Genomic DNA, 72089 nt, shown 5'->3' on the forward strand with positions numbered 1-72089 from the left:
GTGCCTAAGGCCAAATTTTTCTGCCCCTGTTTAACAGGGACATGAAATTACAATTCTTGATATAATATTTCGCAGGAGGGCCCCTTCCTGTGCCCACCCAGAGTAACGGTGAGGACTTATAGTGTTGTGGCACCAGCACCACAACCACCAAAGGTCAATTTTTCTACCACTGTTCAACAATGGCATGTAATTACAATTCTTGATATAATCGTTCACAGCAGGGCGCTCCAGCACCCACCAAGAGTCACTTTGAGGGCTTACAATGTTGTGGCAAAACCAACACCTTGTTCCGCCATTTCTGCAGAGCATATAGGGCAGGCCCCTATTTTCAAACATCCAACTTACAAACATCAGACAGCAGCAAGTGAGATGAAAAAAGATGGACGACAAAACAAATTATACAGGGGTGATAACCCTTCCCTATGTTTTCCAAAAAGCTTAAAAATAGTTTTTTTGACTGGAGCTACACTTTAAAAATGTACCAGTTGAAAATTACAAACAGATTCAACTTAACACAACAAACCTACACAGTCCCTGTCTTGTTTGCACCGCCTGTATACTGCTGTTCTGAGTATATAGGGCCTGGGGGCCACACGCATTTCCTTTTTTTAATATGGGTACGGGGTTCCCCTTAATATGCGTACAAGACCCAAATAGGCTGGTAATGGGCAGGGAGGGCTACCCATGCCATTTTTCTCAATGATTTTCAACCATATTGCAGGAACCAGATATAACATTAAAACCGCAAGCAGTTTTAAATGGTGTTATTTCCGTTTAATGTCATTTTGTGCAGGGACTGTTCTAAACACGGGAAACACGTGGCACTTCACAGGCATACTACAGACACCCCCCAGGCACCATATTTAAAGGAATATTTCACTTTTTTTTCACTTTAATCGTCATTAAAATCAGTGCTCCCGCCAAAACGGCCGTTTTTAAAACTTTTTTTTGCATTGACCCATGTCCCCTGAGGCAGGAGTCAGGTCCCCAAACCCTTTTTAGGACAGTATCTTGCATATTAGCCGTTAAAATTAGCACTTTCCATTTCGAACGTTCGAGTCCCATAGACTTCAATGGGGTTCTAACGTTCGTAACGAACGTGGGGTCCGTTCGAAAGTTCTGGTGCGAACCGAACCAGGGGGGTGTTCGGCTCATCCCTACTCTCTGCCTTCATAGTTATCTCTTTAAGTACTCTCCTCTCCAGGATGTCCAGTTGTCTCCTGATGTCTCTGAATAGGGTCATGATGCTCTTGGCTACACCGTCTGCACCATCTTGCACTTTTCTCTTGTACTTCTGCAGACTCTTGATGCTTTCCTCCATCTCCTCTCTCCTTTTCACCAACTTCTGCAGAGCATCTGTCAGGTTCTCCTTCCTCTTCTCAGAGGCCTCCTCCAGTGCCTCCACCTGGTGTTCCTCATGGTCTCCATGCAGCCTGCAGGACCCACAGAGACAGGCCGAGTCCTCGGTGCAGTAATACTCCAGAATCTTCTCATGGACGGAGCATTTCCTGTTCTTCTGGGGAGTGGTGAGGTTAGATAGGACATGTTGGGATAACTTGCTGTGGACATTTACATGGTCATCACACAGAGAAGCTTCACACATTAGACAAGATTTAACAGCGGGTACAGGAGAGTGAATACAGTACGTACAAAAGACCTGGCTCTCCTTTTCTTTCTCTGGCTCGGTAGATCGCACACTCACCATTATGTTGCGCAGTGTTATGTTCCTGCTAAGTTCAGGCTGCTCCTGGAACTCTTCTCTGCATTCAGGACAGCAATAAACTCCAGACCCCTGTGTATCCAGATAATTTTCTGTACATTCCTGGCAGAAGCTCCTTCCTTGAATCAGAGGACGCCATCGCTTACTGCAGAAGAAAGAAACAAAATGAAATAGATGTGTGTCAGAGGGAGGGAGACAGAGGAGGAGATATCACTTTGTGCAGAACATGACATTTGTATTGTCTGACACTTCCCCCCCCCCACCTTTTGCCACATACCCCCCAACTCCCCCCTTTCCTCCAAACCCCCTCACACCCCATTAAACCAGACCAGACTGCGTTTGGAGTAAAGGGCCAAAGGCCTTGATTTATTAACCAAAATATGTAAAATATAAAATATAAACTTTCAATAAATAACTTTTAATAATAATAACTTGTAAACTTTTCCTTTAACACTGGAACATGGGTCATTAGCATATCCAAGACCCTACTGGTCACTGCACCATATATTTGACCTCTTGACCTCCAGACGGCATCCCCTGTCTCGGAGGCTAAACCCAAAATAATGCAGTGACCTACCCCTTTTCTCTTCCGGTTACCCCCTTGTAACCAGGAAGTACATCACCAACCATCCCCATCCCCATGGATGGGTACAACCTAATTACCACCTGCATCACTTACCCTTCTAAACTGACCCCCCAAACAACCTGCACACCCAGCCAACACCCCCTCAAAACAAAATCCTACCAACCACAGGGGAGGGTGGGTGGGAATCTCTTCCTCCTCCGCTCTCCAAGTGACCTAGCTTCCGCTCGGCTTCCCGGCTGAACGTGCTAGCTCCGCCCCTTTAGCTCCACCTACCCGGCTTCTTAAAGCGGCCCACCTATATTGTCCCTAAAGCGGCGACAGTGCATACAAACAACTGTCATGCCGTCCCTGCGCTTACAGCCTTTGGCTGCTGCTCCGTGGCCTCTCTGGAGGGAGAGAAGAGATCTGCTGATCAAGTCATCCAAGAATTTACTGATGCTATTGCCAAAGATCTGCAGATTTCCTTATGGTCTGCCTGCCATGAAGGGGGCTGTTCTGAATGGGTGGAATTGTGAACCCTCTATGCAGCCTGCGTGCTGGATAGTGTGATCTGTACAGGCGACATCTGACCTGGTACAAGGAAGGAATAGAGTCAAAATCTGGAAAAGCACAGAATACAGGACTCACAGGAATAGCAAGGGTTTTGTGCAACACTGGGGTGCAGAGCTTACAGATAGGCAGAAATACTGGTAAAAGAGACTTACAACACTGGGTTAATGAGTTCCTGGGAGACAAGAGTACAGGGGTGTCTTAAAGCATTGGGATGCTGGTCTTACAGGTACACAGGGGTAACAATGTTTATGAGGAACAAGGTGGTGCACAGGGCAGCAGTCCAGGGAATGCAAGATACAGGTGGGGTGCACAGGGGGTGTAGAGAAGAAGGTATACCTATTGGCAAGGGTGTTGCTTCAGCCGAAGTCTGAGCACAGCACCGGGGGGAGGCAGGCTGTGTGTGTTACCTACCTGGCGCACACTGACCTACCTAACCCACACTGACCATTACACTCACCTACCTGACATACATTGACCTACCTGACATACACTGACCCACTCTCACCTACCTGACATACACTGACATTACACTCACCTTCCTGACATACACCGACCCACACTGACCTACCTGACATACACTGACCATTACACTCACCTACTTGACATACACTGACCTGCCTGACCCACACTGACCTACTTGACCCACACTGACCTACCTGACATACACTGACCATTACACTCACCTACCTGACATACACTGACCTATCTGACCCACACTGACCTACCTGACATACACTGACCCACACTGGCATGATACACTGACCTACCTGACTTCAGGTGATGTGACCTCCTCCTGCAGTTCAGCCGTAGTGTGTGGTGCACCTGTAGAGTAGACAGCAGACACTCCAGGCAGCCAGAGCCATGACACACAAGAGGAGAGGAGAGCTGCTCGCCCGAGCGCCGAGTGGGGATCTTCTCACTGTGGCACGGTGGCCACATTGTAATTCCCACCTTCTGGAGCCTACAGCACCTATGATGAATGTCACACGTCCTGTGATCCCTGTATTGGACCAGTCAGATGTCCATAATAGGTGCTGCAGGCTCCAGAAGGCGGGACCTGCTATGCCACTTGGCCACGCTCGGGTCAGATCAGTCCCCACTCGGCGGTGGCTCTCAGGCTTGGGGCTAATAATAGAACCGTGCATGCCCGAGACCCGGGAGTTTTTGGGGACCCACTCAGGGCTCCAACCACCGTCAGACCCCCCCCCCACCGATGCCACTGATTATTGGTACAGCGCATACAGCAGAGGTGAAAGCCCTTGGAAGGGCTGAGAAAGTAAGGAACTGCTTGATCAACTCCAGAGCTCCAGAAGGTGGATATGTTGCCAAAAGTGTCCAGTGCGCCCCCTCGCCAATATTCCAATAATACAAACAAATGGCCACTGCCCTACCTATAACTGGCCTTAGAAGCAAAGGCCAGTGGCTTATTAGTGTGGCCCCATCAGTGCCAATCAGTGCCCATCAGTGCAGCTTCATCAGTGCACATCAAGTGCCACCTCTTCAGTGCCCATCAATGCAGTCTCATCAGTACCCATCAGTGTAGCCTCATCAGGGCCCATCAGTGCCGCCTCCCAGTGCAGCCTCATCAGTGCCCATCAAGTGCCGCCTCATCAGTAAACACCAGTGCAGCCTCATCTGTACCCACCAGTGCAGCCTCATCAGTGCCTATCAGTGCCTTTCAGTTCAGCATTATCAGTGCACATAGTGAAGAAGAGATATTACTTATTTGCAAACATTTTTAACAGAAACTAAAAACAAAGTTTTATTTAAAGTTTTTTTTTTTTCTTGTGTTTAGCAAAAAATTTGAAAAACCCAGTGATGATTAAATACCACCAAAAGAAAGCTCCATCTGTCTTAAAAAAAATCATAAAAATATCATATATGTACAGTGTTGCATGACCACGCAATTGTCATTCAAAGTACGACAGCGCTGAAAGCTGAACATTGGCCTTGGAAGCAAGGGGGTGAAAGTGCCCAGTATTGAAGCGATTAAAGTGTCACACACGCCTTGCTAAAACTGCAGTACATCCATTTTCTAGTCCTTTGTGGTGCATTAAATGAATGGCCAGCCTTAACACAATGCAATGGACCAGCTTGGTGGGAATTGACCCTAATGGGGTTTTTCTTTATCGTACATCACGGAGTACAGAGCAGTCATATATATTACTACCTATGTTATACAGCACCTTCAGGTGAATGGACACTGGTAGAATAACCAAAACAGGAAGTCCCTCTCTATATAACCCCTCCCATACAGGAAGTACTCCATTTTTTTCCGACCAGTGTCAGAAAAGGTGGATGGTCACTTTTAAGCTACCTGTGAGCTTCCATGCTGTAATCCCGCACAGGTTCTTGAGAATCAAGGGACAGCATTTCCAGATCCGATCCATTTCAAAAAACGACTACGCTAGGATAAATGGTACCCGAGCCTTCGTAAAGAAGATTAAACACATCAAGATTTTTCTTGTAATGCAAACTTCTGGTGCTAGACCCTGCGTTGTGGAAATCCTGGGCACTTCAGAACTAACACTTTTCTGTAGGGTGCTCTACAGGTCCAAGGGAGTGGACTCTCACATTAAAAGAGTAACCAGTCCTTGAAGGTCCATGGTGACAGACCCTGCCACGATGGGATTACTTCAGCTAGAACAATCTCTGAACTGGCGGCCCTTTCCTGTAAGGAGCTGTATTTAATTTTGCATCATGATAAGGTGGGGATACATCCTTTTCCTTTTCCGTCCTTTTTGCCGAAGGTAATGTAGCGCTGATATTTTTTGCCTACTAATGTAATGTTGATGTTTTACAATGTAAGCCTATGGACAATTCTATAGCTTAGTATTTGGCGCCATCTAGTGGCCAAACACAGGTAGTGAACCCAATATTGCTTTCACAAAGCACAAAGACTGAATACAGGAAGTGGCTGTTATTTACTTTGGAAGGTTGACCTTTACCCAGGATGCTTTGTGACCTACCCATGGACACCCTCTCTGACAGTGCATGCTGGGTAGGACATAAAAGGAGCCCGAGTGGCCATTTTAGGTCTCTTCTGAATGCATTGCCTACCTGTGAGGACTGGTGAGGAGGCCTCCCAGAAGAAGCGGCCTACAGCTATTGCAGAGCGCAACTCCAACAGATTGTGTGAGTGACCTGACGGTGCCAGAGACACAGTGACCAGATTTGAGAGATCCAGAGACACTCGTTTGAGTACCGGAGGACTGGGTTCACCAAGCATAGCGGAATGGAGTGACGGAGCCAGTTGATAGAGAAGAAAGCTGCAATCACCGGATCAAAGCTACCATACAAAGCTCCGATCCAGTTTGTGCATGGGTTGCGGCCCACAGTTTTTTAACTTTTGCACGTAGTCAGACTTATATACAGGTATCGCTTGGATCTGTAGTCCTACAGAGGAGGAGTATAGCAACTGACACTAGGCAGGTATAAGGCCTATCTGCTGTTGCATCTCAAGCCTTGTATCATAATTCCTGAAGTTACACCAGGAGCATCTTTAACTCAACTTGAATAACTTTAACCCTTGGATTACAAATCACAGGGAATTATCCTAGCTAGCGAAGATCAGAAGATAAAAACTGAGTACTTTAAGTGAGATCTCACGCATAGGTATTAAAGTAGGGGGAGCTCCCAAATATATGCATATTGTTTGTAACTGTTTTATCAAAGTTCATTGATAAGTTCATTGTCCTGTCAATCTATGTTGGATGACAGTACAATTGCTGTAATCACCTATCTACAAATATATATAGTAAAATATACTTTGGTTAAGTACCTCATTGTGTGGAGTATTGTTTTCACCCAGCAGGTGGAGCCAGTGGATCCTGAGAGGACAATACAGGTATATTGTGATATATTATATTGTACGGTATTGTATTGCACCACAGCTGTGTCAAGGAAACTGAGCCAATTCAGTGGGGGTTCATTAGCAGAGTGCAGGCCCAAATCAAACCATCAGCCCCTTCGGGGGTCAGTGCTACAGTAGTTTCTGATTTTCATTTAAATCAAGAAATTTCTTCTTACCTTCTTTTTTCTTTAAAGCCTCAGCTTGCCAGAAGAGTAGCAGTTATACCTCTCTGTGGTGTGCGCAGTCAGAACCTATTTGGAAAGGTCTGCAAGCATCAGAAATTCTGATCCGTTTTTTTGTTTTGCCAGAAGGCCCCAAGAAGGTTCAAGCGGCTTCTAAGGTGTCCATTTCACTTTGGATTCGCCAGTTAATTACTCAGGCCTATGGCCTGAAGGGTAAGGCTCCTCCCTTTGGGGTTAGAGCTCCTTCTACCAGAGGTATTGGAACCTCCTGGGCTTTTCACCATCAGGCGTCAGTGGTGCAAATTTGCAAGGCTGCTACTTGATCTTCAGTACATACGTTCACAAGATTTTATCAGGGGGACATTAAGGCAGCAGAGGACACGGCTTTTGGCCGTAGTGCCTTACAGGCTGCTGTATAAATCTGATGTTTTTCATACAGTGTATCTCCCTCCCCTCAAGACTATTGCTCTGGGACATCCCAGGTAGTAATGTATATGGCTGCTTTCCTGTGATGTACGAGAAGGAAAATTTTATTTTTTCTTCATATTTACCCATAAAATCCATTTCTTTGAGTACATCACAGGACGCAGAGGTCCGTCCCCTCTCTTTTTGGGAGTTCATTGCTTGCTACAAAACTGGAGTACTTCCTGTATGAGAGGGGTTATATAGAGGGGGACTTCCTGTTCTGGTTATTCTACCAGTGTTCATTCACCTGAAGGTGGTGCATAATCCAGGTAGTAATGTATATGGCCACTCTGTGTCCCGGATGTACTCAAAGAAATTGATTTTACAGGTAAGTATGAAGAAAAAAAATCGATAATTTTGCATTTTAGGGTATCTGTTTTTTTAATTGTTAAGATAGTTACAGTTGTGCTCATAAGTTTACATACTATTGTATGACTTCTTGGCAATTTTTCAGAGAATATGAATGATAACACAACAACTTTTCTTTCACTCATGGTTAGTGTTTGGCTAAATTATTATCAATCAACTGTGTTTACTCTTTTTAAATCATAATGACAACAGAAACTACCCAAATTACTCTGATCAAAACTTTACACACGCCTGTTCTTAATACCGTGTATTGCCCCCTTTAACATCAATGACAGCTTGAAGTCTTATGTGGTATTTGTGAATGAGGCTCTTTATCTTCTCAGGTGGTAAAGCTGCCCATTCCTGTTGTCAAAAAGCCTCCAGTTCATGTAAATTCTTGTGCTGTCTTGCATGAACTGCATGTTTGAGATCTCACCAGAGTGGCTCAATGATATTGAGGTCAAAAGACTGAGATGGCCACTCCAGAACCTTCACTTTATTCTGCTGTAGCCAATGACAGGTCCACTTGGCCTTGTGTTTTGGATCATTGTCATGTTGGAAAGTCCAAGTACGTCCTATGCGCAGCTTCCTGGCTAATGAATGCAAATGTTCCCCCAGTATTTTTTGATAACATGCTGCATTCATCTTGCCTTTATAGCTCACACATCCCCAAATTATCAGTGTTTCACAGTAGGAATGGTGTACCTTTCATCATAGGCTTTGTTGACTCCTCTGCAAATGCTGTTGCATCTCAAGCCTTGTATCATAGTTACTGAAGTTACACCAGGAGCGTCTTTAACTCAGCTTGAATAACTTTAACCTTTGGATTACAAATCACAAGGAATTATTCTAGGGAAGATCAGAAGATAAAAACTGAGTACTTTAAGTGAGATCTCACGCATAGGTATAAAAGTAGGGGGAGCTCCCATATATATGCATATTGTTTGTAACTGTTTTATCAAAGTTCATTGTCCTGTCAATCTATGTTGGATGACAGTACAATTGCTGTAATCACGTATCTACAAATATATATAGTAAAATATACTTTGGTTAAGTACCTCGTTGTGTGGAGTATTGTTTTCAGCCTTGTGCTTTGGATCATTGTCATGTGGGAAGGTCCAAGTACATCCCATGCGCAGATTCCTGGCTAATGAATGCAAATGTTCCTCCAGTATTTTTTGATAACATGCTGCATTCATCTTGCCATCAATTCTGATCAAATTACCTGTGCCTTTCTAGCTCACACATGCCCAAATTATCAGTGTTTCACAGTAGGAATGGTGTACCTTTCATCATAGGCTTTGTTGACTCCTCTCCAAATGTGGCATTAATGGTTGTGGCAAAAAAGCTCAATTTTTGTCTCATCACTCCAAATTACTTTGTGCCAGAAGGTTTAAGGCTTGTCTTCATGCTTTTTGGCGTATTGGAAGTGGGATACTTTGTGGCATTTGCGTAGTAGTGGCTTTCTTCTGGCAACTCAACCACGCAGCCCATATTTCTTCAAGTGCCTCCTTTGAAACAGCCACACCACATGTTTTCAGAGTCCTGTATTTCACCTGAATTTATTTATGGTGTTTTTTTGCACCCCAAACAATTTTCCTGGCAGTTGTGGCTGAAATTTTAGTTGGTCTACCTGACCGTGGTTTGGTTTCAACAGAACCCTTCATTTTCCACTTCTTGATTAGAGTTTGATCTTTGCTGATTGGCATTATCAATTCCTTGGATATCTTTTGATATCCCTTTCCTGTTTTATACAGTTCAACTACCATTTCCCGCTTATCCTTTGACAATTCTTTTGCTTTTCCCATGACTCAGAGTCCAGAAACGTCAGTGCAGCACTGGATGAAAGATGCAAGGGTCTGTCAGGAGTCCAGAAACTCATTGACCTTTTATACACACACACTAATTACAAGCAAACAGATCACAGGTGAGGATGGTGACCTTTAATAGCCATTCAAACCCCTTTGTGCCCACTTGTGTGCATGTTATCAGGCCAAAATCACCAAGGTATATACACCTTTGATCAGGGTCATTTGGGTAGTTTCTGTTGCCATTATGATTTAAAAAGAGTAACAGTTGATTGATAATAAATGGCTTCAGACAAGCACTAACCATGAGCGAAAGAAATGTTTTTGTGTTATCTTTCATATTCTCTGAAAATGGCCAAGAAATCATAAATTATGCCAGGGTATGTAAACTTATGAGCACAACTGTATATCTGTGTAGAATGTAGAATTAAATTAATATATCACAAGGGATGTAATACAATGTAATGTGAGTACCAAGGAAATACAACATCACTGATGTCAGTACAAATACCCTCAGGGTATAAGTCGTATGAATCAAGTTTACCGGCAGATCCCAGCACGCTGCACTTGTTCTTCCAGTTCTGTGTGAAATGCTTCCTTGTCATTGTTAATCCTGATATGACACATTTTTATTATTTTCACATAGGGGGAAGTTTACTAAAACCAGAGAGTGCACAATCTGGTGTGGCACTGCATGGAAACCAATCAGCTTCCAGGTTTTACTGTCAAAGCTTAATTAAACAAGCTGAAGTTAGAAACTGATTGGCTACTAATATGCATGGCTACACCAGATTCTGAGTGTTTTAGTAAATCACCCCCCATAATGGCATTGTAACTCCTGAGTGACATACACTATGTTACCAAAAGTATTGGGACACCTGTCTTTACACGCACATGAACTTTAATGGCATCCCAGTCTTAGTCTGTAGGGTTCAATATTGAGTTGGCCCACCCTTTGCAGCTATAACAGCTTCAACTCTCCTGAGAAGGCTGTCCACAAGGTTTAGGAGTGTGTCTATGGGAATGTTTGACCATTCTTGTTGGACGAGAAGGCACGGCTCGCAGTCTCCACTCTATTTCATCCCAAAGGTGTTCTATCGGGTTGAGGTCAGGACTCTGTGCAGGCCAGTCAAGTTCCTCCACCCCAAACTCGATCAGCCATGTCTTTATGTTTTTTTTTTTTTTTTAGGAGCTGAAATACTGAAAAAAAATTATAGCGCCACATCCCTTTAAATATATAGAATAAATTCGGAAAGTTTCAATGGGAGTTTTTAAGCTAAAAAAAAAAAAAGAAAATATGGAAAATATTAATTTTAATAGATTTTAAAACATATAAATACATAGATTAAATATTTCAAAGAATACATCAGAAAGTGCATAAAGATATTTGCAATGCTGATTAGTCTCTACATGTTTCGCCATACAAAATGGGGCTTCTTCAGGAGAAGTGTTTATATCAGCCGTTATGCATATAATCACTATAATGAAAAAGGACAAAAACACTCAAAATTACAAACACAATATATATATATATATATATATATATATATATATATATATATATATATATATATATATATATATTAAAATTTACAGTCATGCAGAATGCCGTATAGACAAAAATTGGTTTGAAGAGCTGACCTGTGTATTCAATGAAAAAATGATGATCCAAGAGTGAATGGATAAAAACGGTCAATTTTGATGATACCATAGAGAGGGGTAAGTTAGTAAGGAGGACAATACCCACTGGGTTCCATCTGTCAAATAGAAACCAATAATAAATAATGTACTCAAATAACTCAATAACAAAGCTCAATCAAGAATCCACATAAAAAAAAAAACTTGCCTACCTCAATTTATCAAATAAAGAGAGGAGCTAGCAGCTTTCAAAATGGAGAAGTATGAAGGAAAACTTCAAGATATAGATATTATCAGGAACCCCTTAAAGATAAGGTAGGAACCACTTAGCCACAACAAGCCAAATTACCATCAAAAAGGTCCTAATATAGGACAAGACTGATGAATAATTACCTGAATATACAACCTCTGGAAATGCCAAAATGATAATCAAAAAGAGGGGAACCTCAAGGTATATAAATGCCAAAGTCCCCTTCTGGAATTAAGACGAAAAGTTAATTTCAATAAAATGAATATCTAAACCAAAGATGGTATCAAGTCATAGTAAAAAACGTTATTACCTACTAGCAAACAGACTCCCTCTCTGGTGGATCAGCCATTGAGACTGAGCTAAGCGATCCTTTTATCCCTCCTTTTATCCCTCTCCGCCTCGCTTGCTGCCAAAAACGAGGAGAGGACGAAATAAGCGTCATACAAAAGGCGCTGTCACACCAGAAGTGACACCGGCGCACCAGAAAGTGACGCTGGCGCTAAACAAGGAACCGGAAATGACTTAAACGGCATCCATGGCCAAAAACCCTCAAACAAAATTTCAAAGGTGAAAACAAGTAACAAAAACGGCTAAAGGAAAGTGCCATGCTAATCACTGATGCTAAATGAGAAAAACAAATGTTGTATAGAAAAATAACACATGACTACAGCGCCTGCTGTGATGACTAGACTGGCGCCCTCCTCTGGAGCTCAAAAGAACACCAGATAGAGGAGTGCCCTGGGTGTCCATATGGCACATATGATCCATAATCCAACCACTAATTACTAATAATAATCAAATAAAAATTGTAAGATTGGCAACTCATCCCGGGTAAAAGAAAGTTATTTAACCCATCGAGTTGATACACAAGTATAATAATTAAATATAAATATAAATAAAATAAATTTACAAAACACAGGTCAGGTCAAAAACCAAAAGGAGTCCTAACAATACTGTTTACATAAATTCACCATTACACCCCCAAAAACCATAAACACAAATATTCTATAATATGAGGAATTAACCTCATTAATAAGGGCAAAAGACCTATAGATAGGGCTTAAAACTGAGGGATTCGTTTAAGCCCGGATGGACAGTGGCAGCCAGGATATGAATCCACTTAGATTCTCGTTGGAGAAGGATCCTATCAATACCCCCCCCCCCCCAAAGTCAGGAACATACTCCAAGGCAAAGAATTTCATTTTCGAGGTGTCAAAGGAGTGATACAATCCCATGTGTCTACTAATTGGTGTTTCCATTTTTTCCTTGTTGATAAGGGAAACATGGTCCTTTATTCGGTGAAAGAAAGGCCTTTTTGTTTTTCTTATATAGAAGGCCTGACAATCACATTTCATAAAATAGACCACCCCTATGGTTTTACAGTTTGCATAGAAATTAGGTCTGTACAATTGACCACTGGGGAGAGTGACTTCAGTAGCGTTCATCAGAAGACCACAGAAATCACATTTACCACATGGGAAAGTTCCTTTTACGTGCAAGTTTTACTCGAGAGGTCAAGTGACTATGGACTAATTTGTCTTTAAGCGAACTCGATTTTCGATAAGTCATCTGAGGATAAGCTCCAACATACTTTGATATTACTTCATCCGTAGATAAAAGATGCCAGTATTTTTCAAAGATGCGATGAACCTTCTTATGCTCACCTGCATATCTTGTAATCAAACAAACTTTTTGTTTGATTGTTTAAGACATGATTTGCTATATCCTCTATGCAATAAATGTACCTGAAGGGCTCTGGCCTCAAGCTCAAAGTCTTCATCCTTACTACAATTTCTGCTTATTTTGAGGTACTGACTATAAGGAATACTCTGGACAAGGGACTCCGGATGAGAGCTAGCTGCATGCAAAATCGTGTTCCCAGCCAGAGGTTTTCTATAAAGAGAGGAACCAATTGTTCCATCTTGATTTACATAGATGCTGATATCTAAAAAAATTATACTCTTTTAAACACAAGTCATTGTGAATTTCAAAATATATGAGTTCATCTCTAATTGACTCAAAAAATACAGCCAGCTCATCCCGTGTCCCTGTCCAGACGATAAAAATATCGTCAATAAACCGTCTCCAAATGAAGACTTTTTCAAAAGTCTCAATAAAGTCAGAAGAGGAAAATCTCTCTCGCTCCTACCCCAAAGGGTACAGGTTAGCGTACGAGGGGGCACATTTGGTTCCCATCGCAACACCCTGCACCTGGAGGTAGTGGGAGCAATCGAAGGTGAATATGTTGTTATTCAAAATGAACAACAAAATGAACAATGAACATGACTTTATGAACCTTGCTTTGTGCATTGGTCCAAATCATTTGGTGGAGGGGGAATAATGATGTGGGGCTGTCTTTCAAGGGTTGGGCTTGGCCCCTTAGTTCCAGTGATGGGGACACTTAAGGCATCAGCATGCCAAGACATTTTGGACAATTTCATGCTCCCAACTTTGTGGGAACAGTTCGGGGCTGACCCCTTTCTGTTCCAACATGACTGCGCACCAGTGCACAAAGCAAGGTCCATAAAGACATGGCTGAGCGAGTTTGGGGTGGAGGAACTTGACTGGCCTGACCTTAACCCAACAGAACACCTTTGGGATGAATTGGATCTGAGACTGAGAATATATAATATAGTATAGTAATATTAATAATAGTAATATATAGTAATATAGTATATATTAATATTACTGCCACACAATCATATTGTAACAAATTGATGCATGATGTGGAAGTTGGGGTGAATGATGTAGAGGGAGGTGTTAATGAGGGGTTTTGGAATTGCATCTTGATGGCGATTAAATCTCAAAAGGTTTCTTAGCCAGGATTGTGTTTAAGTTGAGGTTCTGGGTTTGTAGTCTCTTTTTTGTTGTCATTAAAATACATTTCCTAATGTTACTTGCTGATGTAAGCATGCTTTTTTTTGTTTAGTTGTTGTTTATTTCTGTGTAAATATGTTTTTATTAGTGAGCTTTATGTTTGTATGATTTTTTAATTTAAAAAAATGTACACCCTAATGCCCGCCACAATCACATACTATTATTATACATTTATATAGCTCTGACATATACCGCAGTGCTGTATAGTGAACACGGAACCAGTCAGTCACATCAATCTCTGCACCAAAGGAGCTTACTCTCTAATGTCCCAGCCCCTAAGACCCCCCCCCATCCACAGTCACATACTATAATTATTATTATTATACATTTATTTAGATGGATGAATACTCAGTGATGCCCTAAATGTCCATAAATGGGAGAATCTTTTCCAGCATCAGCCTACTGACTTACAAAGCCCTGAAAGGCCTTATTCCCCACTATGTAGAGGATCTTCTAAGTCTCTCTGAAATTTCCTATTGGCGACTTCATTTATCCCCAACGTCCACTTTAAAAACATTGATCCTGATGCCTTCAATCTTGATACTTGGACCTTTTGGAATTATCTACTTGTATCACTCCCTGAAACATTTCTCTTGGATGTATTCAAAACCAGACTAAAGTTGGCTAAAATAATAATAATAAAAATATATAGTCAGTCTGATAAAAGGTAAAAAAAAAAAAAAAAAAAAAACTGCTTTTGCTGCAATAGTCAACTTCAATCTGGAGCAGTCCCCGGCAGTGCTTCTTGTCAGCCACCAGAAGTCTTTTGCTGAGCCCAGCCTGTCATGGACCTCCCCCAACCATGTGACTGGGCATTGACTGAGAAGCGGCACAGTGATGTCACTCTGTTCTCTCCTCATGTCAGCATGCTCCTTGTCAGCACATGAACTAAATTAATCCTTGTGCCATTATACCCATCCCTTCTCTAATCTCTGATTTATAGGGACTGCACAAAGCTGATGCTTACACCCATTGAATGTAATGTGGAGGTCTGCCCACCGCTGCAAAAATTAAAAGCCAGCAGCTTTTGCAGCATACTGCAGCTGCTGACTTTTAATAATCGGACACTTACCTGTCCTGGAGTCCAGTGATGTCGGCACCGCAGCTGATGTTTCCATCAGCTGTCGGGTGCATGCAGCCTGCATTGCAAGTAAGAAAACCCGGGAGTGTAGCCTTATGGCTTCACGCCGGGAACCCTACTGCGCAAACGCGAGGCTCTCCTACTGGCCCCACAGCCGGGGAGGAGGAGGGAGCCCGGGCAGTGATGTCAATACCCGTGGCTGAGGCTCCTGGAAGTGGGCACATGATACCTGTGAAAGACAGGAATCCCAAATGTGGCACGGGGGCGGGAGGAGTACAATAAGCGGTAATCACACTTTTGGGTGGAACTCCACTTTAAAAACAAATGTAATAATATTAAATTCAAGATTAATCACTGCACTAGTAACGGTTATAAAGCAGCTGCATAAAATTGTATGGTGACAATAAGAAGCATGAAAAATATATTGATATAAATGCAGTGTAGCACTGAACCCTGAAGGAGCTGCTGGTTTTGTTGGGCTTACTGTTACCTTCTTGACCTCGTGTGCGTCTAGGGGTTTCCCGTGGTAGATGGCCCAAAGAATTGCAGAAACTGACACTGGATCCTCTTTTTGGGATATTTATTGGAAAAGATAACACAGTTTCTCAATGAAGGGTAGAGTGTTAGGAAAAGTAGTTTTGGAACGGCAAAGAATAGGAAGTCTCTCACAATAGAAATCCAGAGAATTACTGTTTCACAACTGGATTCTCACAACTACCGGATAGGCCTTCTCTCACTAAGCCTAGCAGCCGATAGAGTGTTAAGTAAAGCAAAAGTATTTGCCACAGACTTCGACGTCTATGACGAAACGCGTACGACGTAGCCACGCACACTACGTCACTTCCGGTCTGCAGATCGTGTGGAGTGCAGCTGGAACACACACCGCTCCTCCACAGATCTAGCGGTTCTAGCCAGGATTTTAGCAATAGGTTTTTGCTTAGGATTTTTTTACCTATTGCATGAGGGTAGAACAACCTAGGGTCACCTATAGAGGTGCACCCCCATTGAAACTCCAAGTAGCCCCAAATATAATTAGACCGACAGTAAAACCAAGCTTCTTCAGCAATTTCAAGGGCTACTATCATTGTAAAAAATGTGAAGTTTGTCTAAATAATTGCCTTAAAGCGGTGCTCCCACTATATAAAAAAAATAAAAATAAAAGTCAGCAGCTACAAATACTTCAGCTGCTGACTTTTAATAATCAGACACTTACCTGTCCCAGGGTCCAGCAATGCAGGGGATTGAAGCCCCGCTCGTCTCCCGCTGCGCTTGGTGGTGCCAGCATTTTAACTGTGGGCCGCGCAATAATCTGGGACCTGTCACGTGTCCCAGATGATTGACAGAAGGGGAAAAAGGTGATCTCCCCTCCTGCACCAAGGGAAATGACATCAGAAGCCTAGGCACTGGAGGGGGCAGATTTTGAGGGACCACATAGCAACAGGGTAAAAAAGGAAAGTAAAAAAAAAAAAATTTTCCAAATGTTTTATTTTTTTTTCAAATACATTAATGACATTTTGTTTTTTTTGAGTGGAACCCCACTTTAAGGAGAGGAAACATACCACTTTTAGTTCTAACCTTACTGCTCGATCATATGATGTGGAATCTTTTATCACCTGTTTGACCAAGAATGTGGTCTTCTTAATTTATTCTTAATTTTTTTCTATGTATTATTATTCTTGTTTCCGATTTGGCCTGGTTTCTTTTCCTTTCCCCTCTCAGAGACTATATGGATACATTCATAGTGTTTCCTATCTAGTCTCCCTATACATGGCCACCATGGGTGTTTCTCGCCATGTATTTTGAGACCTGGATGTAAACATCCGGTTGTCTGTGGTGCCACTTCCTGCGGGTTGGGAGAGAGGCTTGGAACACAGGGGAATGGGAGTGTCTACTTCCGCCCTTTCTCCTATATAAAGAAGTCAGTATGAACTCTAACTCCGCCCCTGATGGCGTTCGATTGGACGAACTGCTGCGTTGGGAGGAGTTCTGACATCACAACACTGCAATGTGTCGACCGTGGCCATCTTTATGGTTGGAAACAAATGCTGCTTATACAGATTGCTGTTTTTTACACGCCCATTTTTATCTGATGAAATGTGAGTACCCTGTTTTTTTCTTTGAATAAATATGACCCTGGTTCATAATACTACACCATTAGGAGTTCTTTCTTTTATATTTTATATATTATATAATCAGTGGATTTATAATGCCTTGACCACCTCTGATTAAGTGGTCCATTCTTTTTGGTAAGAGGCCTGGTGTGTTGATGTTCAGTGGATTTGTATTTCTGTCTACACTGTGGGTGATTCCAGCATTTTCTCCTGAACAAGAACTTCATTTAAAACACTGTGGACTTTTTATTTGTGTAACACTGGCTTCTGATGAGCAGGCGATATGTTTTTTTCTAAAGTTAATTTGCCTAAAACCATAGTTAGGTTTTGGGGCTATTTCTCTAAATTTCTGGTTTCAGTACCAGTCCAGCTGGGTTGCACTGGGTTCTCCTTGACCGTAGGTGTTGCTGTCACTGCTGGCAAGAGTAGAAATGCAGTTTAGCTGGGTGTATTGAATGTCACTGTTCTCTCGGTACCAGTCCAGTGGGAGTGTTCTCCTGCTGTGCATTCTGGGGGGTGGTATTTAAGGTACCGACACCACGTGGTTTGGAGTACCATCTTTGATTTTCTGTCTGTTCGGTTCTGGTGGTCCTCCTGACCAAGCCCATGGCCCTCTGGGCCTGGGGCATGGAACCATATATTCCGAGTCTCGTGGCGGGCTGGCCCGAGGCAACGCAACTGTGGGGAAAGGTCTGAGTGGATTTCGGAGCCTATTGATCCAAGGGTGGTCCGGTGCCGTCTCATCTGAAGGGAGAGGCCCAGCAACTGAATAACCCCAGGGGAAGGCTCTTCAGGAGAAGGCCGTGCGCAAGGCTGGCTTCTCTGAAGGAGCCTGGAAGCTAAGTTGAAGGACGCAACCTGGATCCACACTCATACAGTATCGCTGGATCAGCTGAGAGAACATGGTACCATATGATAGCTCTCTAAATTCATCTACGTCCCTCAGTAACGCTCAAGTGTACATCACAAGTCTGTGGCAGAGACTTTTTCAAACACATTACCGGCTGCTAGGCCTAGTGAGAGGAGGTCTATCCGGGGGTTGTATAATCCAGTTGTGAAACGGTCTTTATTCTCTGGATTTACTATAAGGACTTCCATTATTTTTGAAGTCTAAACTAGCAGCTTCTTCGGGGGTTAGTGCTACATGTGGGGGCTTATCCAGGATTTGCCGTTACCTCTCACAACTAAAGAGAATTGTCTGTGTGGAATTCATACGGTAGAGGAGTTGTTTTCTGGGCTGCGCCATTTTACAAGGAGTGATTGATGGCCACTCTTTGGTGCATAAACTATGGGCAGAGTTGGAAAGCCTGCGAGTTGCGTGACCGGAGGAACCAGTGGGAGGAGTCTTGCTTGTTATTTTCCCTGCACAAGGCACCACGTGAGTGGGTCATAGGAGAAAGAGGAAGAGTTTGGTTTTCTTTGCTAAGGAGAAAAAATGTTCCAGATGCCAGGAACATCGTCCAACATGGGACCCAGGATGCCTTCAGTGGGAAATCCCACAAGTGTGAGACTGCCTGGGACTTTGCTCATGGATACAGGAATTCGTCTGAGACCACAGGCGCGTTTTGTACTGTTTACTGGGAATGCTCTGCAACAAGTGCGAGGGACTGGTCGCAAGTCACCGGCCATTTGTCCGATGCCTGAAATGTGGAGAGTACTTATTTAAGGTGGAGCAACCAACCGTGTCGCCTCGTGCATACCGTATGGACTGGGCCACGGGCATCGCCACCGAGGAGTCTGCTGTATATGCTCCTGTGGCGAGGCCTGCAACTTGTATACTGACCACCACAATCAGTATCCCGGAGGGAGATGCTGTCACCACCATCACCGGAGGAGCTACTCCAGACATCATGGACACTACTTCATCTACCATTACCACTATCACTACGCCTGCTCAGGGGAAGGTGGGGTATGTGAGAGCCTCCTGCGGCCGCGGTGGAGGCCTAGCTCAGAACTTGTCTGGACAGGATCAGGGGAAAGAGATCGCTTCCAAGGAATCCACTGCAGATACGGGTGAGAGTTCTGAGAAAGTTGTAATGAGTGGGACTGTATGTAAATATTTGCCAGCAGAGGAGTTGCGGGATTTAGAAATAGATTCTCTGTCTGATTTGTCAGGGGATGACGGTCTGTTCGAGAGTTTATCCCAGGAAATGTTATGGGCCAATGACGAAGATGTGGCCGCAACATGCAATGTATCTGGCTGGTTGGCTCTGAATTCGGGGAGCGCATCGCCTTGGGTGGGAACCCCTATAACCATTGACTTGACTTTGCCTAAAAATGTTAGTTTGTCAGAGTCCAAGAGAATGTCTTTTTCTATGGTACATAAATCACCAAATTCTTGTGTGCTTCCCGGGGATGGAAGTGCCCGAGCTCTTCCTAGGCTTGCACGATCTCAGCGGCTTCTGAACAAGCGGGTGGCTACAGAATATGGTTGGGAGTTCCCCTATGTTTCCAAGGAAATTATGCAAGAAATTGAAAAAAACCGAGAGCATTGGTATGCCAGTGATGTGTGGGACTACCTGAAAGTACCAAAGCCCTTTAGGAAACAAGGATGTTCCCCCAGTATATATTTGCCTTCTATAACTGCACACGTAGTATGTGTTTCTGTTGTTTTTTTTTGTGTGTATTTTCTTTTCAGAAATCACCGAGATCGACTATCAAGCTGCCGGAGAGTGGGTGGTGTAGATAGTCAGGATTTGGGGTTTGTGTATTATGTGACTTGTTTTATGTCAACTGTTTAACGTATTGTATGTTCCATGTTCTTCCCTTCTCCTTTCCATTCCCCATCCCAATTTTAAGTTCAGGTACCTGACTTTCAGGACTGAAAGTTTTGTTTTGTTTTCCTTTCCTTCTCAGACAATGAGGACATTGTCTAAATGGGAGGGGAGAGTATGTAGCGCTGGCTTCTGACGAGCAGGCACTATGTTTTTTTCTAAAGTTAATTTGCCTGAAACCATAGTTGGGTTTTGGGGCTATTTCTCGAAATTTCTGGTTTCAGTACCAGTCCAGCTGGGTTGTATTGGGTTCTCCTTGACCATAGGTGTCGCTGCCGCTGCTGGCAAGAGTAGAAACGCAGTTTAGCTGGGTGTATTGAATGCCACTGTTCTCTCGGAACCAGCACAGTGGGAGTGTTCTCCTGCTGTACATTCTGGAGGGTGGTATTTATAGACACCACGTGGTTCGGGGTTCCATCTTTGATTTTCTGTCTGTTCGGTTCTGGTGGTCCCCTGACCAAGCCCATGGCCCTCCTGGCCTGGGGCGTGGAACCATGCATTCCGAGTCTCGGGGCCGGCTGGCCGGAGGCCTGCAACTGCAGGGACAGGCCTGAGTGGATTTCGGGGCCTATTGATCCAAGGGTGGTCCATGCCGTCTCATCTGAAGGGAGAGGCCTAGCAAATGAAGAACCCCAGGGGAGGACTCTTCAGGAGAAGGCTGTGCGCAAGGCTGGCTTCTCTGAAGGAGCCTGGAGGCTAAGTTGAAGGACGCAACCAGGATCCACACTCATACGGTATCGCCGGATCGGCTGAGAGAACCTGGTACCATATGATAGCTCTCTAAATTTATCTACATCCCTCAGTAACGCTCAAGTGTACATCACAAGTCTGTGGCAGAGACTTTTTCAAACACATTACCGGCTGCTAGGCCTAGTGAGAGGAGGTCTAGCCGGGGGTTGTAAAATCCAGTTGTGAAACGGTCTTTATTCCCTGGATTTTCTATAAGGACTTCCATTATTTTTGCAGTCTGAAGTACCCGAACTTACTCCTAACCCTCTACCATTTATTGAAAGACTCTGTTTCTGTTCCAAATCAATAACCCAAAAAGAAAATTTAGTGTCAGTTTCCACATTCTTTGGCCCATCTACCTGGGAATCCCTAGACGGAGACACAAACAAGGAGGTAACGGTAAGCCCAAATAAAACCAGCAGCTTCATCGGGGTTAGTGCTACATTTGTAATAGTACATTTATAGCACTGCATATCTTTTATATATTGTATATGTAATAATATAGTAATTATTACAGAACTGCTTTCATCTTTTTTTGTTTTGTTTTTTTACAAGTCTTATCTGTGTTTCTTAAGTGTTTATTACAGCACTGGTGTCATAGAGCTTTATAGGTTCTCTAAAGAGATAGCATAGGCAGACACTGATTGCTTCCAAACCATCATTCTCATACTGAATGTCCATATGTTTACTCATGAACAAAGCAGGCAAGGAAGAGGAAGGGAGGAGTCACCTACCTGAGCTTTGTGCATAATTACAGCTTGGGCTATCAAACACCATAAAGAACTGGGTTTATTTTATTTTTTTATAGCAAATAAGTTTGATACTAAAAATATGAAATATTCATATGCAATATTTCATAATGTTTGTACTTGAAAGAAGAAAAATAAAAAATATATGTGCCCAGTATACAGCATAAAGAAAAAAATATCCTATACACCATGCATTCCCGATGATGTGCAGACATGATCTAACCATCCACAGGCAAAAGATATGAAACCATGCCCTCTCTGTACAGCACTTGTGATGACAAAGCCTGTAAAGGGAGGTGGTAAAGGCACTAGTGCTTAAAATAGGAGGAGGTGGTGCTGGGAATAGAAATGTGGATCAGCTGAGAATGGGAGTTGTTGGACTTTGAAATAAAAGGTGGTGGAATCAGGGGTGGGGAGTGGTGAAGTTGGGAATGGGAGGTGGTGGAACCAGGGGTGGGAGGTAGTAGGGTTGGGAATAGGAGGTGGTGGAACCAAGCATGGAAGGTAGTGGATCTGGGAATGAGAGGTGGTGGAACAAAGGATGGAAGGTGCTGGAGCTGGGAATGAAAGGTGGTGGAACCAGAGATAAGATGTGGTAGGGTTTTGAATAGGTGGCAGTGGAACTAGGGCAGGGAGGTAGTGAAGTTGCAAATGGGAGGTAGTGGAACCAGGGATGAGAGGTGGTAGTCTTGGGATTAGGAGGTGGTGGAATCAGGCATGGAAGGTGGTGGAGCTGGGAATGAGAGGTGGTGGAACCACGAATGGGAGGTTTTAAAGTTGGAAATGGTGGAACCAGGAGTGGAAGGTGGTAGAGTTTGGAATAGGAGGTGGTGGAATCAGGAATGGGAGGTGGTGAAGCTGAAAATGAGAAGTGGTGGAACCAAGGATGGGAGGTGGTGGAGCTGGAATTGGAACATGGTGGAGCTGAGAATGGAAAGTGTTGGAGCTTGGGATAGGAGGAGGTGAAGTTGGAAAGGGGACGTGGTGGAACCAGGGATGCGTGGAGCTAGGAATGAGAGGTGGTGGGACAAGGGATGGGAGGAGGTGAAGCTGGGAATGAGATCTGGTGGAACCAGAAATGGGAGGTGGTGAATTTGGAAATTAGAAAGTGGTGGAACCAGGGATGGGAAGTGGTGGGGTATGGAAAAGGAGGTGGTAGATCCAGGGATGGGAGATGGTAGAGCTGGGAATGGGAGGTGCTGGAGCTTATAATAGAAGGTGGTGGAAGCAGGGATGGGAGGAGCTGAAGTTGGAAATGGGAGGTGGTTTAACCAGGAATGGGAGCTTGTAGAGTTGAGAGGTGATGGAACCAGGGATTGAAGGTGGTGGAGCTGGGAATGAGAGGTAATGAAGCTGGAAATGGGAGGTGATGGAACCTGGGATGAAAGATGGTGGGGTTTAGAGCAGGAGTTGGTGGAACCAGGAATGGCAGGTGGTGGAGCTGGGAATGGGGGGGGGGGTGGTGGAGCTGGAAACAGGAGGTAGTTGAGCCAGGGATGGAAGATGGAGGAGTGGGGAAAGGAAGGTGGTGGAACCAAGGATTGGATGTGGTGGAGCTGGGAATGAGAGGTGATGGAGCTGGGAATGTAAGGTGGTGGAACCAGGAATGAAAGAGAGGGAGTATGAATTGCATTGAAATCCATTAAAATTAATTAACAAGATAATGATAATAAAACAAATTAATCTGAATATGAATAAAAATAACAATAAAATAAAAATGAAAACAAATGTAGCACTGACCCCCGAAGAAGCTGCTGATTTGAATTGAGCCTGCACTCTACTGAGAAACCCCCCTTCTGTATGACTCTGTCCCATTGGCACAACTGTGGTGCAATAATAATACAGTACAGTGTAAACAGTACAATGTACCTGTGTCTATCCCTCAGGATCCTCTGGCTCCACCTGGTGGGGAAAGACAGTAAACCACACACTTGTACTCTTAAACAGAAATACTTTTACTGAAAATATAGCAAATAGGTGGTTACAGAGTTTTCACTTTTGTTCCAATGTAGAACGTCAGCACAACATAAGTCAACAGGCAAATACAATAAACAACATGCAAGTATGTTACTATCTAGACCTGGGAGCTCCCCTTATTTAAAGTCTACGTGAGGCCTCACTTAGTGTATTTCCTCCTTTATCTTCTTTCTTCTCTAGCTTAAATAGTTCCTCAGATAAATATAATCCAAAGGGGTAAGTAGAGAAAGTTAACTTAGAACACTTTAGGTATAACTCCAGAAACTTGTAATCACACTCAGATACTAAAGTGAAACGGGCCTCGAGCCTATTAAGTGTCAGTTGCTCAATTACGCTTCCGTGGAACAACAGGTTCCAGCGAGGCCTATTAGTAAGTCTAAGTACGTGTAATAGATTAAACAGTGGGCTCACCAATTGGATCAGAGTTCTGAGTGATGGTTTGAGTCCTACAAATGCAGCTTGTTTCTGCTAACTAGGCCAGATGCTCCATGTCACTCCACGACTGGATCCGGCTCTCCGCTGCTCCAACAAGCGTCTCCAATTCCCGTCAATCTTATCACCAGCTCTTGGCTCAGTCAAGTCACCCAGCAAACAGTCTGGTTTGCACTCCACAGTGACTATCTACCGATGCGTCCGAGGACCTTACACGCAGTTCCGCAAAGGCAGGCAACGTGGTTCCAAGAGACCAAATATGGCCGCTGCAGTCTCTTTTATATCCTACCCAGCATGCACTGCATATCAAAGTGTTCATGGGTAGGCCACACAGACTCCTGGGTAGATGAGGTCAAATGACCAAAGTAAACACAGTCACTTTCTGTTATCTTTCCAACACCATGAAAAGGGAAAATAGCTAAAGTCCATTTCCAGTTTTGGTCACTAGATGGCATCCAATACTATAGCATTGTCCATAGGTTTACATTGTGCTTCACCTTAATTGCATTAATGCACAATTATATCCCCGCTACACAAAAAAAAAAAAAAAAAACATTTGAGCCCATTAAAATGTGAATATTATAGGCAGCTGAATAAGACTTGGTGTAATCTACTGTACAACAAATCATAAGGAGCCAATCAGGTAAAGCTGAATGCGCGTGTACTGACCAAAAACAGACAAAAGGAGAAAACAGAATAAATTGGGTGATGACCATTTTAGTCTGCTTCTGCATCATCACAGTCCAGCCCCAGACTGGGGACGGGTAGTTTACCAGACTATATTGCTTAACTGCAGTTGAGGAAATGTAGGTGATCCATTTGCCTGTGCAGACTATCAAGAGCTGTGAAAATCCAACAACTGGCTGGACAGAAATGCAAACCCTTGGATTATTAAGTGTCTCAGAGTTTAGCTTGAAAAATAAAATGGACCCCCAAACCATTACCGCGCATTGTCACCCTTTACATGGGTCTTTATAGGTCTCACACAGAAGATCCAGCAGCGAATGAAAGAACGTTCAGCAATGTCATTATAGGGACACAGTTTTACATTTAGCATTTTTATCTAGTGAAGAACAAGGGTGGGCAAGGGTCCATCTTTTTCGGACAAGTCATAAAAGCCCAAAGGTCAAGTATTTTGCACCATAGTAACGTACATGAGAAGAATCTTCTTTTGCAATCTTATATTGTATGGGAGCAAGTTCGGCCTGTTCTCAGTGCCTCCCTTCCGTCTTCCATATCAAAGCCCAAGACCAATTAAATTCACCTATGTTTATTATAGGGACCCAGTAATGCAATAAGAATTTGTGTAAGTGGCTAAGTACGTAAAAAGCTCTTTCTTTTGCAATCATCCATTGTGTGGTGTCTGGCTCAACCCTGTTCCTGGTGCCTCCCTTCCTTTTTCCTCATATGGTCTATATAAAAGCCTCATCATCTCTCTGACTTATCAGAAAAATTTCTAGGAACTGAACATGTCTCCAGAGACCGGATCCCTCCTGCTACTCCTCCTGTTCTGTGCCGGAGCCACTGCTGTCAATCATCTAACTCCTGCAGACCCCACCGAGGACGAAGAAGATTTAGGTAAGAATTCAAAATGATGTAAAATACAGGTAATAACTCAACCAACTTATAAATGTCTCTATGTCTTGGATATATTAATATAGCAAATAAAATGCAGGCAAGTCTATTATATTTTTAGAGTGTTGTGCAATGTGTATATTCATCATTCATGGATGAGGATGGGTGCAAAACCTCTTCCAATGCTTGGTTATTTTGTTCTAGGATGGAGAAGGTTTAGAGTAGTGATGGTCAAATTACTTGATATAAGGTGAAATACCTTTTTTTACCGCAGGACGGTGGCTTTCTTATCCCGAGTGGACATCTTATAATGTCCTGTCAGGAAGCACCGATTGCATAGCAGCAGAGAGGCACGGTTTGTTACCGGCTGTGTCCCGTTGGCATTATCTGATCAGAGTAATGGCTTGGTGCTGCTACCATGCGACCAAGGTGACCAATAACAGCAGGTCACATGACTATACACATTGGATGGCTTCCTTTCATGCCATTCATTGTATACAATTTTGTTGCTAGCTGTGATTTGTCAATGTGATCACATGGTACAGATAGGGGCAATCACAGCTCATCTGTACCATATGATTAGCGTTGACCATACTGCCCAACATTTTGAGATGGGAATGAGGGACACCTACTAGCAAACGTATGTAGGCATAGGACACACACTCTGTCACACACCCCTTAAAGGAGAATTTACCAAAAAGAAAAAGGTTCATTAAATCCACAAGGGACTTTTTTTTTACCACTAATATTCCTTTATATGCGCTCTTAAAATTTATAAATGCAGCGATTTAGAATTTGGACAAAAGATTTAGCACCAGAAAACACTGTTTGAAAGATAAAAAAGTGCATTTTATATACAACTATATGGATCAGACCAAAATGAGAGACAAATGAAGAGGAATGAGAGACAGAGGGACATTGCTCCAAATCGGGGACAGTCCCTCGAAATCAGGGACAGTTGGGAGCTATGGCTTTGACCAATTACAGCTAATCACAACAAAACAAACTGAATGATTCAGTTTCATTCAATAAAATGCTTGCTTATAGCAATGTAATTCACTGCTATAAGCAAACATAATGTTTAACCACTTAAGGACCGGGCCTATTTTTCAGACTGTGTTTACAAGTTAAAATCATTTTTTTTGCTAGAAATTTACTTAGAACCATCAAACATTCTCTAGGGTGTTAGAAAAAAAAAAAAAAAAAAATATATATATATATATATATATATATATATATATATATATATATATATATATATATTGTAAGGGATCTTCCCGGGGTAGGGTGTGTTTGGACACAGTTCACAGCAGACTTGGAATTTATAAAGCAGATCTTGGCGTTTATTCGTGGTACAAACAGTCCAGCAAACAAAATATACAGCAACACCGTGCTTTCTAAGTACAACAAAAATAAAAGTCCTAGCCCGGCAGGGCGCTTACTAACAGGTTCTGCTCACCTATCTGACACTTACAAACACAGCGTCTTTCGCCTGGATATCGCAGGGTGAGTTTTTAGCTCCAGCAGTGGCTGTGCTTGCAGCTTCCTTCAACACACAGATTGTTCATTCCCTGGCTGAGAGCAATCACCTGCAGACCCTGCAGAGCCTTTAGCTTCCCAGGCTAATTAGGATCAAAGCTCACCTGATCCAAAACCCAGAACTGGATCGGGGGATGTGGAATGACAGGTCCCTCTACCAAACCTACCTGCCATTCCATATAAACCCAGGCCCGGCAAAATTAAATAACAACTCAGCAGCATATCGCTGCTGAGAAACTGATCCATCCTGGATTTACCATCTCACACTGTGTAGCAACCTAGGTGAGATGTACACCCCCTCGATCACTTCTCCAGTGACATGTCTACATATCCCCCCCCTCTTTTTCAGACCGGAGGGCTGAGCCTTTTGTCCCCACAGACAACTTACCCTCGACAATGCGTCAGCATTTGCCTGTAATTTCCCTGGCCTGTGTTCCACAGTGAAATTAAAGTTTTGTAGGGAGAGAAACCATCTAGTCACTCTTGCATTTCTCTCCTTGTTTAACTTCATCCATGTTAGGGGGGCATGGTCTGTCACCAACTTGAATTTCCTGCCTAGCAAGTAATACTTTAACGATTCTAGGGCCCACTTTACTGCCAAACATTCTCGCTCCACAATGGCATAATTTTTCTCGGCCGGGGTTAGTTTTCTACTCAAGTACGTCACTGGATGCTCCTCACCATTCACTACTTGTGAGAGTACTGCACCTAAGCCTGTGTTAGAGGCATCTGTCTGGACCAGAAATTCTCGCCTGAAATCGGGGGTAACTAAGACAGGTGGTTGGCACAAGGCAGACTTAAGGCTTTGGAAAGCCTTCTCGGCCTCTGGGGTCCACGTGACCATTGCTGTCTTTCCGCCCTTTGTCAAGTCGGTTAGTGGAGCAGCAACTGAGGCAAAGTTCGGCACAAATCTACGGTAATACCCCGTAATATCCAGGAAAGCTCTAACCTGTTTCCTTGTCAGGGGTCTAGGCCAATTCTGTATTGCCTCAATTTTATTTAGCTGTGGCTTAATCAACCCTCTCCCAATAATGTAGCCTAGATATTTGGCCTCTTCTAGGGCTAGAGCACACTTCTCTGCATTTATGGTCAACCCCGCATCACTTATGGCATCCAACACGGCCTGTACCTTACAGAGGTGACTTTCCCAATCAGGGCTAAAAATGACCACATCATCGAGGTAGGCAGCTGAGTAATCACGATGTGGTCGCAGAATCAAGTCCATCAACCTCTGGAAAGTTGCAGGCGCTCCATGTAACCCGAATGGCATCACTACATACTGGAATAGCCCATCAGGGGTGGAGAATGCAGTTTTCTCTTTAGCCTCACCAGAAAGTGGAATCTGCCAGTAGCCCTTTGTGAGATCGAGGGTGGTTATGTACCTGGCGTTACCCAACTTCTCAATCAACTCATCTACCCTGGGCATAGGATACGCATCGAACTTGGAGATCTCATTCAACTTTCTGAAATCGTTACAGAACCTCCAAGTTCCATTGGGCTTTGGGATTAGCACAATTGGGCTGGACCATTCACTCTGTGACACCTCAATTACCCCCAGAGCAAGCATACGTTTTACCTCGGCAGATACGGCTTCCCTACGTGCCTCGGGTATCCTATAGGGCTTAAGGTTTACTCTGCTTCTAGGCTCAGTTTCAATGTGATGATGGATGAGGTGTGTACGCCCTGGGAGGTCAGAGAACTTGTTTTTGTTTTTCTGTAAAAATTCCTGAGCCTCCTGTTTCTGTGACACTGATAGAGTATCACCTACCTTGACTGGAGGGATTGGTGGTGACAAATTATTAACAGTATTTGTCGCCACCAAGGATTCCCTGTCTTTCCAGGGCTTGATCAAGTTTATGTGATAAACTTGGAAAGGCTTCCTTCTACCTGGTTGGTGCACCTTGTAGTTCACCTCACTGACCTTTTCAACAATTTCATAGGGACCTTGCCACTTCGCCAAGAATTTACTCTCAACAGTGGGGACTAGTATAAGGACCCTATCGCCTGGGTTGAATGTCCTGATTCTTGCGGACCGGTTGTAAATTCTACTTTGGGCCTCTTGAGCCCTCTGGAGGTGTTCCCTTACCAGGGGCATTACAGTGGCTATACGGTCCTGCATTTGTGCTACATGCTCAATAACACTCTTGTATGGGGTGGACTCATTCTCCTATGTCTCTTTTGCAATGTCTAGTAGACCCCTAGGGTGATGACCATAGACCAACTCGAATGGTGAGAACCCTGTGGACGCTTGGGGCACCTCCCTAATAGCAAACATGAGGTAGGGTAATAAATGATCCCAGTCACGACCATCTTTTGCCACCACTTTCTTCAACATATGTTTCAAAGTTTTATTAAATCTCTCCACCAATCCGTCCGTCTGGGGGTGGTATACAGAGGTACGGATGTGTGAGATTTTAAATAGTCTGCATAATTCCTTCATTACTTTCGACATAAATGGCGTACCTTGGTCAGTTAGGATTTCTTTGGGGATCCCAGTCCTAGAGAACATATAAAACAACTCACGTGCAATTGTTTTAGATGCAGTGTTTCTTAAGGGTACAGCCTCAGGATAGCGGGCCGCATAATCCAGGACTACCAAAATATACTGGTGTCCTCTAGCTGACTTTACAATGGGACCCACTAAATCCATGGCAATACGCTCAAAAGGCACCTCTATAATAGGGAGCGAAACCAAAGGACTGCGAAAATGTGACACTGGGGCACTAACCTGACATGTGGGGCACGACTCACAGTATTTTTTAATGTCATCATATATGGCCGGCCAAAAAAACCTCTGGAGAACCCTCTCTCGCGTTTTGTCAGTCCCCAAGTGTCCCCCAAGAACATGGTTATGTGCCATGTCAAGCACCTGACGCCGGTACGGCTTAGGTACCAGAAGCTGTTCCACAATCTCATCCTTAACCTTATTGACTCTATAGAAAAGATCATTAGTCACCGAAAAATGTGGAAATCTTTTTTCAGCATCTGGTTCCTGAGGTACCCCGTTCATAACAGCAACCTGCTCTCTCGCATTTTTGAGAGTGGGGTCCTGTAATTGTGCAGCCCCAAAATTATCGCTAGACACCTCTAAGTCTAGTATATTTTGCTCAGTGGGAGGAGCCTCCTCCTCCCCAGCCAGGACCTGCAAAGGAAAACAATCATTTTCATCCTGTACACTTTTATCATTCACAGTGGACAAGGCAACCACCTTAGAGGTATCCTCACTCCTTTTGGGGATTTTTCTTTTTTCCCAGAGAGCCCAGAATAAAGGAAAATCGCGCCCCAATATTACATTATGCATGAGGTTTTTAACCACACCCACTTCATATTGTACTGTGCCTTGTTCAGTCCCGACTTTAGCCAGCACTATAGGGTACACTTTTGTATCACCATGTATACACACAACGCTCATATGCTTTTTAGACTCTAAGTCCCCAGTCACCAGGCTAGCATGCACCAAGGTTACAAGGCTTCCTGAGTCCATTAACGCTTTAACAGGAAAGTCATTGATTGTGATGTTGCAGATTTGCGGTTCAGTCTCTAGTCCAGGAACTGCAGCACAAGATGGTTCCGCAAATAGCGACTGACGCCGGCTAGCGTCACATTCCATGGGTTCAGAGGTAAGAGGGCAATGGGCCGACACGTGTCCCGCCTCATGGCATCTCCAACACTGGATAGGGCCTGGTCTCTTTGGCAAGGAGTCCTTTTCAGAGCCCCTTAGCCACCCGGGACCATCACCAGTCTTTTGTCCCTGAGACACCACTTGAGCCCTTTTCCCTCCATCAGCACCCCTCCACACTCCCCCAATAGATGGAAGTCTCTTACCAGCTGACGGCACAGATCTGGCGCTCCGGGGAGGTGAAGATGCTGCAGGAACATCACGGAGGTAGTCCTCAGTCGCCTGGAACCTCTCCACAAGGTTGACAAGTTCGTTTGCATTCTTAGGATCACCTTGTCCCACCCAGCGTTGCAGGTCAGTAGGAAGCGCTCGGAGGTAGCGATCCATCACGACCTTCTCTAGGATTTGTGCAGGAGTAGAAGTGTCTGGCTCCAACCACTTTCTTGCCAAATGGATTAGGTCATACATCTGGGACCTCGCTGATTTGTCCAGACTGTAGCTCCAGTTGCGTACCCTCCGGGCACGGACTGCAGTAGTATCTCCTCTTTTAGCCGAGTATAGTCCTTAACCTCTTGCTCACTGAGGTCATAGTAGGCCTTTTGAGGTTCACCTGTTAAATAGGGCGCAATTACCTCTGCCCACTCAGCGGCTGGTAACTTCTCTCGCTCAGCCACGCGCTCAAATACTGTTAGATAGGCTTCAATATCGTCCTCAGCAGTCATCTTTTGCAGCGCTTTCTGCACAGTCCTTCTCCCAAAAAAAATCTCTGGAGCGGCTCCCATCACTGTGGGTGGATTAGCAACCACAGGCGCCTCTCGAATTGCTATCAGGTGCTCGATAAGTTGTTGTTGTGCAGCCATGGACTGTTCATGTCGTTGCTGTTGTTGCAAACTCACTTGCATAAACTGCTTCAGCATCTCCTCCATGTTGCTGGACTGTTCTTGGAGTGTAGTTGCAGCTTTCACCCAAGACATAAGCAGCTGTAGCCAAGTCTGTCCACACCGTTGCCCCTAGCAACCGTGTTGCCCGCTACCTCCACCAATTGTAAGGGATCTTCCCGGGGTAGGGTGTGTTTGGACACAGTTCACAGCAGACTTGGAATTTATAAAGCAGATCTTGGCGTTTATTCGTGGTACAAACAGTCCAGCAAACAAAATATACAGCAACACCGTGCTTTCTAAGTACAACAAAAATAAAAGTCCTAGCCCGGCTGGGCGCTTACTAACAGGTTCTGCTCACCTATCTGACACTTACAAACACAGCGTCTTTCGCCTGGATATCGCAGGGTGAGTTTTTAGCTCCAGCAGTGGCTGTGCTTGCAGCTTCCTTCAACACACAGATTGTTCATTCCCTGGCTGAGAGCAATCACCTGCAGACCCTGCAGAGCCTTTAGCTTCCCAGGCTAATTAGGATCAAAGCTCACCTGATCCAAAACCCAGAACTGGATCGGGGGATGTGGAATGACAGGTCCCTCTACCAAACCTACCTGCCATTCCATATAAACCCAGGCCCGGCAAAATTAAATAACAACTCAGCAGCATATCGCTGCTGAGAAACTGATCCATCCTGGATTTACCATCTCACACTGTGTAGCAACCTAGGTGAGATGTACACCCCCTCGATCACTTCTCCAGTGACATGTCTACAATATATATATATATATATATATAATATATATATATATATATTTTTTTTTTTTTACTAACACCCTAGAGAATAAAATGGCGGTTGTTGCAATATTTTCTGTCACACCGTATTTGCGCAGCGGTCTTACAAGCGCACTTTTTTTTTGGAAAAAGTCAAATTTTTTGAATTAACAAATAAGACAACAGTAAAGTTAGCCCAATTGTCTCTTATATTATGAAAGATAATGTTACGCTGAGTAAATTGATACCCAACATGTCACACTTCAAAATTGCGCCTGCTCGTGGAATGGCGACAAACTGTTACCCTTAAAAAATCTCCATAGGCGACATTTAAAAATTTCTACAGGTTATCAGTTTTGAGTTACAGAGAAGGTCTAGGGCTACAATTATTTCTCTTGCTCTAATATTTACACTAAAATGTATTTTGAAAAAAAATAAATAAAAAATGCTAATTTAAGAGCATTGGGTGGAAGTGAAGTGTGACGTTGCTTCTGCCAATCAATGCTATGGAGCCGAGTGGGGGCCATCTTCCCCTCACTCGGCAGCCAGGCATAAAGGGGAGAGGACGTGATCCGGTAAGCGCTGAAGACCACTGGAGCATGGCGGGGGGAGCCTCTCCCACCCCAATAAAAGTGATAGTGCGGCAAATCTGCTGCAGAGACCACTTTTATCTGAAAGTGGACCACCCGCTGAAGAAGAGGATACTGGGGCTATAGCAGTTATCTGCTGCCATAACAATGGTATTCCTCTTCAAACAGCCACCGTATAATTAAGGCGGGTGGTCCGTAAGTGGTTAAAAAAAAAAACTGATCGCTTCCCCAGAGTAGTACACTGTCACTATGGTAACATTATATTTCTCTGGTCACAGTGTGTTGATCCCTGATCACCACCACACCCATTATGAGACAACACTGTACTGCACAAAAAAATTGTGAAAATATTTTATTTCTTTTTGATTTCTTCTAATTTTCAAAAAATTATGACAAAAAAATTACAACTTCAAAAAACCCGTCATTATTATTATTATACAGGATTTATATAGCACCAACAGTTTACGCAGTGCTTTACAACATTAGGGCAGATATCACAATACAATTCAATACAAGGTAATCAGAGGGCCCTGCTCGTTAGAGTTTATAATCTAGGAGGGAGGGTCAAATTATACAAAATGCTAATAGCTTTGGGGGATGAGCTAATGGAGAAAATAGTACAGTTGTTAGATGGAGGCAGGATAGGGCTCTCTGAAGAGGAAAGTTTTCAGTGATCGCAGTCATGACTCTTTCTAAATACCTTAGACTGGTCCAAATCATTTGGTGGAGGGGGGATTATGGTGTGGGGTTGTTTTTCAGGGGTTGGGCTTGGCCTCCTTAGTTCCAGTGAAGGGAACTCTTAAGGCGTCAGCATACCAAGACATTTTGGACAATTTCATGCTCCCAACTTTGTGGGAACAGTTTGGGGATGGCCCCTTGAACACCTTTGGGATAAATTAGAGTGGAGACTGCGAGCCAAGTCTGCTTGTCCAACATCAGTGCCTGACCTCACAAATGCCCTTCTGGAAGAATGGCCAAACATTCCCATAGAAACACTCCTAAACCTTGTGGACAGCCTTCCCAGAAGAGTTGAAGCTGTTATAGCTGCAAAGGGTGGGCCAACTCTATATTGAACCCTACGGACTAAGACTGGGATGCCAATAAAGTTCATGTGCGTTTAAAGGCAGGTGTCCCAATACTTTGGACAATATAGTGTATGTACAGTATGTGTGTGTATATCTAAACAATATGTGTGGTTAATTTGTGGTTCACCTCATAACCCCCTCAGGTGTACTCTTCCCACGGGGGAAACCTGGTAAATGTCCTGCAGATGTGAATCTCCCAGATGAGGGCTCCATGTTGGAGAAGAAATGTAAGAGAGATAGAGACTGCAAAGGGAAGAAAAAGTGCTGCTTCTCGGGGGGTAGAAGACGATGTATGCTGCCATTGGACGGTAAATTTTTACAATCTGTCTGAGAATACGATGAGATCATAAAAACATGACCTGTTGTCCGAGACATAAACAGAAAGAGAGACATCTTCATCTAAATCTACATCTTCAGATGTATTTCAACTTTTCTCAATGCTTCCTGTTGTTAAAATGATGTTTACAGAGATAGGTAGCTGAAGCTGAAATGTCTACATATAAGAGAGTCAGAGCAGAGACTCCTCCTCCTCCAAGGTAGTGGGAAAGGAGGCAACTAATACTCTGTTGTCTCTTTCTGGGAATCCTTTGCAATGTATTAAATTAAATGTAGTACACACAGATATAGAACATCAGTTTAAATATATAAACTTTAGATAAACATTAATATAGTGATTGGCCTTCGCTAATCAACCTCTTATGGTCCCAGCCAGCGCTCATCACCCCTCATAGTCCCAACCTGAACTCATCACCTTTCATAGTCCTGGCTTGCATTCATTACCCTTCATTATTCTGGCCTGAACTCATCACCCTTTTATAGTCCCAGCCCGCACTCATCACCTTTTATAGTCCCAACCATAGTCCCAACTTATTACCTTTCATCCTCCCTGCCTGCACTCATCATCTTTCATAGTCCCAACTTATTACCTTTCATCCTCCCTGCCTGCACTTGTCACCTTTCATAGCCCTGGCTTGCACTCATTACCCTTGATTGTACAGGTATGCACTCATCACCCTTTTATAGTCGCAGCCCACACTCATCAACTTTCATAGCCCCGGCCTGCACTCATCACTCCTCATAGTCCCAACCTGCACTTGTCACCTTTCTTCGTCCCAGCCTGCACTCATCCCCCTTCATAGTCCCGACCTGTACTCATCACCCTTCATAGTCCTGGCCTGCACTCATTACCCTTCATAGTCCTGGCCTGCACTCATTATCCTTCATAGTCCTAGCCTGCACTCATCACTCTCATAATCCCGGCCTGCACTCATCATCCTTCATAGTCCCAACCTGCACTCATCACCCTTCATAATGACGGCCTGCACTCATTATTATTATTCACGATTTATATAGCGCATATATATATATATATATATATATATATATATATATATATATATATATATATATATATACAGTTTACGCAGCGCTTTACAATGTATAGGGGGGACAGCACAATTACAGTACAATACAAAAGGTACAGGAGGGCCCTGCTCGTAGAGCTTACATTCTAAAGGGAGGGGGTGGTGGTACAAAAGGTAATAGCCGCAGAGAATGATTTGATGGGGTGGCTCATAGTCCCAACCTTCATAGCTTCATAGTTCCAACCTGCACTCATCACCCTTCAGTCCCAGCTTGTACTCATCATCCTTCATAGTCCCAACCAGCACTCATCACCCTTCATAGTCCCAACCAGCACCCATCACCCTTCACAGTCCCAACCAGCACTCATCATCCTTCATAGTCCCAGCTGGCACTCAACAGTCTCTGCTCTCAGTCTTTAGTCCAGTATCAGTTTCTCAGCCTCTACTTCCTTCCATCCTCATCACAGCTATTTTCTCTCTCTGCAGTCAAGCAAAATGACTGCCCATACTTCGATGACTCGGTGTGTATAACTACGAAATTTGCACCCTTGTGCCAGAGTGATGACCAGTGCCAAGGCACCGAGCGATGCTGTTACTACAAGTGCAGACTCCAGTGCACGCCAACAGTCAAAGGTAATGGAATACCCCTTGTGATTTGGAAATTTCCATATAACCAAAACTATTATTTCTCAACTTTATAAAGGTATTGCAGCAGAAATATAACTAGAACCTTCAGAGCCCTGGTGCAAGAAACCATAAAGGGCCACCCTGACCCCCATCTGGGCCCCCCCCCCACAGTGGTGGAACGCCAGGGCCCAGTCCCAAGTGCGACCTCTGCAACCCTGGTAGTTCCACCACTAGTGTAGATCGTTTTTTTTGTTTTAGTTTTTGTATTTATTTACAATTTTATTTTTGTATTGTTTTTAATCATTTTTTTAATACCCCCGTTTGGAGGATTAGGTGAGATATCAGGGGTCTAGACAGACAGAGAACGGACACTGCTCTCAATCTTCATCTCTGCAGCCTCAGATTCACAGAATGCATACACAGGAATAGCTCTGTACAGAGCTCCCTGTTCATCCACAAACTAAAGCATAGTAAACACAGCTTACTATGCCTTAGCTATGAATGATTGGTACGGATCACTGACTCTATCCATTAAGACAATGAAGGGGGCAGTAAATGACACATTTACCGGCCTCTACCCTGCTCTCCATTCTGACAGATCCCCAGCATTAGCCAGCAGGACAGGGGAGGGGGGAAACAGAAGCACTGCAAGGGTTGAGGGGGAGGGTGTGGGGGGGGGGGGAGTACTCAGGAGCCCGATCACAGCAAGAAGTTGATAGGAGGGGAAGCAGCGGCAGCATGTAGAGGAACCATTCCCTTCCATTTTCCTCCTGTAGCCTTTCAGTGGCTATCCAGGAGTACAGGGGGCTGCACAGGCTCCATGGAGCATGGGCAGGGTCGTAATTGAGTATTTTATAGTGTTCCTAGATATAAACCTTATTAATCTTTTAGCTTGTGATTATTCTGTATATTTGCATGGACAGCTGTAGTTCCTCATACACATATATGCCAAGCTCCCAGCTCTGATGTTCAGAGAAGGCGCTTTACTGCTTAATGCAAGTCTACAGTGTTCTCCCAGAAACAAGGTGCCCCCCAAGGTGATGTAGCCTGTAAATAGATTTCTTGCAGTTGTTGTTCAGCAATGATGCTTAGTGCTCTGTCTGGTACTAAGATCCCCACTTTGGAGCACCCTACCAGACTGTATAGGAATTAAAATCTAACTCACATTTGTTATATGCAATAATCATATCAGAAGTTGCCTTGGGACTGATTTTACAACTCAACTTTTAAATGAGTACCAACTGGGAATGCATGACAGTATCTTTATAAATTCTGTCTGGCTCTGCTACAGTACAGGGCCATGAGTCTTTGGTCTCCTCTGAGTGTGGTGCCCACCATTGGACTTCTTTATACTGTAAAGTACATAATTTATTATGTGAGCTGAGATAAGTAGCATTTATAATGTATCCTGGGGCAAGCAACCTTTTTGGGCACAGAGATAACCTGTCTGCTCCTGCAAAGTGATGACTGTGTGTCCAGGTGAGCCTGAAGGGCATGCAAGGGAGAGGTGCACCACCCGAAGTGGATCAGCAGATCAGAGGTCCTGAAAGGTATATGAAAGAAGTCTGAGAAATGTGTAAATCACCAAACAGGTGGCTGTTAGCTCAAGTGTAGTGCTTCCCAGTGAGGTTAATCCATGCCAAAAAATACTATTTAGGGCTTGTTGGCCAACTTTTATTGAAAAGTAAGAAAAGGTTCAAAAACAATTGAATGCCCTCCAGGGGTTTCCATCATCATTTCAAAATATGAAAACAAAATATCCTTTAGCCTCCTGGCTTTTTTTTGCAGCAGTGCTGCTCAGGCCTTAAACTTGTTGGTGGGTAGTGAGTTGCCTCGCGTGTGGGCAAAGTGAACTGCCTGAGCCAACCGCCAAAGAACCACTGACCTTCTGGGCAATAGAGGACTTTGTCCAACGACTCTCTCCAATGTGTAGGTGGCAGGCAGAGACCAACCTCCAACCCATCCTCCTGGCTGTGTGCTTCATCCCCTTCACTACCAGGATTTCCAATCACCGAGCACCTTCTCCAAGCCAGGGGACACCAGTAGAACTCACTCTCTGTCGAGCAACATTTTTACCAAATAAAGGCACCAAGAGGCTGGAGGTGGGTAGTTTTCTTTCCTGAAAACCTCATTGGATACATGACTTTAGTGGATCAACACAATTCCAATAATGGACAGACTCTTGCTCCCAGGCTCTGCCGGTGGCTGCTCATGTCCCTGCAGATGTATGGGCCTAATGTTCTTCCTGGCTAAGGGTGGGAGGGATAGAGGGGTAAACTAATGTTCTCTCTTTTCTTTCCTGGCGATAGGATGGGGAACTCCAGGGCACCATGCCCTCCCCCAGGAGGGGGAGAGCAGGAGCATAGCAGATAAATGTTGCTACTTCCTCCTCCTCTCTAGTCTGACCCATCCCCCCTCAGGTTCTGTTCTCCCAGCTTTATCCAAGGGGTAGGAGGCACCTTAAAAGAGAACATTCTCTACCACCTGCCTAAAACTATAGGCCTTTGGTACGTTTTCTCAGACCGATACACTGCACCACTGTGCTCACCTTCCACCCAGTGCTTCTCGCAGATTTTTCTCTGCACTCTCACTGGGCACACATGCACGCTCTTGGCTGCCCTCTTGCAGCCTCACTAACTCCTGGGGAGGGTAGAGCTCCAAATTACTGTGAGGTTTCTTAACTCCTAAAGCTCTTCAAAGCATCTGGACTCCAGACCCTAATTAGGATTACCCTGATTAAAAAACCTTTAGAAAACAAAAAAAAAACAGTTTTGTCCATTCAGACCCAAAACTCTGGAGCTCCTCTCTCTGCGGCCATGAGAACCTTGTGTTGTCTTCAATTCCACAAAACAGTGCCTAGCACTGTCACAATATACTGTACACTGTGAGGCACTGGCTGGAAGGATTGTATTCGCCATCCTGCATCCTTCCTATCGCCCATAAGTTTGAACCAGTGTGGCATGAAGGATAAGTAGTACCCCCTGAGCATATATGTCTCTAGTAATGTGTACCTGACAAAGTAGTCCAGCAGCACAGTCACATTATGTTCCACATGCTGGTGAAGGGCAGAGGGGGCCTTCAGAGCAAACAAATAATGGTGGCTGGTGCCGGCCATTGTGGTGTGGCACAGGACATACATTTTAGGAAAGGGGACAGATTCCATGAAATGTAATGAGAGTAGCTGCAAAGCCAGCAGTTTTGCTAAGTTGGCATTAAGACAATTGGGCATGAGGGTGATTTGAGGACATTTTGTCTTCGATCAGCTGTAGAAGAGGTGTGACCTTGGAAAAGAAGCTGGTGGAGATGGCAGGGTTGGGTTAGGAGAATTCAAACAAGGTTAAAGGTTTTGCTTGACCCTCTTCAATGTGCCTACATGACCCCCTTTTCTGTTTGATGGAGCATATCCATGTGGTGCCTGCCAGGATGGTGCCTGCCTACTTCCGGGGCCAACATCACTTGGTAGAACTAATAATCTTTTTGATCAGCCATTCTCAAATAGAGTTCCAAGGAAACCTAAGATTTCTCTAGGGGTTGCTAGAGGTCCCTTGAACTGTGGCTGATGGCACCAAACCAATTATCTTTTTGAAAAGCTATTCTTAATCAGGGTTCCTTCAGAGGTTCATAAGGGGTTCCTTGAGCTGTGATCAATTGACTTCTCATCTGATGGTGCCTGCATCGTTCCAGGGCAAATTCCACTTTTCAGAACTAGTGGCATGGCACTAATAATCTTTTTAGTTGACAATAAGGGTGGCATTCTTCTCACTGCCTACCAATATAAGTGATATTTCTCTCATTGAACCCTGATGAACACGCTTTAGCAGGGGTTCCCCAAGACCTTATTATTTCAAGGGTTCCTCTAGGCTGCAGGGATAGGCAATTAGTGGACCTCCAGCTGTTGTAAAACTACAAGTCCTATCACTCCTCTGCCTCTGGGTGTCATGCTTGTGGCTGTCAGAGTTGTGCTAGGCCACATGGGACTTGTAGTTCTGCAACAGCTGGAGGTCCGCGAATTGCATATGACTCAGTGCAAAGTGCCACATAAAAAAGTCCTCTTAATCAATTACTGGGCTGAAAATAAATTGATAAACAAGGTAAATTAATAAACAATTTAATTGAATTAATGGAAAAAAAATCAATAATAAAATTACAGCAGTCCTACAACTAACACTAAGAACAAACTAAAGGTCTGGAGACAAAGACAAACACACACAAAAGACACACATGAAACAACGACAGAACACCACCAAAATAATTCATCAAAATAACACTATAAATAAATAAATAAATATATATATATATATATATATATGTGTGTGTTAGAAGGCCAGTATGGTGGCCTGAAATTATGGGAGGAGCCCGGAGGGGTAACTGATCAGCCCATTCAGCTGTGTTCCTTGTCGGCCAGTATGGTGGCCGGAATTTATGGGAGGAGCCCGGAGGGGTATTTAATCAGCCCATTCTGCTGTGTTCCTTGTTGGTTCCTGTGTGCGATATCGGCTATGTAAGAGGTCTAGGGCCGACCATTCGAGACCATACGTTGTGAGTTCAGTGTTCGTGAGTTCCCGTGTTCGTTAGTCCCGATTGTGAGTCCGTGTTACCAGTCTGTCTTGTCTTCGTGAGCGTTCGTGTGTTGTCATTGTCCGAGTGTCGCAATACTCAAAATTGTCGCTGTCATACAACGCATTTGGTTCGGCCGTCGCAGGTAGGGCTTCGGCTCCCATTTCTCATTTTATGCTTTCACTATGTCACTAAAACACGATATCCTGAACTCACGAACCACTCACAAAACATTTCACTAACGTGACGCTCGCATTTGTTACCTCAAAATATCGCTGCTCCTTAGCTTCTCGAAAGAAGTCGTTGTCACTCGTTCGTGACAGATCGATCATGCCACGTCAGGCATTCATTTCGCAGACATTTAATTCATTTCGGACTACTCCCTAGTCATTTCTAAAAAAACAAAAACACATTTTTTTTCGAATCGTTCGAATCATTTCTAAAGTTACAGGCGGTCGCTCATCATGTCAGAAAGTTCTAAATCAGTCCGGATCATTTTGAATCATTTCGAATCATTTCAAGTCATTTTGAATCATTTCATTCATTTCTGTCATGTACCACGCTCCGATTCGAATCTAGTCGCATCTCCGATGCACCGATTCGCTTCGGTGTGCCCCAGTTTTTCGGCCTCATTTCAGTACATGCTCCAGAGACAGAGTCACTCGCAGGTTCAGGCGCAGTCCCTGATTCTTGTCTTTGTCATGGCATATCATTTCTTGTCACATATTACGCTCCGTTACGAATCCAGTCACATTTCAGGTATGCACCGATTCGCCCCGGTGCGCCCAGTTGTTTGGCCTCATTTCTGTACATGCTCCAGAGATGGATTCTTTGTCAAATCATCGGTTCGGTCGTAGATTCTTGTCTCTGTCATGGCATGTCACTTATTATGCTCCGATTCGAATCCTGTTGCATTTTTCAGATGCACCGAATCGTTCCGGTGTGCCTAGCTGTTTGGCCTCATTTCTGTACATGCTCCAGAGATGGATTCTTTGTCAAATCATCGGTCCAGTCGTAGATTCTTGTCTCTGTCATGGCGTGTCACTTATTACGCTCCGATTCGAATCCTGTTGCCTTTTTCAGATGCACCGATTCGTTCCGGTGTGCCTAGCTGTTTGGCCTCATTTCGGTACATGCTCCAGAGACAGAATTAATTTCTCAATCATGGGCTCACCCTCTGATTTTTGTCTTTGTCATGGGTATCATTTCGTTTCACCTATCACGCTCCAAGATGAATAGTGACACCTGTGCACTAAATTCGTCTTGGCGTGCCCCAGGACAGGCCTCATTTCAGTACATGCTCCAGAGTCCGTTTCGTGCTCAGTCGATTACGGCATGGCGATCCGGGCCTCTGTCATGGCGGACTCACTCATTTCACTGTCACATACTGCTCCCCGGTTCAAGATCCAGTTGTTCTACAATGTTCCGATCCCTGGCAGGGGCCTTGCTCATTGGCCTCATTTCACTAATTGCCTCATTTCAGTACATGGTCCAGAGTCCGGTTCGCTGTCAGTTGCGTCTGCGACACAACTGAGTCATGCCTCTGTCATGGCAGATTCTCACCTAAAGGCAACATTTTTTTTGTGTTTGTTCGTCTCATTTCATTTCATTTTGTTTCATTTCATTTCATTTCAAACTCACCACCCCCATTAAAGTCACCATTTAGCCAGTTGTCTGTGACAGGTATGGAGCTCTCAACTAGTTCTGCTTTCATATTTGCAGGTCAGTCGAATCCAGTAGCATCCACCACGCACTGATTCGTCTAGGCATGCCCCAGTTGTCTTGACCTCATTTCGTTCTATGCTCCACAGTCTAAACTCATCGTTAATCACAACATACCTATTCTTGCCTATATCACGGCAAACATTTCATTTATTTCATTTCACATACTCATCGCTTATCGAGTCGAATCTACTCAAACCAGCAACGCATTGATCCGCACCCGTCATTCCAGCCTTACGGGTATAACTCGACACTTCATATCGGATTCATTTCATACACTCCACTATCGTTTATGTCAGATTTATTGCATACAACGAATTCATAGGATTCATTCCATACCTACATCCGATTCATATCGGATTCATTTCGGACACATCCAAGTACAACTTTGTGCAGTTGTTGCTAACATGCATCCAATCACAAACGTCCACAAAAAAAAAAGTCCCACCCAGGCATAACTCCCTGCAATCATGGCAGACTCACATCCAAGCATAAACTTCTTGCAACCGTTGCAAGCACGCATCCAAGCATAGACTTCTTGCAATGGTTGCTAGCACACATCCTAGCATAAACGTTGCAGTTGTCGCTAAGCAAGCCCCAGGCACAAACTTACTGCTATCCTTGGTGGCAAGCAGTTCTGGCTGGCTCAGTGCATTGCTCTGGGTAAGGCCTGGATACTTTCCTAACGTACGTAAAATAATGAGGTGCTATATTGAAGGTAGGTTGATCCAGGGAGAAATCTGATTGCCTCTTGAGGGATCAGGAAGGAATTTTTTCCCCTGCTGTAGCTAATTAGAGCATGCTCTGCGTTTTTTTTTTTTTGCCTTCCTCTGGATCAGCTGTGGGTATAGCATTGGGTGTGTCGGGTTGTGCAATGTTGTTTGTCTAAATTGTTGATTTTGTCGTGGGCTGGGTGGACTTTTGTCTTTTCATCCTAGCTAACTATGCATCCTAGCATAACTTCTTGCAATCATAGCAAGCATGCATCCTGGCATAACTTCTTCAGTCTTCGCAAGCACATGCAGTCATATTGCTCACAGCCACTTCAAACACATCTCCAGTGACATTAACTCCCTTGCTATCGTTGTAAGCACACATTTAAGCGCAACACTTGCTATCACGGCTAGGCGCGCAACTTAGCATAACTTGTAATCGTTGCAAGCATTTTTTTGATGGCACTCAGCCACACATCATTTTCAGCGGTACTCATTTGGCCACTTGGCCCCAGTGACATTTTCGTACGAGCCACTCGCCGTTCCTGACGGTCATGTCTCCCTTTGGGCAGTTGAGTTCAGCTTCCGTTCTACACCCGATGTCAAGTTGCCACACGCAGCTGGCTTCTTCTCATAACACTATCAGGCTATATCTAGCCAGCATCCGACATTTCTATCCTTACAGGACCCCGGTGAGCTGTCTCTGTTTACGGCCCATACAGTAAGATCCCCTCTAACTGGTATCCAGAAGCATCAGCCTGTAGCTAACGCTAAACGCTTGCCCATCACAAAACTGTCATCTTTAGGGACATGTAGAATATCCTCGCACGCCAGTTTCCCCCTTGATAAGCTGACCCTATCAGGTCAGTTTTTCAAACACTTCACCCACACACAGAGGTATACCTAGAAGCAGCTTCAGTCTGTTTCGAGAATGCTCAGTTCTGCAATATGGTCGTTCCCCAGGGTTGATCTTTATGTCATGCATCCTCGTCTACCCCTCCCAGATTCAGGACCCCTGTCAGATCCTTAATCTGGACGCCGCAAATCTTTCAATGTCAGAGGTTCCGAACTATGTAGATGGGTATATCAATGTTCATACTGTCTATCTCGCCCCTATCACCCCAGGTAGTGTCAGATGTAGCGACCATCACAGGCTTCGCTGCAATTTTTCCCCACCATTGGTATACAGGACCACAGCCTCCAGAAATATTCTTAAACCCCGGGTTTACCCGGATTTCCTCTCTCTTTAGCTACACCCCATCAGGCAGCTCTGTCCCATAGTAACAGCCGCACAGCTCCGGGGTCGTTGCTCGACAGGGCAAACTATGGCCTTCGCCACCGAAAACCAGCAGAGATTATTGCAAAGATAGGTCTAAGTCCTTAGCAGTCATGTCCTTCCTGTGTAGGCTGGTATAGCGGTCATTATAAATTCAGTTAAAGTTGACTGTACATTGTTCCTGGGCTAGAGCAATCTCGCAGCAGATGCGCTGTCGTGTTTAACTGGAGCCGATCCAGTATCAGCCGTTATCCTTGATCGGTCTCAGCTAAACCCCCAGCTAGACCAAGCTAGACCAAGCTCGTCAACTTCTCACTTTCTCCCCAACATGCTCCACCTACCAGACGGCCTGTAGGGCCTTCAAAAATTCCTGACACACCACCTGTCACGGGGTCCCAGACCATGTCATTGAAAGGCTAGGCAGGTAGGAGTCTGCCTGCTTCGCCCAGTATAGCCACAACCCTCACGTGGAAATGGCTCAGGCATTTATTAAACTCACTCAATGATCAAACTCAATTAATAAAGAACTATCCCCTACCAGAATGTTTTTGCCCCCTTATTTTGGTATACTGTACGTTAGACCAAGGCACACTTTCAGGTCCATTTCAAGTGGTGAGTTTATGTTAACCCTGTTTGTCATCCTTATCCGTACCGGACATAGGGCTCTGAACCATAAGTTAGAAGGCCAGTATGGTGGCCTGAATTTATGGGAGGAGCCCGGAGGGGTAACTGATCAGCCCATTCAGCTGTGTTCCTTGTCGGCCAGTATGGTGGCTGGAATTTATGGGAGGAGCCCGGAGGGGTGTTTAATCAGCCCATTCTGCTGTGTTCCTTGTCGGTTCCTGTGTGCGATACCCACCCTCCCATCCCCTTTTTAGGGCATTTATCAAGGCATCATACTCCTCACAGAGTACTCATTTCACTTCATTTCATGTTCATTTAATTTAATCCTCATTTCTTATCTAGAGTATGCCCCCTCATTTTGGTATACCATACGTTAGACCAAGGCACACTTTCAGGTCCATTTCAAGTGGTGAGTTTATGTTAACCCTGTTTGTCATCCTTATCCGTACCGGACATAGGGCTCTGAACCATAAATATATATATATATATATATATATATATATATATATATATATATATAAAGCAGTTAAAGGGCATTAACAATGGCTAGTCCAGAATTAAAGTTTATGATATAAAAAATGTTGCATTGAATGTAGCAGTCCGTGGTGAAATTTGCAGGACAAAGTTAATCCAAAGAATTGGAGGCAGGTGCAAAATGAAGACAAGGCGCCATCTGCAGCTAAAGATGTACAGAGTCCACTAGTGTCCTGATGAAACCGGGGTTTTCCGGTGAAACTTGTTGACGTCACCCCCTGCAGCGTCAGATACCACCTCTAGCACCACCCTGCATACCACCTCGCTGCTGAGTCAGTCCATGTTTCTCGGCTGAGCCCTTGATATGAGGGATCCGGGAGCCATTGCTCTTTATATGGATCGTCATATGGCAGCTAGCCTACCCTTTGCATGACGGGCTTTTACTGTTTTCTTACCGTGAGTGGCTTTTTCTGGAGTTAATATGAAGCTATATAGCCATGATGAGAATTTTCTACAATCTACAAGGCCATCGATCACCTGCTTGCAATAGCGCTGCATAGCGTTACAATCATTGACCTACACAGACAGAGTAATTGATCGATGTGTATCTTAAAATCCTGTTGTCTGAACTACTGTGTAATTTCCACTTAGAACCTTACAATTGTCCGGGCCGGACCTCTGTTCATTGACTTTGGTTCAGTGGATTTGTTCTGATCAATTATCACAGAAGCCTTGTTGATTGATCAACTGCTGATCTGGAGTAAGGTCAGTTTAAAGGTTACACAGCCTGTCATCATTATCTACAGCCTAGTAGACTCTGTACATCTGTAGCCGCAGACAGCTCCCTGTCTTCATTTTGCCCTTTCTTCCAATCCCTTGGATTAACTTTGTCCCATTGCGCTGCAAATTTCACCACGGATGAAAAAAAATACAGAGCATGCCACCACTGACCTCCTGCTGAAAACAATAGCTGCCTGCCTGACTCTGCCAATGATACTGCCTGTCAACAGACTGAACAGGCTATCAACAGACTGAAGGCAGACAGGCAGTGTTTTTTTTTTTTTCTGTACAAGAATTATGGTAGCCTTCATATTCTTGCAGTTTCCTGTAGATCTAGAAATTCTGGGGTAAGGTATTATTTAATCTGGCTGTGTTTTGTATTGCAGTAAAACCTGGATCATGCCCAATTCCTTTTACAAGATGTGCTTTTCCCCCACCGCCACCGAAGTGTGCCAGTGACAGTGAATGTGAAGGAAATCAGAAGTGCTGCACCCCTTGGTGCCGTCGGGAGTGTACCAATCCCGTGCTATGTAAGTTACATCTGCCAATCAATCTCCAATCAACCCCATAGGTGTGGGATGTCTATCTATCTATCTATCTATCTATCTATCTATCTATCTATCTATCTATCTATCTATCTATCTATCTATCTATCTATCTATCGTACATTGGTATCATATTGGGTTAACCAGTGATCACAGACCTGTCACTTCTGAAGCTAGTTCTGTTTGAATTGATTGTTTGAATTCAGTTTACTGTCACATCACAGGACAATATTCCAAATATCAAGGAATTAACTTTTCTTTTTGGATGTACATAGGCCATAAGCCAATCATTTCCTACATGTGTATGACATTACAATCTGCATAATCATCTGAAGCCAGGCATGATGGTAATGACCATGTAGTCAGGGGTTTCATTGTTCCCATGTCCTCAAGAGTTATCACCATAGGTGAGTGGTCTGAGACCACCATAGTTTCAGTGGAAGCCTCCTGAGGTAGCAGATATGCTAACACTAGAAAGGTGTCCAGCCTAAACTGGTGAGGGTGGAGAAATGGGTGAAATGCCATTCTAAAGGTTGAAGATGTCTCCAGACATCATTAAGGTCAACAGTCTTGGACAACATATACATGTAGAGATGGGCAGACTGAACACATGTTGGACCTGATGAGGCTTTGGAAACTGTAAATCTGTCTTGCTTAGAAGAGAGCATGTAACTGAATTCTCCACTAATGATAATTCCATCCTGATATTGGTGAGTTTTGGTGAATTGAAGCAGTTAATGAAAAAATAGCTTGCTGTTGATATTAGGCCCATAAATTACTACAATAGCAAATTCCCTGCTCAAGTAAGTCCATCTACCTTCCACTTGATCTGCTCACTGGTTTAAATTACAGCAAGATAGTTGTTGGTAAGAATTATTGTACCGGCTTTATAAGCTCGCACAGGGGAGCCAAAAAAAATATAATAAAAGTAAAAAAATTGTTCAATAATGGTGCATTAAACATCCAGTACACATAACACATCGAATTCAAACACAGAGAACAACAAGTAACTTCTATTACACTACAATACATGTAGTATCTAAGCCCTTGTACACACGGTCGGAGATTCCGACAACCAAATCCGTTGGATTCTGTCCGTCGGATTTTGTCCAAAGTTGTTGGAAAATCTGACGCGATGACATTATTTTGTTATGACGGGACTACGTTCAGGCTAGTAGCCAATAGCTTTGGTGTAGGAATTTGATGTGAGCATGCGTGGCACTTTGTCCGATCGGAATTCTCTACACATGATCGGAGTATGTCCGATTTGAGCATTTTGTCGGAAAATTTTACCAACAAGTTGGAAAACTTGGTCCGTCAGAAACTCTGACGGAAACTGTCCGATGTAGACCACACACAGTCGAAATATCCAACAAAACGGTCCGATCGGACACATTCCGTCGGAATCTCCGACCGTGTGTACAAGTGCTAAGAAGGACAGCTCCACCTACAACAAGAATTTCCAGCCCAGCCACTTTAAAGTCTTTTCCTTTTCTTTTTCTGTTTTCTTTTCCCTTTTTCCAAGCACTGACTAACCACATTGCAATATTTCTTACATGTTTTTAAGGATGATGGATCCGTAGAAGAAGTCTGAAGATTGGAGAGATCCAGGTGGAAACTATCATGCTTCTCATCAGAGACACTTCCTCTATGCCTATAATGAATTGCCTGTAAATGTCTGAAATGTCCTTCATGTCAGCAATACACCTTCGGGTAATTAATAAAGATAATTAGAAGTATCACATGCTTATTTAGTGTCATTAATTGTTCTAGGTGCAGAAAGCAACCTCCAAAATTTTGAACAGTTTGGGAGGTTGTTTTCTCTTTTTTCGTTTAATATGAAAATGAGGTCTTTAGAATGGTCACTGGCCATCTTCAGTTCTTTTCTGCTGTGGTGTTTCTGCCTGGCTGTGGAATAGAGGTTCTCCAGAAATCCAGCCCATTTGAGTGCTCATGTTTTGGCTGCACATCAAACTCAAATCAGCAGATCCCCCATTTAATTACAATCGTAGAAACATAGAAAGTGATGGCAGAAAAAAGACCAAGTAGTCCAACAGGCCTGCCCATTTTTTTTTGTTTTGTTAATAGTATATTTCTACAATATGTGCAATGTGGTTGGCACCACCTGTCTGACCTGCTTTGTGTTTCTCTGGATGTAGTACAACCTACTGAGATTCCTTTGCATTGCAGACAAAGAGGGGCAAACACAGCCCCATGCCATTCCTTCCAAGTTCTCTGATATTGTTTTTATACCATTTATTTATAGCACTGATGTATGTCTGATGTGGTTTGCACCACCTGTCTTACCTGCTTTGTGTTTCTCTGCATGTAGTACAACCTACTGAGATTCCTTTGCATTGCAGACAAAGAAGGGCAAACACAGCCCCATTCCATTCCTTACACGTTCTCTGATATTGTTTTTATACCATTTATTTATAGCACTGATGTAGAGAATTAATGAAGACCCCTATAAGGTCCCCCCAAGTAGGTCCAGGGCAAACACCCATTTTACCACTAAGAACCTTGAAAAAGGGGGAGTCATAATCCCAGAAGCATGTTGGCTGCATACCTTTTACCAAATATTAACAAAGTCTGGAACAGAAACTTTCATGTGCATGACATTTCATGCAAGGCATTCCTTACCACAAATTCAAACACATCCATCCTGAAGAACCAATATCCTGTCCAGTACCTCCAGGAGTCCATTAGAGGCTCTGCCTACTGGGCCACATCATTTATTCACAGTGGTCGGTGAATGTGAAAACTGCAAGTAGCAGTGGAGCAGAGGAGGATCAATGAACCTCTCCTCAAGGAGAGCAAATGCAAAGGAAAATTAAAGCAAGAGTTGGATTCTTTTTTTGGATTCTTTTTTTTCAATAAACAATACAGGGGAAATAACACCTTTTTGTTTATGGGATACACATAAATGCATCATGAGAGGTATACTTATCGCTATGGGGACACATAGGAAACGGAAACTGAATGCTAAAATTGATTTGCTGCTCAAACGTATTGGGGAATTAGAAGTGTAGCGCTGGTATTTTCAATACAGATGATATAAAAAAATGTAGTTTGTCTGAAGCTGTAGTGTAGCTCAGACTGCCATTATTGTAAATTCTGGTTCTGTTTCAGCTTGGCTGGTTGTGTGGTTTTCCCTTTGGCCTAGGGATGGCGCCCTATTATTCAGCCAAGGTTGGAAATTGCAACAAGCTGGGTGTACTGAGTGCCTCTTTGCCTGGAAACAGTCAGTGGGTGTGGTCTGCCTGCTGTGAATTCTGGGAGAGGGTATTTAAGGGACAGACCCCACGACAGGGGAGCTCTGACCTGATGGCCCACCTGGCCTCAGGTGTGTTGTTGCTAAATTGTCTCTGGGCTGCTGGCCCGAGGCTTTCGCAACTGAAGGGTAGGCCCTGAAGTATTGGGGCCTACCGATCCAGGGGTGGTCCTGTGCTGTCTTGCCTGCGGGGAGAAGCCAAGTGACTGGAGGATCCAGGGGAGGACTTTTTTAGGAGAGGACCGAGTAACAAGGCTGGTATCTCTGGAAGAACCTGGAGACTCGGTTGGAGGACGCATCCCGGTTCACCTACCACACAGTACCGCTGGATTGGCTGAAAGAAACTGGTACTGTGTGACAGCTCCTTAATTTTACAACACGTTGCTGGTTGTGCTTTCCTGTGGCAGAGGATTGCACAACGATTCCATTGAATTGACAAGTCTGTTACAGAGACTTTGTCCTAGCATCTCATCGGCTGCTAGGTCAGTGAAAGAGGCCTATCCGGTGGTTGCCAGATCCAGCCTGTGGAAGCTGTTTGTCCTCTGGATGTAAGGAAATACCTCTAACCCGCAATTATAAGGTACCTGAATCCCCCTTAACCCTCCATCCCTCTATTGCAAAATTCATGTTCTTTCAAATAAATCTTTGGAAAAAGGACTAAGTGTCGGAGCTAACATTCTTTAATCCACTCTACAACTGGACCCCTAGGACAGACACAGGTGAGATAACGGTAAGCCAACAAAAACCAGCAGCTCCTTCAGGGCTCAGTGCTACAGAAGTAATACACAAAAAAAATGCAGGCACAAGCAATAGAACGGGAATTTAGTGGCCTACGCGAAAAGCTTAACCTCCAATTAAAAGAAAAAGCAAAAGCTAAACTAACATGAGAGAAACATACATTTTGTGAATTTGAAAATAAACCAGGGAAAATGCTAGCAAATGCTCCCAGAGAAACCACTACAAGGAATCATATTACACAAATTAAAACTCAATGAGATGAAATGGTGAATACCCCACAGAAAATAGCTCAGGCATTTAAGGAATATTATGAGAACCTATATCAATTAGAAAAAAAATCTAGTGCAGTAAATTATCAGAGGAAGTAGGAAGTGGCTAGGGAATATATTAAGGAGACAGAAATGCCTAAACTGTCATATGAGGCAGCCAAAGCACTCAATGTACCATTAACAACAGAGGAATTTATGAGGGCATTAAAACTACTGAAAATGGGCAAAATTTGGGTACACCCTGTCGTATTATAGAATGTTTGCAGAGCAATTGGCTCAGAGATTCGTAGCAGCTTATAACTCAATACGAGAGGGGAAGAAAATCCCAACAGAAACATTATTACCACATATAACAATTATTTGGAAGGAAGGGAAGGATCCCACCCAATGTCCCAGTTACCATCCTATTTCCCTGTTGAATGTGGACCCCAAAAGTACTCACAAAGATTTTAGCTATGAGATTAGTAGATTATATTCCTGTCTTAATTCATCCAGACCAGGTGGGGTTCACCCTGGGGAGAGAAGAAAGAGAAAACACACAGCGGGTGGTGAATACAATCTACCTCGCATAAACCGATGGTGATAGTCTCAGCCAATGCAGAAAAAGCCTTTGACAGGGAAGATTGGATTTTTTTGAAGGCAGTATTACAACGTATAGGGTTGGGGGAAGGGATGATGAGCTGGATATCCAATATATACTTAACACCAAGCGCAAGGGTAAAGAAAGCGGATAGAATCTTTGAGCATTTCTTTATTCAAAACAGAACGCGACAGAGGTGCCCTCTCTCACCCCGATCTTTATTTTGACAGTAGGACCATTTTTAAGGAAAATGCAGGCAAACCCGAACATCGAGGGGATAAAAACTAAGAAAGAAGAACAGAAACTTGCGACGTATGCCGGCGATCTATTTTTTTTTTAACGTCCCTAGTCATATCCCTTCCATTCTTGCTAATGGAGCTAGAGGAGTATGGGATAATATCAAATTTCAAGGTAAATTATGGAAAGACGGAAGCAATGGGAATAGAACTAGATTTGCCCCTTTTACAGTTGGTAACTACACAATTTGATTTTAGATGAACTAATTCTTATATAAGCTATCTAGATACAAAAATATCGAAGAACTTAAATTAGTTATTTGAGCTCAAATACATACCGATGGCAAAACAGATCAAACATGATCTTTTGAGATGGGACAAAGATTTTTACATGGTTCGGGAGAACAAACATTATTAAGATGAATGTGATGCCAAGACTTTTGTATCTAATACAAACTTTGCCATTAAGGATCTATCAAAGCTTCCTAAAGCCGCGTACACACGTAGCCGTCTGTCCGACAGACTTAGTCTGGCGGACTTCCCGTCAGACTGTCCGTCGGACTTTCCAAACGGGCTACTTGCCCACACACGGCACTTTTTCAGCGGACTAATACGGCACACTAATTCTGCCGTACTATCCGCCCTACTTTTGAAATGAACTGACTCGCCCACACACGCGGAGGAAAGTCCGCTCATTTCAAGCGCGTCTCCAGGTAGGCGGGGCCCGCGAAGGAGACGTCACTGGCCCCGCCACCTGGTATGGACTTAAAGGGGAACCCCAACGCCGAAAAAAATCGGTGTGGGGGTCCCCCCAAGTCCACATCAGACCCTTGTCCGAGCACGCTACCCGGCCGGCCAGGAAAGGGGGGACGAGCGAGCGCCCCCCCCCTCCTGAGCCGTACCAGGCCGCATGCCCTCAACATGGGGGGTGCCTTGGGGAAGGGGGGGCCGCGCGGCCCCCCCACCTCAAAGCACCTTGTCCCCATGTTGATGAGGACAAGGGCCTCTCCCCGACAACCCTGGCCGTTGGTTGTCGGGGTCTGCGGGCAAGGGGCTTATCGGAATCCGGGAGCCCCCTTTAATAAGGGGGCCCCCGGATACCGGCCCCCACCCTATGTGAATGAGTATGGGGTACAATGTACCCCTACCCATTCACCTGTAAAATAAAGTACAAAAAAACACAGCACACAAAATAAAATAGTTTATTGCACAGCTCCGGGGGTCTTCCGTCTTCGAGGGTCTTCTCGCCGGACTCCTCTGCTATCTTCTTGTAGCTCTTTTACTAGCGGAGGAGTCTGGCTTTCTTCCTTGCCGCCGCCCTCTTCTTCTGACTTCGGGGGTCTTGTCCCCCCTCTTCGGTTCTTCTGCCGGCCCACCGCGCCTTCTTATAGCTCTTTTACAGGCGGTGGCCCGGTCTTCTGTCGCCGCTGTCGCCGCTGTCGCTGCCGCTGCCTTCTGTTCTGTTCTCTTCTTCTTCTTCAGATGTTGCCTCGTTGAGTCCTCCGCTCACAATGGCTCTGACCGGGCACGCGGCGACTTATATAGGGACATCACCAGATGATGTCCCCGCCCATTATGGTGTCACAGTCCCAGAGGATGCTGGGACTGTGACATCATAATAGGCGGGGACATCATCCGGTGATGTCCCTATATAAGTCGCCGCATGCCCCGTCAGAACCATTGTGAGCGGAGGACTCGACGAGCCAACATCTGAAGAAGAGAAGAACAGAAGGCAGCGGTGGCGACAGAAGACCGGGCCACCACCTGTAAAAGAGCTATAAGAAGGCGCGGTGGCCCGGTAGAAGAACCGAAGAGGGGGGACAAGACCCCCGAAGTCGGAAGAAGAGGGCGGCGGCAAGGAAGAAAGCTGGACTCCTCCACTAGTAAAAGAGCTACAAGAAGATAGCGGAGGAGTCCGGCGAGAAGCCCCCCGAAGACGGAAGACCCCCGGAGCTGTGCAATAAACTATTTTATCTTGTGTGTTGTGTTTTTTTGTACTTTATTTTACATGTGAATGGGCAGGGGTACACTGTACCCCATTCTCATTCACATAGGGTGGGGGGCCGGTATCCGGGGGCCCCCTTATTAAAGGGCTCCCGGATTCCGATAAGCCCCTCGCCCGCAGACCCCGACAACCAACTGCCAGGGTTGTCGGGAAGAGGTCCTTGTCCTCATCAACATGGGGACAAGGTGCTTTGAGGTGGGGGGGCCGCGCGACCCCCCCTTCCCCAAGGCACCCCCCATGTTGAGGGCACGCGGCCTGGTACGGCTCAGGAGGGGGGCCGCTCGCTCATCCCCCCTTTCCTGGTCGGCCGGGCAGCGTGCTCGGACAAGGGTCTGTTGTGGACCTGGGGGGACCCCCACGCCGATTTTTTTCAGCGTTGGGGTTCCCCTTTAAGTCCATACCAGGTGGCGGGGAAAGCGACGTATCCTTTGCTGGCCCCGCCTACCTGGAGACCCACTTGAATGAGTGGACTTTTCTCCGGGTGGGAAAAGTCCGCTCATTTCAAAAGTACAGCGGACTGGCATACACACGGCCAGATTGTCCACCGAAATGCGAGTCCGGCGGGAAAATTGGAGTGCAAAACTACTTTCTAAGTCCGCCGTACTTTCGGGTCAAAAAGTATGCCAGAGGCTACACACGGGGGAATTGTCCGGCGGACTTCAGTTTGCCGGACTTTTCCACCCGATTGTTTGATCATGTGTACGCGGCATAAGAGATCTTAGATCAAGATTTTTGACGTTTATTTAGGCTGAGTAGCCAGCGAGAGTACGCAGAACTATATTATCACTTCCTAAAGGAAAAGGAGGGATAGGGCTCCCAGATCCAATAAGCTACCAGGAAGCCTCATACCTAACCAGGGTGATGAAATGGTGTGGGCTTAGAAATAAGAAGCCCTGGATACAGACAGAAGAAGCAGCAACAGATATTCCATTGGAAGGTTTAGTATGGATAAGCGGAGGTGCCAGTAGAAGTGAGAAAACATCCAACACTAGGCGTTACTCTGCGGACGATCAAAAAAATATTTAAAAAAACATCTATCTCAAGAAATTTTTATAAAATTTAAAATTTGCTGTTGAGACATCTCATAACAGCAGCTAGGGCATGCATCCCAGTGCTGTGGAAAAAAAACAGTCCTCCAACTAGAGCCCAATGGAAAATCTAACTTTGGCAATGAAGGATCATGATGAGAGGTATAGGACAACATTGGCCCCATATCTGGCATAGAGAGAAAGCTTAGAATAACTAAAAAAATCGTGATGAGGAGAATGGGGGGCTGGGAGGTCCGGTGGGGGGGGGAGGGGAGAGGTGGGAGAGCTTGAAGAGGACTCAATAAAACATTTTTTTTTGTTTTATTTATGATAGGGATATGTGTTAAAATTGGAAAAGGGGAAAACATAGGGGTCAACAGATGCAATAGACGACCCCCTAATTTTACAGTTGTTAAAGCGTTTTTTGCCTGCATGTACCATATAAGGCGACCCCCCTTCCGAGGCTTTCGACACTTCATATTTATTCCTTCTTGCTGGAACTGGCACCATATCCTTCTTCCTGCTTGCTGGAGCCAATCACGGTGAGCGATGTATTCTATTAATGAATACAAGACCTGCGTGGATTGGCAGAGGCTGTAACATTATCAGCTCGCACCTCTCTGACTCTCAAAGCCAATCCAAGTAGGCTACTCTATGTACTCTATGTAGCCTGCTCAGATTGGTAGAGGTTGTTACTCCAATCCGAGCAGGCTCTGTATTCATTTGAATACATCGCTCACCGGGATTGGCTCAGCGGTATATACTGTATGTAGCCAAAGCTACATACAGTATTACCGAACACCCAGCAGACATCCGAGGGGCTGACCTGGCGTATAAGATGACCCCCGCTTTTTGGCCAGTTTTTTTAAGTGTAAAAGGTTGTCTTATACGCTGGAAATCAAGGTAAATAAAAAATACCAAAAATTGTAAAAAAAAAAATCTTAATTTTTGTTCTATAATTTAGCAAATAAATAATCTTTCTTCATGAAGTTAGGCCGAAATGTATTCTGCTACATTTCTTTGGTAAAAATAACCCAACTATTATTTAGTCAATGGGAAAGTTATAGAGTCTGAAAACTGTGGTGCATATATTTGAAAATGTATCAAGGGCAGAACTGTGGTTGTCAGGGAGTACATCATAGCACAGAAGAGTACAATATTTGACTGTTTCATTTAATTTTACTTTTATGTTTGGATTATTATTATTATGATGAAATAGATTGTATTTATGTTTTTTAGGTAAGAATTATTAGTTTTATAAATGCTCTGGGCACTAAGTTTAGGAATTTATTTGTTGATATCATCTTGTAATATTAAGTACAGCTGCTATAGATGGTAAGTATAGGGAGGCAAAGGGAGAGAGGCATGAGCTCTGGTTTTCAAAAAATTTTGCTTTAAAAATGGTAGAGGGGGCGTGGCCGGACGTGCAACTGAGCAGACGTGTGGATACAGAGCTCCTCACTACCATACCCAATCCACAGCCACCACAGGTACCGGGAGGTTGCTGCACAGCTGCGGGAGGTGTCCGCGGGGAAATTGTTTGCATTTTACCGCGATCGCGCGGCCCGGACTTATATCGCGACCCGCCGCCATCTTGCGGCCTACCAGCCGTGGATGCCTCTCCGGGAGTAGCAGCGGAGGTCCGGGAGACAGTGCAGAGCTGCGACCAACTTGGGGGCTTGGGCAGCCACCAGGAGCCTTCGCGCACACCGGACCCTGCCAGAATCACTCCGCTTCGGTCACAGAGGACGGCGGACGGCCGCCATTTTGATTAGGCCTAAAGCCCTAACTCCCAGGGGCATGGCTGGGTGCGCGGGAGAGATGGCCGCTTAAAGACGGAGCTCAGGCGGGGAAAGACGGCTCACACAGCAAGGCGATCGCTCACCAACACCATGGGCAAAGCATCTAAGGGGGCATCACATTACAATCACCCCCGCACTCCGGGACCCTCCAAACCAAAACAGATCCCGGAGATATTCTTGTCGCAGGGGCAGGGAAGGAGAGGGCCCAAGGAAGACAAGATGGCTCGCTCTGACATGAGGGAGGAGGAAGAGGACTTTGAATCCGCTTCACTAACGAACTCCGAGGACACGGTAAGAGACACCTCACCTATAGACCAACCACTCACTCATGCTGCCATGATGGACATAGCTGCTGACATAAAAACATCGCTGTCCACAGCGCAAATGGCTGCGGGAGAAAGAGCAGGCAGGCAAAGAGACAGAGCCATCCAGAGACTGGAGGAAATTTCCCTCACACATTCACAACACATGATTAATGTGAATAGGCACTTAGAAGATTTAGATAACAGGGGCAGAAGATGCAACATTAGAGTCAGAGGCATTCCTGAATCTGTGCCCGCAGAACAGATCAGACCTGTCCTATGTTCAATCTTTAACAGGCTCATGGATAGACCGCAGGAATCTCCCATAGATTTCGATAGGGCACACAGAGCACTGAGACCTAGAGCACAGGATCCAGCACCGCCCCGTGATATCATATGCTGCCTATCCAGCTACACACTGAAAGAGGAAATTCTGCAGAAAGCGAGGCAAAATGATCAAATCACTTTCAATGATTCCAACATACAACTGTTCCAAGATCTATCGCCTATCACCCTAAGGAACAGAAGAGCAATCAAGCCTCTCTTGGAAGCCCTTAGGGAGAAGGGAATTCAATATAAGTGGAGATTCCCTTTTGCATTACAAGTCTCTTACAATGGTAAACAATTTCTCCTGCGCACTCCAGAAGACCTTCCTGTTTTTTGCGATAATATCCAGATGGATCTGATAGAACTGCCCGAGTGGTATCAAGAATTTCGTTTACCCCCAATGGTGCCTAATTCCTCCTCCCCTTCTCGCTTGCCAACATGTAAGTCACCCTTCGCCAAAGGACCAAGTGGAAAGAAACAAAAGCTATTTGAAAACTACCATCCAGCTACCCCTCCACTTAAATCCAGCAGACTGAAAGATAACCGTTAAATACAGGTTCCTTATAGCAGGATATTAAAATTTGTTTTCATTAACTTCCACAACATGCTGAAGAAGTGACCAGGGGCGGGCTGGGCCGGGGGGCAGGGTGGAAATTTCCCCCCAGGCCGGCGTCTAAATTATGTTTAACGGCTGCTGGCTGTTCTTTTTTTTTTTTTTCTTTTCTTTTTTTTTTCTTGCTGTGACTGGAGCGGCCGCCCGGGTCACAGCTTCCTTTAAATAGCCTCCCCACAGCCGCCGCCGATTGGCTGGCTCGAAGCTGCTGCCCAGCCTGCGCTGCATTGTGGGAGTTGTAGTCCAGCTGCGCTAAAGCTCCTGGAGGTGTGAGCGCAGCAGGACTACAACTCCCACCTCCCAGGAGACCCAGAGGCAGGCTAGGTGTGTGTGGCACGTCGGGGGAGGGGACGCCCGGCGTCAAGAACGTGACGTCGCACGTGACCTGCTGGGAGGCGTGGCTAGCTGCAGTCGGCTTAGGAACAAGACCGGCTGCTTCATCACCCCCACCCCCGAAGAGTGGCAACTTGGCAAGGACCTGGGCCTGGCGCAGTGCTCCCCATCAACGCTCCCCAGCCTGAAGTAAGGTATTTCTAAGGGGAGAAGTTAGGCATCATTACAATTAAACATTTTGGCAGTGTGTTTTTTTTTCTAAAACCCCCCACCAGCGGACTTAATACCCCCCCTTCCCCCCACCAGCGGACTTAACACCCCCCCTCCCCCCCACCAGCGGACTTAACACCCCCCCTCCCCTCCACCAGCAGATTTAACACCCCCCCTCCCCTCCACCAGCGGACTTAACACCCCCCCCCTCCCCTCCACCAGCGGACTTAACACCCCCCCTCCCCCCCACCAGCGGACTTAACACCCCCTCTCCCCCCACCAGCAGACTTAACAACCAGCGGACTTAACACCCCCCCCTCCCCCCACCAGCGGACTTAACACCCCCCCACCAGCGGACTTAACATCCTCCCCCTCCCCCCCACCAGCGGACTTAACATCCTCCCCCCACCAGCGGAATTAACACCCTCCCACCAGCGGACTTAACACCCTCCCCCCCACCAGCAGACTTAACACCCTCCCCCCTCCCCCCCACCAGCGGACTTAACACCCTCCCCCTCCCCCCCACCAGCAGACTTAACACCCTCCCCCTCCCCCCCACCAGCGGACTTAACACCCTCCCCCCAGCAGCGGACTTAACACCCTCCCCCCCAGCAGCGGACTTAACACCCCTTCTCCCCCCACCAGCGGACTTAACACCCCCTCTCCCCCCACCAGCGGACTTAACAACCAGCGGACTTAACACCCCCCCTCCCCCCAGCAGCGGACTTAACACCCTCCCCACTCAGCAGCGGACTTAACACCCTCCCCACCCAGCAGCGGACTTATCACCCTCCCCCCCCAGCAGGGGACTTATCACCCACCCCCCCCAGCAGCGGACTTAACACCCTCCCCCCCAGCAGCGGACTTAATACCCTCCCCCCCAGCAGCGGACTTAACACCCTCCCCCCCAGCAGCGGACTTAACACCCTCCCCCGCAGCAGCGGACTTAACACCCTCCCTCTCCCCCACCAGCGGACTTAACACCCTCCCCCCACCAGCGGACTTAACACCCTCCCCCCCAGCAGCGGACTTAACACCCTCCCCCCCAGCAGGGGACTTAACACCCTCCCCCCCAGCAGGGGACTTAACACCCTCCCCCCCAGCAGGGGACTTAACACCCTCCCCCCCAGAAGGGGACTTAACACCCTCCCCCCTACCAGCGGACTTAACACCCTCCCCCCCCACCAGCGGACTTAACATCCTCCCCCTCCCCCCCACCAGCAGACTTAACACCCTCCCCCTCCCCCCCACCAGCGGACTTAACACCCTCCCCCTCCCCCCCACCAGCGGACTTAACACCCTCCCCCTCCCCCCACCAGCGGACTTAACACCCTCCCCCTCCCCCCAGCAGCGGACTTAACACCCTCCCCCCCAGCAGCGGACTTAACACCCTCCCCCCCAGCAGCGGACTTAACACCCTCCCCCCCAGCAGCGGACTTAACACCCTCCCTCTCCCCCCCACCAGCGGACTTAACACCCTCCCCCCCCCACCAGCGGACTTAACATCCTCCCCCTCCCCCCCACCAGCGGACTTAACACCCTCCCACCAGCGGACTTAACACCCTCCCCCTCCCCCCCAGCAGCGGACTTAACACCCTCCCCCTCCCCCCAGCAGCGGACTTAACACCCTCCCCCTCCCCCCAGCAGCGGACTTAACACCCTCCCCCTCCCCCCAGCAGCGGACTTAACACCCTCCCCCTCCCCCCCACCAGCGGACTTAACACCCTCCCCCCCACCAGCGGACTTAACACCCTCCCCCCCACCAGCGGACTTAACACCCTCCCCCTCCCCCCCACCAGCGGACTTAACACCCTCCCCCTCCCCCCAGCAGCGGACTTAACACCCTCCCCCTCCCCCCCACCAGCGGACTTAACACCCTCCCCCCCACCAGCGGACTTAACACCCTCCCCCCCACCAGCGGACTTAACACCCTCCCCCCCACCAGCGGACTTAACACCCTCCCCCTCCCCCCCACCAGCGGACTTAACACCCTCCCCCTCCCCCCCACCAGCGGACTTAACACCCTCCCCCTCCCCCCCACCAGCGGACTTAGATAACGCCCTCCTCCCCACCAGCGGACTTAGATAACGCCCTCCTCCCCACCAGCAGACTTAGATAACGCCCTCCTCCCCACCAGCAGACTTATCTAACACCCCCCCACCAGTGGACTAGTCCAAGCAATCCCCCTCCTCCCGCACACACGGCAGGAAGCACAGACGCACACAGCCACCCCCTAGACCCCCCCAGTCAGTGGAGCGGACTGATTCAGGAGGACACCCGCCTGCTGCATGCCTGCCACTTACCCCATCTTAGTGGTGGGTCAGGCAGCGGGTGAATTGCAGCGAGATGCATATAGGGAGTGGAGAGGAGAGAAGGGGCACAACTGCATTTTGGTTCTCCTGTTTTGAACGGAGCCCTCCGTGCTTTCTGTGAATTTAACGCAGTCACACATTGAAGTGTATTTGGAAATTCAAACTCTGGGCAGTGGGCACTGAGGGCTAGGACAGGCATGCAGAGATTTGCTATGCTACATAGACCTGTGAGTTCGCTATCCCACAAGAATATATTCCTGCAATTGCCTGGAGAGATTTTGAGCTCCCAGTACTGTATAGAGGGCTGTGAGACAGACCCAGGCCTTGACACCCTGGGCCCCAGCTGACCCCCACATCCCATGGGCACTGATCAGGCTGCACTAATGGGTACTTTTTGCACTGGTGAGGCTGTGTTTATGGGCACTAAACAGGCTGCACTGGTGAGTCTGCACTGATTAGGCTGCATTGATGACCATTGATCAAGCTGCACTCATGGGTGGTACTGTCTGCACTGATGGGCACTGTCTATATTGGTGACCGTGAAGCTGCATCGATGGGCACTGTCTATATTGGTGACCGTGAAGCTGCATTCATGGGCACTGTCTATATTGGTGACCGTGAAGCTGCATTGATGGGCACTGATTTGTGTGTTTTGAGAGCTGTGCATGCTGTTGTATGTTTTGAAGCTAGACTTGTATACCAGTGATGTATCTGGGAAGTAGGCATGTTGTTGCAGAATAATTTCCACCTATAGGCTCGGTGCTCATTGGTGCGATGTGGGAACCCTGCAAATCCACTGTGGCTTCCCGCATTGCACCTGACTCGCAGATAGTTCATACTGCCCTATGTGAACTGCTGGTAGTGTCAATATAAAGTTAATGACACGCCTAAATCCGTTTGCGTATCGCAGTGCAAACTGTCAATTCACCCATGCAATCCAATTCTGGTGCGGCCCAAAAAAGGTTCTCTACGTGTTTGGTCTCAATGCGATGCAAATTCAACCATACAATCTGTATGGCTGAATTCACATCACACAGACATCGCATGTGATCTGCACAGCAGTGCGATGTGAATCACATGCGATGTCTGACATCACAGCAGTTTGAACCAGCCCGTACTGTACAGCTTTATTGTTAAGTGTTTGTGGGAATTTTGTGGTTTCAGGGGTCTCCAAACTTTGGCCATACAGTTCAGGAACTACAATTCCCATCATGCCTAGTCAAGTCTTTGAATGTCAGAGTTTTACAATGCCTCATGGGTGCGTAGTTCTGCAACAGCTGGAGAGCCGTAGTTTAAAACCAGGTGGGCATGGATGGTGAGCTGATTCGGTGGTTCAATGGGCCTCTTGACTGGACTTGCCCCCCAGGCCTAAGGCTGCCAGCCCTCCCCTGGAAGTGACCACTTACACCCTCCAAGAAATATTTTTTGTTCCTTTTTTCTTGCTGCTCCTTTTTCCTCAGCTATTTTTTTTTCTTTTTCTTCTTTACCACTAGATGGCACTAGTACCCAGTTCAGCACACTGTGGCGCGCTGATAAAACTCTCTAAATGATTTTCTACAGAGACTTTGTTCTGGTCAGCCTGATGACTGCACTTCACTTGTCTTACCTCATTCCACAGGTAGAACACAGGCCCACGGACCTTCAGAGTGAGGAGAGACCCTACAGTCTAATCAAACATTAACGCTTAATAGGCTGATTTACTAAAGAAGAAGTGAAAGACCAGACTGACTGAAAGTTTCCTTTCTTTGTTTTTTTTTTTTTTTCTGTTTGGCGGACCAACATTTGCTACAATGATATCTGCTGGCTGTTGAGGTAACTTAACTCTCGAGAACCAGTGACACTCATCCACCAATTTTGGTGTTTTGACTATCTGTTCTCGTATATTTCTCAAAGCTGCGACGAGCTTTAATGTTCACCCCTCACAATCTACCAGTCCTAGACTCACCTCCTCAGTTCTAGACTGCTCAGTTGAACTGAACCTGACAATTTCTGATCTCTAGATCTGGGGAGTAAATGAAAGATCTCATAACCACTGATCTTACCATTTTTTTTTTTTTTTCTCCTCAACAGCCACCCTCCAGAAGACACTCTATCATCTAAGCATACTTAGCCTTTAATCCTGGTTAGATAGTTATTATGTTGTTTAAGGGTACTACCTGACGATATTTTGATAAGCTTACAGGTTTGAGAGAAAAAAAAAGAGAAAGGAAGGTTGGGACAACCATACTGACCACTTATCTGTATAATTTTATTATTTTACCCCTCTATATAAAGCCCATCAACCTTATTGCCACACATTTCTTATTAATACTCCATCACATTGCCTAAGTCTCAGATGCCAGTTAACGCTTTGGCACTTAACATGTTGCCCGAGAAAGTCCAGCAGGTACTAGGACCATGATTCCATTCACCTGAGACTTAACGTACTCAAGGGTGTTTTCGCTCTGCTGGTTGTGTACCAAAACCCCTCTAGGATCACTACAATATACTCTAAAGAACTCCTCAAACTTATATTCCTATATCACAGAGTTGAGTGGTCATCTTATGTTAAGGTTGTCTCAACATTCATGGAAGTTCTCTGTTCACATATCCTGCTATGTTATTAAGTTTTTACCTCACCTTATGTTATTTTTCAAAGTTATAGGTTATAATTCATGTCTTGGTTATAAGTGTCGACACGGCCCCAAGGCTTCTACACTTTGTTATGCCGACAGGTCCCACAAGACTTGTTGAGGGTGCGGAGCCGGAAGGTTATACTTCTGTTTAGGTTACTTATAACTATTGATCGCTCGATACACCACCACAATTTGTCTCTTGGTGAGCAGTCTTTCCCCCCTTTTCACTCCGTCTATGTTACTTAGACTTTTGTCAGATTTTCAATTCACCGTCTGTTCGGTGCTAATCTATCCACTAACCCCCCAATTTACACTTTAAACATAATAGGATATCTTATTGCCTAACCTTATTTCCACATTCGGTCACAGAGGAGATTTTCTCATTGTGACAGAATATTAACAGTTCCCTCGTCCCCCTCCCCATTTTTCTCTCTTCCCCCCCCTTTTCTTTTTCTTTTTCCTTTTTTTTACTAGCGATCAGTCATAGGCATCCCACATTATGGCATTTCAAGGCCTGGGACCAGCTCCCACAATCATCTCACATAATGTGAACGGCCTAAATACGCCTGAAAAAAGAAACAAATTACTTACTGAACTTAAAAAAGCTAGACCACAAATTGTCTTTATTCAAGAAACCCATTTCAAGGGACACCAGATACCCAGACTAACAAATCATTTTTTCTCAGAAGCCTTTCATGCCACGAACCCACATGCTAAGACAAAAGGAGTCTCAATCCTCTTGAGCAAGGAGTCTTCTTTTGTTGCTCAACACCAATTAATAGATCCAGATGGCAGATACATTTTCCTGAAAGGTTCCATACATGGCCAACCAATCACACTAGCCAATGTATATTTTTCAAATACTTCCCATGTCTCTTTTTGCCAGCGGATTATTGACGAACTGAAAAGTTTTGCAGAGGGCTGCATCATCTTGGGAGGAGATTTTAACATCCCTCTAGAACCAACACTAGATGCTTCCTCAGGCAAAACATGCATAGCATACTCTATCCTCAAAAAAATTAAGGCCCTACTTAAATCCCTGACCCTTCTAGACACATGGCGTTTACTACACCCTTCGGTCAAGGACTTTACTTTTTTTTCAAACGCACATAAACGCTACTCACGAATTGACCTTCTTTTCATCACCCAAAGGGACTTGCAAGACCTTCAGAAAGCAGAAATAGGATCTATCAATCTATCTGACCATGCCCCCATTTCCATCAAACTACAAACGAACATTAATCACAAACGCACATTCTGCTGGAGATTAAATTCTTCCCTTTTAACAGATCCCGTCATTTACACACAAATACATGCAACCCTTACCGATTATTTTGCCTTGAATAACACACCTGATATGTCACCTCTAACGATATGGGAGGCGCATAAAAGTGTGGTCAGAGGTGAACTAATCAAATGGGGCGCTAGGAAGAAAAGAGAAAGAGAAGAAAATGCAAACAAGCTAATACAGAAAATTACATTACTAGAACTCGCGCATAAACACTCTTTAGCCCAAGCCCACCTACAGGAGTTAACGAGGTCTAGACAGGAATTGCAGGAACTCTTAGGCCGCGTACACACGGGCGGATTGTCTGTCCAACTTAGTCCGCTGAACCGTGTTTCAGCGGACAATCCGCTCGTGTGTGGGCTTCAGCTGACTTTTTCAGCGGACTGTCTGACGAACAAAGTCTTACGGAATTTCCGTAATTTTGTCCGTTAAAACTTGGTTTTGTCCGTCCAAACTTGGTTTCAGCGGACAGTCGGCTCGTGTGTAGGCAAGTTGGACGGACTAAATATGGCGCATGCTCAGAAAGGATTTACACGGCCGAAGGTTGCATTGCAGTGTATAGGACGTCGTTTTTCTAGTCCCGTTGTACGTGCTGTACACGTCATCGCGCACGCTTTCAGCGGACTGTCTGCTCATCGTGTGTGGTCAAGTCCGTTCATTCAAAATTTGGACGGACTGTCTGTCGGATTGTCTGACGAACTTAGTTGGCCAGACAATCCGCCCGTGTGTACGCGGCCTTAGATATTAGAACCAGGAAATTATTATTTTTCAAAAAGGCCATTTACTATGATCAAGGGGACAAAAGCGGCAGATTACTAGCCAGGGCGTTAAAAGACTCTATTTTATCCAATAATATCCATGGGATATGGTCGACGGGAAAATAACACACGACTCTTCCAAAATAGCCAATTTATTCCACTCTTACTACTCATCCTTGTATAACATTCAACCCTCTAATAAGTCACCAACAAACCTAAGGGATAAGAAACAGGCCTTCTCCAATTATCTGTCCAACTGTAACATGCCCGTTCTGTCACAAATAGACACAGACTCTATTGACAACCTCATCTCCCCATCCGAAATAACAAAAGCCATTAAAGAATTGGCCTCAGGGAAAAGCCCGGGACCCGACGGTCTCACCTCCCAATACTTTAAATCCTTTACAGATATCTTGACTGAACCCCTAACTAGAGCCCTAAATGCATTCTCATCAGGACATCAAGCCTCCTCTGAATTTCTTATGGCCCACATAATGGTCCTACCAAAACCCAATAAAGATCCCACCGATTGCTCAAATTATAGACCCATCTCGCTCCTCAACCTAGACCTAAAAATCCTAGCGAAGATCATAGCGAACAGACTTAGACCCATGTTGGAGAAGCTCATTGGCCCTGAACAAGTTGGTTTCATGCCGAATCGCGAAGCGAAAGATAATACCACCAAAACCCTTAATTTAATCTATAGAGTGGCGCGAGACAGGTTCGAGGGCCTTCTATTGTCTACTGACGCAGAGAAGGCCTTCGATCAAGTCGCTTGGGACTACATGTTCCGAGTATGCGAACACGTGGGATTTGGCACCAATTTGATGAAATGGATAAGGGCTATTTATGCTAACCCGAATGCTAAAATCAAAGTAAATGGGACTCTCTCCAACATGGTGAAAATTCATAATGGAACGAGACAGGGATGCCCCCTCTCACCACTGCTATTTATACTTTCCATTGAACCACTCATTAGAACTATAAATCTTCAAACTGACATAAGAGGTCTTATAATTTCAGGACGAGAGTACAAGGTAGCAGCATATGCTGATGATTTGCTTTTTTACATAACTCAGCCCCACATCTCAATCCCAAACCTCATTAAGGCCTTTCGAGAATTCCATCTTCTATCAAATTTCAAGATCAACCACAAAAAATGTGAAGCCCTGGGACTTAACCTCTCTCAAGAAACCGAACGGTTGATGAGATCCAACTGCCCTTTTAAATGGGAAATTAATTCCCTACAATACCTAGGAGTGCATGTTTCCTCAAAATTGGACTCCTTATACGCACTAAATTTCATACCACTGCTTAAGAGAATCGAGGCTGACCTTGAGAGGTGGGGGGGTGGGAGGTTCTCCTGGTTTGGCAGGGCGGCCATCCTGAAAATGGCAGTCCTGCCAAGGCTACTCTACTTATTTCATACCCTCCCTATCGACATTCCCGACTCCTTCTTCAAGCACTTAAATAGAATACAGGGTGCCTTCCTTTTGGCAAAAAAAAACCTCGCATAAGTCTCAATTACCTGCAAAGACCTAAATCAAGAGGTGGCATAGGCTTACCCGACTTTAGAAAATACTACTTTGCTTCACATCTCGCCAGAATCATTGACTGGCACTGCCACCGAAAATGTAAAGATTGGGTGAAACTGGAGGAAGCGAGTTCGGATCTAAATGTCCGGTTTTTGCCCTGGACAAGGTACTCCTCTATTCCACTCAACATTAAAGGGAATCCTATCATCAATACCACACTTAAGATTTTCCACAAGTCAGCATCAAAACATATGATTTCTTCGGTCCCCGGCCCCCTCACGTCTCTGGTCAACAACCCTGATTTTATCCCGGGTTTAAAAAACAAGAAACTCTTTAGAGAATTTCCCAATGAACCTCTAACAGTATCCCATTGCCTCCAAAACAATTATTTTAAAGATTTCACAGACCTTAATCACGAATTAGATCATCACCTCCTGAATCCCTGGACTTATACCCAAATACGTGATTTCATCTTAAATGGTAAAAACGAAGTGGCCTTTCTCAGGCAACTAACTAATTTCGAACACATTTGTGCAGGGAAGATGCCGACAAAAAAAAGCACCTCTCTTATGTACAAATGGCTTATCCAGCCGGTGTCGGACGCCCCAGACAGGCATAAACTGATGTGGGAAAATGACCTACAAATACAAATTTCTGAACCACTTTGGGAGAAAGCAAACATCTTTACTCACAAATGTTCCTTGAGCACCCGCATGCAAGAAACCTCCTATAAATTGCACGCCCAATGGTACATAACTCCGATTAAAAAGAAACAATGGTTCTCTGGGGAGTCCGACGCATGCTGGAGATGTGGGGAGGAAGTGGGATCTTTCCTTCATATATGGTGGAACTGCTCTAAAATCCAGCCTTTTTGGACGCAGGTCATACACTGGACAAAACACATCACAGGATATGAAGGAGACCTCAATGCTGCTTGGTGTCTCCTCCATGTAACACACCTATCATATAAAGCTTACAAGAAATCTCTCATCAGACATTTGCTGAACGCAGTGAAGAGTTTGATCCCAACACATTGGAACTCTCAGGGTATCCCTTCCATCAAAGATTGGCTTACTAAGATAAACTACATTCAAAGTATGGAAGAGATCGTGGCTATAAAAATCGAAAACACTGACAAGTTCCATCAGATATGGGAACCTTGGTGTTCCTTTACCTCATCCAACACATACACGACCTTGGTCAAATAAACCTCAGAGATTTAAAACTTGGTTAAACTATACAGATTAATCGATCCCTGTCCTTCCAATTCTATGCCCCATTCCCTATGATTCGGGTATCTGGTGGTCTATATCTCTGGTATTAAGTTGTCCCCATGTTATTTTATATTAGTATTAATATATCTATTTCAAGATTATTATGATTGCATTAAAACCTGACTTGCATTTATATTGTTGCACATTGTAATATTGCCTAATGTCAAAACTCATATCCATATTCAATTCGCTTTATGTTCATATTACCTACCTGTCATCTTTGTTATTACTTATTTTCATCAATAAAACTATTGTGAAAAAAAAAAAAAAAAAATTGGTGGAAATCCATACGGATATATCAGTTAGTAGCTCAAAGAAGCACTCAGAGACTGAAGAGGTGAGCTGAAGAGTATATTTGGGTGTCATCAGCATAGAAACGGTACTGGAAGCCACCTATCGCCAGGTCATCAGCATAGAAACGGTACTGGAAGCCACCTATCGCCAGGTCAAGCTTTCTGCCTTGTTAAACCTCCAGAGTATGTTTCTCTTTTATATGGTTGCTTTAAAATTAACAACAGTATTCTATACACATTGGCTTATTGGTTCTCTGGGATTTCATCTCTGGACTGAACAACCTTCTCCTTGCTCGCTAACGCTGGCATTTCTAATGTTCCTACCACAAGTTTAGCCCATACTTGGATATTTCTTTGTCTTCACTCCACCGCACACATTTCTATGCACTTAATCATCCTCACATAACTTCTGACATCTCAGGTGGGATGAGTTGTCCTCCCCCTGGCACAGCGAGTCCCCAATTGGGGTATCTGGGGGTGCTAGACGATGACCCCACCTTCTGCTTAAAGCGGAGGTCCACCCTAAAATGGACCTCCGCTCATCGGAATCCCCCCCCCCTCCGGCGCCACAATTGGCACCTTTCAGGGGGGAGGGGGGTGCAGTTACCTGGATAATCCAGGTAACTGCACCCACTTCCGGGATAGCTGTCTGCGGAAAGGGGCGTAGATTACGCCCCTTTCCGCAACTGCCCGCCCCTTTGCGCAAGTGCCCCGCTGCCTGCTGGGAAACACACAGTTCCCAGAGGCAGCGGGGACCGTCCGGATTGCGCCGCGCGGCTCGCGCATGCGCAGTAGGGAACCGGGAAATGAAGCCGAAAGGCTCCATTTCCTGATTCCCATAACCAAGATGGCGGCGGCAGGACCCGACAGACGACCTAGCGATCGGCTTCGGGTGCCGACATCGCGGGCGCGCTGGACAGGTAAGTGTCACTATTTTAAAAGTCAGCAGCTGCAGTATTTGTAGCTGCTGGCTTTTAAAAAAAAAAAAAAAACGCGGAGTCCCGGTGGACTCCCGCTTTAACTCTCGGGTAGACTACATTGAACCCACATGTTTCCTACAATGGTTTTGCCAATCATACATGTTCATGCGAACCTGCTTTTAATGATCCAATGTATGGCTAGCACTGTTTCTCTTCTGTATTGTCGTTACTGAAACTTTAATAAAAACATTGAACAAGAAACGGTACTGGAAGCCATGCAAGCCTATCAAATAACCACATGAAGAGGTGTACTTAAATAATGGAGGGAGCCTGAAGACATAGACTTGGAGGACCCTTATGAAAAGAGGAAGAGGAAAGGAAGAGGTAGAGCTGTAGGTGATGTTGAGGAAGCACTTAGATAGGTAGGAGGAGAACCAGGAAATAATATAGTCTTGGAAGCCAAGGGATTGGAGTTTTTTTTTGTGTAGGAGCAGTTGGTCCACTGTGTCAAAGGCAACAGAAAGGACTAATAGTGAAAGTACTGAGTAGCACACATTGTTTTAGCAGTTATTGAGACATTAGTAAGTTTTGGCCATATCTAGGCAATAATGTGAGGCTCCATACCATGCCCATTTGCTTAGGTGGCTGTAGATTACTGGCCATGGTGACATTAGTGTAACCCATTTTATTCCCCGCCTATTTGTTTTCATGGCCAGAGAGTCCTGACCATGTAAATAAATGGGCTGGGTGACATCAGTGGTTGGTAAGAACACAGTGTGGACAAACAGCCCGTGTGCTTCCTTAGCAAACATGTGTAGCGGTGGCTCCTGAAGAGCACGCGCTATAGGTTTTTCAAAGTTAAAGTTTTGTCTAAACTGCAGTTTGGTTCGGGTACAATTGTCTAAATTAGACTTCAGCATCAGTCTAACTGGACTGTGAGATGTTCAGCTTGGCCACAGGGGGCACTGTCTCTTCTGGCAGGCATGGAACTATGGTCTGATTAGGTGCTTAAGTTACTCTCTCTCAGAGCCTGTCCAGTGGGAGTGGCGTTCTCACTGTGCTTTCTGGTAGAGGACATTTAAGATGCGGACATCACGTGGTTTGTGGTTCCGGTCCAGAATGATGTACTGACTTCATGGTCCTGGTCCTCCTGACTAGCCCCCAGGAAGTCTATGGCCTGGGGTGCGGATCCACCCGACTTTAATGTCTCGGGGCTGGCTAGCCCGAGGCAAGGAAACTAAAGAAGGATTCTGAGGTGGTTGGGTGCCGTCTCCGGTTTGGGAGAGATCCAGTAACTTCAAGCATTCCAGTGGAGGACTCTTCGGAAGAAGACCACGTACGGGTTGGTTTCTTAGTAGGAGCCTGGAAGGGCTGAACTACCTGAGAGAATCCGGTCTTGTGGATATCGCCAAGCTGGCTGAAAGATCCAGGTATCCTACAAGTGTTTTCAAGCTTAGTTTCCCTATGTGTTCTACAACAACGTCTGTGGCAGAGACATTATCTTGTATGATCTACATCTGTGGCAGAGACTTGTTCCTGAGTAAGCACCTTGTTGGCCGCTAGGCCTTGTGAGAGAGGGACTGTCCAACCTGAGTGATTATCCAGTTGCGAATGGCTATTCTCTGGATGCAGTCAAAGTAAACAAGTTCTTCAACATTTTGACTTTGACACTAAGCCCCCGTACACACGGTCAGAGAATCCGTCGGAGTGTGTCCTATCGGACCGTGTTGTCGGATAATCCGACTGTGCGTGGTATGCATCGGACTGTTTCTGTCGGAATATCCGTCGGACCAAATTTTCCAACTTGTTGGAAATATTTTCCGACAAACTGGTCCGATAGGACATACTCCGATCATGTGTAGAAAATTCCAATCGGACAAAGTGCCACGCATGCTCAGATCAAATTCCTACATCAAAGCTATTGGCTACTAGCCTGAACGTAGTCCCATCGTAACGAAATTATGTCATCACGTTCTGAAAGATCGGATTTTTCGACAACTTTGTCCCACCGTGTCTATGCAACAGTTTCGGACACAATCCGACGGACAAAATCCGACGGATTTGGTTGGCAGAATGTCCGACCGTGTGTACGGGGGCTAAGAGTACCTAAATTCCCTTTCCAACCCTCTGATCCCAATTCAAGAGACTGTTCGTTATCTAGGTTTTGCAAAAAAAAATTCATTCAAGTGGATCTGTTGTTGGTCTCTCAAGTTACTGAGCCATTTACCACGGGACATCCCCTAGACGTGCAACGAGGAAAACAGAAGGCAACTGTAAGCCCAAATCTAACCAGCAGCTCCTTCGGGGGTTAGTGCTACATGTGGGGGCTCGTCCGGGATTTGAACCCGGGACCTCTCGCAAAGAACTGTACACATGGTAAAGCATAGGACAGAGGGTTGTGTTTTTGAACTGTGCCATCAGCGCCATCTTTACTCGGACTTTCACTTAGGTGTGTAAGTGTGGGAGGAGCCCTTGCTGAAAAGCCCGCGAAGTTACGCAGCTAAAGCAT

The 72089-nt window shown here is 45.2% G+C and overlaps 1 protein-coding gene and 1 pseudogene across 1 annotated transcript; one reads left to right on the top strand and one right to left on the bottom strand.

Moving 5' to 3' along the window:
• The window catches only part of LOC143986823 (tripartite motif-containing protein 75-like), a 20729-nt pseudogene extending 2012 nt beyond the window's left edge, over positions 1 to 18717 (bottom strand).
• A 6826-nt stretch (positions 18718 to 25543) lies between these two features.
• LOC143989247 (uncharacterized) lies at positions 25544 to 48607 on the top strand. The gene is made up of 5 exons (XM_077489317.1): positions 25544 to 25710; positions 34330 to 34494; positions 36037 to 36183; positions 46710 to 46853; positions 48436 to 48607. Coding segments are annotated over exons 1-5 (567 nt in total). The 5' UTR covers positions 25544 to 25601; the 3' UTR covers positions 48438 to 48607.
• The last annotated feature ends 23482 nt before the right edge of the window (positions 48608 to 72089 follow it).

This window comes from Lithobates pipiens, unplaced genomic scaffold (assembly GCF_037356315.1).
Source record: "Lithobates pipiens isolate NorthernLeopardFrog02 unplaced genomic scaffold, aLitPip1_a1.2 Scaffold_18, whole genome shotgun sequence".
In the NCBI taxonomy this organism is placed as follows: domain Eukaryota; kingdom Metazoa; phylum Chordata; class Amphibia; order Anura; family Ranidae; genus Lithobates; species Lithobates pipiens.

Coding starts and splice junctions, on each gene's coding strand:
- LOC143989247 (XM_077489317.1), top strand. CDS start 25,602: ATGTCTCCAGAGACCGGATCCCTCCTGCTACTCCTCCTGTTCTGTGCC. Junction 34,495..36,036: donor ATGTATGCTGCCATTGGACG/GTAAATTTTTAC, acceptor CTCTCTCTGCAG/TCAAGCAAAATGACTGCCCA. Junction 36,184..46,709: donor GTGCACGCCAACAGTCAAAG/GTAATGGAATAC, acceptor TTTGTATTGCAG/TAAAACCTGGATCATGCCCA.